Source organism: Lissotriton vulgaris, chromosome 12 (genome assembly GCF_964263255.1).
Source record: "Lissotriton vulgaris chromosome 12, aLisVul1.2, whole genome shotgun sequence".
NCBI classification, from domain to species: domain Eukaryota; kingdom Metazoa; phylum Chordata; class Amphibia; order Caudata; family Salamandridae; genus Lissotriton; species Lissotriton vulgaris.
The window spans coordinates 737,960,344-738,032,432 of NC_141700.1; the positions used below are offsets into that span (position 1 = coordinate 737,960,344).

At 42.6% G+C, this 72,089-nt stretch overlaps 1 protein-coding gene across 1 annotated transcript; it reads left to right on the forward strand.

The window, feature by feature from the left end:
• The first annotated feature begins 293 nt into the window (after positions 1 to 293).
• LOC147678461 (extracellular calcium-sensing receptor-like) lies at positions 294 to 47,561 on the forward strand. Its single transcript, XM_086945644.1, has 6 exons — positions 294 to 504; positions 16,816 to 17,075; positions 24,190 to 25,032; positions 30,981 to 31,208; positions 38,440 to 38,563; positions 46,633 to 47,561. Exons 1-6 carry the CDS (start codon positions 294 to 296, stop codon positions 47,559 to 47,561), a joined length of 2,595 nt encoding a protein of 864 aa, XP_086801770.1.
• The last annotated feature ends 24,528 nt before the right edge of the window (positions 47,562 to 72,089 follow it).

A 72,089-nucleotide genomic window follows, 5' to 3' on the forward strand; every position in this document is an offset into this window, starting at 1 on the left:
GGTCTAAACACCCTTGCATTAGACGAGACAGGTATGTCATGAAACAAGACCGATAGTAGCGAAAGACAATACATCAGCTGGTACATAGTGAAGTAGTTGATATTGTGGTTGTGGACTTTGATATTGCTACACCCAATGCCACTGATAACATTATGTTTGATGGTGCATAGGTTGACTTCCATGCTAAAATGGGGTATTTATAGATCAGTATCAAAAATAATCGCACAAGTCCAATTGATGTAGTTGGTTAGTCTGTGAAGATTTGTGATGATACTTGTGTCAAGCATATGCGGATGACTCGTGATCCATTTTACTTCTTTGTCACAACATCAAAACTGGCAAGCGGAGGAAGCAGTGCCATGGAACAAGGGAGAGCAGCTCACCCGGCTGGTTCCAGTGCTGAGTTCAAGCAAGAAGGAACCAGTGTCACGGAGGATGAGGGGATCCTCACTGAGGGCATGTTGGACAAAACATCTGTTGGCTCCATGACAAGCTCAAGCTCTGGTGAGGACTCCCATGTGGTGGTGGATGGCCCAGGGACTGAATCCTCTACATTAGAGTTCACCACCACCCCTGCCTTCCCCACCCTCCCAGCTGCTACCCAGCCCATTTTCAGCGGCTGCTCCCCTCTGCGCCAGGCACCTCACCCCCTGCCTCAGTCTCCCCTGCTGCCCTGAGTGTGGAGGCCATTGAAATCCCAAGGCAGATCTCTGTGGGGCAGACAGCAGAGCTAAATGTCCACCAGGTGCATGCAAATCATTTCACACAAATGGTATAATTTCTGGAGGGTATTCACTCAGACATGTCTGCCCTACAGAGATCCAGTCAGGCTCTGGCCTTAACACTGATGGCGGCATTATCCCAGATCCAGGTGTCCCACCCCCCTGCTTCCGCTTTTCCATCCACAGTCCCAACTACCCTCCCTGACCCAAGCACACACAAAAATACATATGCATCCTTCTTAACAGTCACATGTAGCACACAAACACACAGATACAAGGACAAACACACATGCACGCACACTCACAAGACAGACGGCATGCTCACCACCGCAGACATACCACCAGACGTTAGCGTCCACAGACAGGCTGCAGATCACACAACCCTCTGCCTCCACAACCCCTACCTTGCCTCTCCTTGTACGCACTCTGCCCAGAAAGTCCACCTCTTTGCCCTTGACCTCTTCTCTACCCAAACCAACCAACCCCTTCCCAAGAAGAAGAAATCCACTGTCAGACCCTGCCATTTCCATCAGACCCCCACCTCACCCACTGAAAATAAGTAGCCCCAAATCACCTACCAAATGAAAATCCCACCAGTCTCTGAAGTCCCAACCCCCTCCAGAAACTCATACTTCCATATCCCAACCCAGTACCTCCACACCCAAAAAATACCACCCCAAGAAGTCACCTGCCCTCCCTATTCCCTTTCATACCCTTACCCCTTACAAGATCCCAAAACTCATAAAGCTCAGACTATCCCACCCTTCATTTATCCCTCACACTGCTTTTGTCCCACGCCCCCTCTGACATTCCCACTTCAGTCGACCCATCCTCCCTCCATATGGCACTCCCACTGCAGTTGACCCACCCCCTCCATCTGACCCTAATACTGCAGTTGCCCACCCCCTCCTGATTCCATCTCTCTCAAAACCCAATCCAGTCTACTCCAGTCTTGTCCCTTTGGTGCCTGCCTGACCCTTAGATGCCTCTCCCAGGGGAGGTGTCCCTTTGCAGAAGATGTGCAGGCAAGAGTATATGGGCAGGACTCTTCAGGCCAACATGTCAGAGATCTTTGGACTGGCCATTGACCTTTTGTTATTTATAAAGAAGGTTCAAACTTTAGTTTACAGATTTCTGCATCCCCAAAATTGGTTTTTAGTTAACTGTAAATCATGTATAATTAGTAGTGTACCTATACAATTATGTTAGTACAGCATGGATTGCATGTGGTCCTTGGAGTATGAGCACTTGGTGAGTATGTAGTCAAGATTATGGTGCACACATTGGCTGGGTGTCAATGTCAACATTAGTTTTGGCCATGAGTGTGACATGAAGTCACAAACCTTTTGTTTTAAAATCTCAATTCCACATAGCTCATGCTTTCAGATGTCAACATAGTCGCAACATTCAACAGTTTAGGAGAAGCATGCTGGATATGATTGTAATGTGCAGGAAGACACATGTCTTATCAACATACCTGGGTACATATGGACTTGGACTTCATGGTAGTGAGTTAGGAAACACCAATGTATACAAAGTAATGGTACACTTGTTGTATGTGACTTGATTGTGGTGGACCCATGTCTGTGCCTTTTATGGATCTGGTAGACTAGTAGCAATGACAACCTTGCCACATTTGGTATGCCACTGTAGGCCAATACTCTTCCAGGCTGTGGACCCCTATGATACATTTCATGTGCCCATGGTGAGTTAAAGGTGGGCATTATTCTGATAGTATCCCTAGCCTGTTGCCTCTCCGGATACCATTTTTGGCAGATAATAATAATTATTTATTTTTGATTGCTCAAAATCTTACATTGCGACTTCATACATATAATATATAATAGAATATAAAACATCTAAAACAAGATAAAAGAATGAAGCATCAAATTTGTTTTAAGCCAGTTGCAATAGGTAAAATCAATTTCATGGTATATAAATATATTTATATATATATATATATATATATATGCACAACATTTTGCTGAGGTGTACACTGCGTTGGCGCCCTACACAGAGGAGGTCTCCTCTGAAATGCTGGGAGATATAGCGCTTCCCACCCTCTCCTTAGTAGATCAGCAATTCCTAGACAGTGTCTTAACAGTGGATGAAATAGCGCAGGCAATCCGGTTGCTGAACTCAAGGAAAGCCCTAGGCCCTAACGGTATTCTGATTGGACTCTATAAACTCAAACCGGACAAATTTGCCACCTATTTGAGAGCCATGTTTGAGGAAAGCATAGAGCGGGGGATAATTCCAGTCAACCAACGGGTGGCTACCATCGTAACCATTCATAAGGAAGGTAAATGTAAAATGGCCTGCTCCAATTATAGACCGATTTCACTCCTTAACGCTGAACCCAAGATTCTTGCTAAAGTTTTGGCCAATAGGCTAGTTAATAGACTGGTTAAAATCATATCCAGCCTTGTGCACCCAGATCAATCCGGCTTTATATCTCACCTTAACACAGCATTAAACCTACGTAGAGTCCATGGAGTGTTAAGTAGAGCGTCAGCGATACTGGATCCAGCTGTACTGGTGTCCCTGGATGCTACCATGGCGTTCGATACTACTGAGTGCCAATATCTGATGGCTGTGCTCCAGAAAAGGGGGTTTGGTCCAAATTTCATTCAATGGGTGCACCTCCTGTATACGAGGCCTTTGGCTCAGGTGGTGGTTAATAATAAAAAAACTGACACCTTTGACCTTAGTCGTGGAACCGGTCAAGGATGCCCTCTTTCCCCTCTCCTTTTTGACCTTGCACTAGAACCGCTTGCGGCATGGATTCGGAGGGACCCGGTTACACGGGGTCTGCGTTGGGCCCTAGACTGGGAGGACCGCATATCGCTCTATGCTGACGACATTTTACTTTACCTAGCCTCCCCTAGAAAATCCCTAATCGCAGTACTAGACATCCTAGCTATATTCGGCAGATACTCTGGATTCACTATAAATTGGTCAAAGTCTCATCTATATGTTCTCTAGGGAGAGACACCGACTCTACCTCGAAATTGTCAGATTCAAATCGGTACTACGGGATTCAAATACTTGGTATATTTCTCTCTCTAGATCCAATGCTTCGATACAACAACCTGCTTCCCCCGCTGTTGGGACTCAAACAAGATGTAGCCATCTGGAAAACACTTCCCCTCTCTCTCCTGGGTAAAGTGGCCCTTTTTAAAATCATGTTCCTTCCCCATTTCCTCTATGTTTTGCAAAACACCCTTGATCTAGTCCCATCGAAGTACTCTGCAATGGTGGTTGGCAGGGGTATAGAGATGGACGATGACGAGTGGCAAGAAGCAGTGTCTTCCCCCAAGGCTGTAGCAATCCTGGCGTGGCTCAGACTCGTGCAACTCAAAATCCTGCACAGGACATATATTACAGGCCCCCGCTTAGTACAAATGAGTAAAATAAGTGGGGGGATTGCCGGAGGGGGTGTGGACTCCCGGGTACCTACATGCACATTATATGGGACGGCAAGCACATTCAGACATATTGGAGGGATATACACAGGGTTATTGGCAAAGGTCATCGAGAAAATCGTCAACATGCAATTGGCCCGCCACCTGGAAGACAACAACATCTTGGACCCATCCCAGTCCGGATTAAGAAGATACCACAGCACCAAGACAGCCCTCATCACCGCCACAGATGACATCATTATCCACAAGGAGACAAGGAGACTCTATTTGATTGTAGCATGTGCTCATGGCATCATTTATATAAATCTTTAGATCTAAAAAAGGAAAGGCAAAATGAGTAATTTACAGTTGTAACAGCACTGTATTTACATAAATAAAAGCAATCCGTAACAACCCAAATTGCATGTGGTGCTCGTGGTTTGTGAGTGAAAGAACCGAAGTAGCAACTCAGGTGACAATGTGAACAGTGTGGGCGGCGCAAAGAAATTAGTGGAACAATATATACAGTGAATAATTGGTACAGTATGGTTCTGGATGACTTCAGGAGTTTAGCTTCTAATTGAATGCAATTTTTTCTGTTCATGAACCATTCTGTATGAAGCGCCTATGGCTGCGCTGGTGTGTTGACGACTGTGGGAGCGCGGGTTTGATAAACAGGCGTGGAGGCTGCAATAAAAGTTTAGAAGTGGATTTATTGATAGTAGAGGGAAGTGAAAAGGGTTGGGTGGTTTGAATTTCTTCTTCCTCTGACAATTCCCGTGATGAGCTGGATGAACTGGAGGCGTGCAAAGTTGCTTTCTTGCCCTCTGGTTCTTCTGGACCGGGTTGGTTTTTCCGGAGGCTCATAGAAGGATAGAAACAAACAATATAGGGGTACCGTCAGAATGGAGCTCTTGTATACATGTGGGGTTTCTTATCCCTTCACCAGACCGTTGTGACTTTGTAGAGATTAACACAGTGACAGGATGGTACTGAGTTTTCCTTATCACGATACGGGAAAGTGGGGACGGTAATTTTTAAGTGCCTAGGGTAAAGGGACTCTGGTAGCGTGAACTGGGAATGGTGAGTTTAAGTGTCAAGGAGAGAACCCTGAGTATTTGGCTGTATATTCTAGTTTGAACACATTACACACAAGGTACATGTGATACTCCGTTGTGCTCTACCCTCCCGTTAACTCCTTCCGCCCCCTCCCTCTGTGACCCCGAGCCGGTTACACTCACCGACCCCGCCGTAACTCTCCTCCAAGTTACGGCCGCCTTCCAGCCTCCTCCGGACACCACCAGTCCTCCAACCAGCTTTCCTCTCCGTCGTCCTGGTTTTCGGTATCCTCCAAATTGGGTCCCGCGTCTTCACCACCGGGTCCCGCGCCTTCTCTCTTGGGTTCCGCGTCTTCTCTCTCGGGTCCCGCGTCTTCTCTCTCGGGTCCCGCGTCTTATCTATTCTGCTCCGTCTTGCGACCTTGTACTCCTTCCGCGTCCTCTCTCCCGCCAGTGTTCTGACCCAGCGTGCTTTTCACTGGTTCTCCCTTCACTCTTCCGGGGTATGGGGGTTGAACTTCCGGGTCAACCCGATGACCGGTATCTGCATGTGGAAACACGGGAGACGAACATGGGCGTTGTAGTCCCCACGGACGCATCTGCATTAAGGGTGGGCGTAAAATCCGTTTTGCAGGCGAATTTGCAGATTTTCCGCGATTTCGCGATCCGCGAATCTCGCGAAATCGCAGTAAAATCCGCGAAGCAGCGGGGACGAATTTTAAGGCAACCAAGGGTTACAGCAGCAGGTGCAAAAGTTGAACCTAATTTCTTTGTAACCTTTTACAAAAGGGTTACAAACAAATTAACTTCAACTTGGACACCTGCTGCTAATTGCTTCCTGGCGCCTCGTTGCCTACTTGCAACTATTCTCTGACCCTGCTCTGACCCTTGAAGCAGGGTCAGAGAATAGTTACAAGTAGGCAACGAGGCACCTGTCCAAGGAATTAAACCTCATCAGGAAGCACTTACAGATATAAAAAACAGGAGGAAGGGAGAGGATGGCAAATACACCCATTTTGAGTTGTCAGGAGGGGTTAAACTAAAAGAGACCTTTACAGCACAATTTTCATATGCATTTTGCTAAAAATAAAAAGCTGTATGTTCTGTAGGGGCAACTCAGGAATCTGGCCCTTCAGAGATCCGGCCTCTCCTTCTTTCTCTCGTTCTATCTCTCCCTCTCTCTTTCCCTCTCTTTCTCTCTCTTTCTATCTATCTATCTATCTATCTATCTATCTATCTATCTATCTATCTATCTATCTATCTATCTATCTATCTATCTATCTCTCCCTCTCCCATAAACGACTGCATGGGTAACTTCGCTAGGCAAGCGGCTCGCAAAGACGCAAAAAGCCCCGCGAACACGCAAAAAACCCCGCAAACACGCAAAAAAACAAAAATCCGCAAATTTGCGAATTTTGCGGATTGCGAATTCGCAAATCCGCAAATTTGCGGATCGCAAATTCGCAAAATTCGCCCATGCTTAATCTGCATATTCCGGGTAAGTGCGGACTTTTCCTCACAATGACGTTTCGATCCACATGAATCGAGATCATCATCAGGACTGGGTTGGGTTTGAAGGCAGTGCTGTACATGGGGGCAAAGGAAGGGCGTTAGGGAAATGCGCAGGCACGATTTACTGTGGACCGACTATTGGAGTGGCATTCTGTGGATGGTAGGCTGGGGAGGGGGGGTTTGTGTGGGTTGGGGGTATTAAGGCAAGTGGCATTACCTGGAGCCAAGACCGTGGTGCATGAATCGCTCCCTCCTATCCCTCCTTCATCTAGCTTCATCCGCCACCCAACCGGCCACTAACCACAGCGATTCATGCACCGCGGCCTTGGCTCCAGATATTCTTCCTACCTCACATCTGCGACATGCTCCTTCTGTCCGAGATTCAAAACACCCCCCACGTCCTTCCTCTCCGGCAGAACCCAGAGCGTCCGCCTCCCACCCTTCCGATCCGAAGCCACCAACATCATCTGCGGTGTCCCCCAGGGCTCCTCTCTCAGCCCGACGCGGTTCAACATCTACATGGCCCCCCTCACACAAGTGGCCCGCCATCACAACCTCAACATCATCTCCTACGCTGACGACACCCAGCTCATCCTCTCTCTCACCAACGACCCACACACTGCCAAAACCAACCTCGCCGACTGGATGAGGAACAGCCGTCTGAAGCTGAACTCGGACAAGTCAGAGGTCCTCATCCTCGGACCCACCCCCTCAGCCTGGGATGACTCCTGGTGGCCGACCACACTGGGAACAGCACCAAGACCCACTGACCATGCACGCAACCTAGGTTTCATCCTTGACTCCTCCCTCTCCATGTCTAAGCTGGTCATCGCCGTTTCCTCCTCCTGCTACAACACCCTCCGCAAGCTCCGCAGGATCTACAAGTGGATCCCGACCAAAACAAGAAGAACAGTGACACAGGCCCTCGTCAGCACAAGACTGGACTTCGGCAACGCACTCTACGCAGGAATCCCAGCCAAACACCTATGACGACTACATGCATCCAAAACGCCTCCGCCCGACTGATCGTCAACGTCCCCCGCTGCAGCCAAATCAGCCCCCACCTGAGAGACCTACACTTGCTTCCTGTCGACAAGAGGATCACCTTCAAGCTCCTCACCCACGCACACAAAGCACTCCACGATGGACCAACCTACCTGAACTGCAGACTCAGCTTCTACACCCCCACCCGCCATCTCCGCTCCACCAGCCTCGCCCTTGCCACTGTCCCCCGCATCCAACGAACGACCGCCGGCGACAGATCCTTCTCCTACCTCGCCGCCAAGACCTGGAACACCCTCCCTACCCACATACGGCAGACCCAAGACCTACTCACCTTCAGAAGACTCCTCAAGACCTGGCTCCTTGAGCAGCAGCAGCACCCCCGCCCCCTATAGCGTCTTGAGACCCTCACGGGTAAGTAGCACGCTTTACAAGTACTCTGATTGATTGATTGATTGTACTTGAAATGGTTATCCTCCAGGAAGCACACAGATGTCTCCTGAACATTTGGGAACCTACTGATTTAAATGCACATCTAAAAAACAATCGGTTACTTAAGGGTTTTTGATAGCAAAAAGAGATATTGCGCAGGTCTGGGGAGCAGCAACACCACCCACATTGAGAACTTGGGAAACAAACGTGGACTGGTGTATGTTCCGAGAAAAGACGGTCTATGTGGCTCGCGGCTGCCCTAAAAAATACTTTCTTTTGTGATCCAGAGTTGTGTTGTAGTGTTTTGTTTGTCTTTTGTTTTTGTGTTGACTTGTGGCTCTTTTCTGTGCAGTTGTTATTGTGTGCTATTGTGTTATTATGGTTTATTGTGTTGGCATAGTGGTTGTGCGCAGCTTTCAGTTGTACTAATATTTTGTTATTAATTTGCAAGTTTTCATTGTGTTGTTTTTGTGCTTCATGTGGCTGTGTTGTTGTGGTAGTGTTTTGTGTTTTGTAATATTGTTGCATTCTATGGTTGTGATGTTTTGGGTTATTTTCTTCTGTGTTGCTTGTGTTTGTGTGTTGCATTATTGCTTCGAGTTGTCTTATATGGTAGTAGTTGTGTTACATTATGTCTTAATTATTGTGTTGCGATATGATGTTACGTAACTTTGTGTTATCTTATTGGCATGAGTCATTCTCTTTAGCTTCTTTAGGGATTGCAAGAACAGCACATACCAAAAGAGTTCCAATGACAAGGAAACATTTTTAACACAATTTCAGGTAGTATGAGACCAGTGATCCAACTCCACAACTATGTAAGACACTAGTAACCCAAAATCTGCAACCAGGGTCTGTATCACTTGCTGTGAGCACTGCAATTGATAATGTAATACATTACTTTATCACCTTATTGGGTACCTGGTGTCCTAAGAAGAGCTGAAAAAGTGCTATTTTACCACATTAGATAGAATTAATGGTTGAAGTCACTAGAACTTTAAAACAATGTGCTGCTTTTGCTCGAAATGTAGTAGCATGTGTTGAAATATGTGAAGTAATCAACAGACTACAACACAATAACAGGAATAAAGCAACATTTCAGAATTAAAAATAGCACGGCACAACAAAAAAGAAATCAGCACAACAACCACAGTGCAACCCAAAAATATCATATTGCAATACTGCAGAACAAAAACACAGCTGCAGAAACAACATAACACATCACCACCACAACAGAAAGTCACACAGCAAATATACACATTATTAGCAAACATTGCCAAGGAAAGATTTCTGCTTTTATAATATGGTGATAAAAGTTGTTTGCACCGAGCATTGCCTTAACTTGTCATCAAGGACGTGAAACCACGCCAGTCAAAAATGTTTTGCAATCAGAACTAAGCCATACATCACCACTCAACCAGCTCAGTTTGTGTCATCCTTCCCTGAATTTCAAAGCAATCACTTATATTTTGCATCTAGTCCCTGGATTGTTATATTAACATTGTGTAATTTACAATGACAGGTATCTTCAATGTTACTTTACAAGAGCTTGCTCTGTTAACCAATTATAATGTAACAAAATATAGCTAAATCTCTGCAAATATGTCCTGGTTTACAGAATCAAGAGTTTCTATCTTCAGGAAATCTCTCTGTAACTATCACTTGCTCATTATAGCTTTCTACATAAAAGGGAGCATTTGTTATGCATTTTTAAAGTGGGACCCAAGGGGGTCTGTGTGTGCTCCTTTGTGTGAGTGTCTAATTATGTATGCTGTGCTGCAAATGATCCAATACTGAAGACAGGGTATAAATAAGTTCCTTATTGAATGACTTCTAATGCAACCCTGAGACAGTTTCTGCAGTTTATGACTGTCAGAGCAGAGAGCCACAGCGGCAGGCACTCCCTGCAGATGTCTGTACATCAACATTTAAGGTAAGACAGTGATGTGTGCACAAGAGGACCCCTCTTTGACTGCTGACTGTTTTAAAGGCATGTTACTGTAGCTATTCACTGTACTGATCTCACAGGAGAGAGTTGCTACAATATTACATTTATACCTGTGCATTCGCCTCTTACAATAAGGAATTAATGTTCAGACTCACTGCACTTTTCCTGCCTCACTGACAGTATTTTCTGACTCATTATGGATTAGCCACACTTGTTACATAATTTACCATCTGTTGCACATATTTGTTTAGTTTATTGGTGAGTTTTGTACAGCACTGCATATCACTGCACAGTTGCAGCATGGAGCTTTATAGTTCTGCTGCCTTTTGGCTAGCTTTGCGATTACCAAATACTACACATATACATACATACAGTTCAAAATGCAAGTCCGGAATTGTGGTGTAGCATGGTACACAGTTGGCCAAATGGGAACAATTGAGGAACCACTGATTTCTCTCTTTCCCAGGTAAGGAACATGGGCTTTGGGAACAGAAAAAGAGGGAGCAGATGGCCCTAAAGAAATTAAGGGAGTTACTGCTGTCTTCGCTTTTTCCGAGGAAGATGATTTCACAAATATATATATATGTATGTATACATATATATATATACATATATATAAATATATATATATATATATGTGTGTGTGTGTGTGTGTGTGTGTGTGTATGTGTGTATATATATATATATATATATATATATATATATATATATATATATATATATATATATATATATATATATATATATACATGTGTGTATATATAGATATGTACATATAAACATCTATATAGATGTACATATAAACATCTATATAGATAGATAGATATATTAGACGAGGCTGAGTTTACAAGAGAAAGATTCAAGTAAATAATTTTTACTGAAATCTCTAAGACTTTAATCAATTAATTCCCATCTGATTTCGACCCTGGAAATAATATTGTCCTGTGAGTTTTGGGACAATTATGTTATTTTGTTGATGTACAGCTCATTCCACCTTGGAATTTGGTCTTGTTCATTACTCCACATATGTCCAAGGCCAAGTCTTCTGCTATGCCGATGGTCCTGCGGCCATGGTGGTATGAACAGAAAAATAGCAAGCTAAAGGTAAAGCTGAACGACAATGTTGGAACCAAGACTGGTTGCTCATACATTTAGTTGATGTTCTCTTTTAGCATTAATGCCAATGCCAATGATTGTAACTTAGTGGATGGGGAACTCACTATGGTTTTGAGCATTAAAAACGTATTTTGAGTGCTCACCTATGGCAACTAAAATCTTCCATTCAAAACCCAGTGAATGTTCATTCCCTTAGAGAGGTATCACCAGTATATTAGGCCATCAATGTGATTTCTAGAAATGATTGTTAGAAATCATATCAGTAAGCTAATTTATTGTTAAGGAGTGGTCATCAAGGTAAGTCTCTATTTTACAGATATTTTCTAAACTCGAAGTTATAGAACTGTAAATATCAAGACCACATCAGGCCAATGTATAGTCAATTTGTGTTTGTTATATTAAAAGTCGATGGTTAGTGGTGCATTTATATTATAAAACTAGGTAAGCATATACCTTAAGTATATACAGCTCGGCGGCCTTACACAGCATAGGTAGGACTTCCATTGCCCAGTGCCCCCATGTCTTTTCACCCACAGAGCTACCTGCCCGATGTTCAGGGTGCAAACACTCCTTTCGCAAATCTCCGTCGGCCGCGACAAAAACGTACCGTATGTACGCGCTAAACTGCCGTTCCTTACCTAAACGCAGCACACAGATTGCCATGCTGCTCGAGGAGCAAAAACCAGACGCGCTATTCCTGACAGAAACGTGGCTCACTGCTCACTCTGAGTCAGACGTGGTAAAAGCCCTACCCGTAGGCTACTATATCCTTAGAGTGGATAGACCGGTAGGGAGAGGCGGAGGTCTGGCGATTATTCTGAAGGACCAGTACCGATGCCGCACTACAGCAGAAACCATCCCTGACTGCGAGAGTGTAGCATTCTGCATTGAGTTCAACGCAAATAGCACTTTCTCCGGCACCCTGATCTACCGACCCCCTGAGCCTGTAAAAGAGTTCCACAGGTCTCTTCCAGAAATTATAGCACAAAGAATTCTTTCCTTCGCCAACCACACAATCCTAGGGGACCTCAATCTCCACTTCAATTCCCCCTCAGACCACATTGCTCAGGAACTACGAGATGATCTGGAAGCTCTCCAACTGTTCCAACTGGTTGCAGCCCCGACCCATGAAAAAGGCAATTTACTCGACCCTATATTTAGTAACTGCCTGAATCTAACTGTGGATCAACCCACCCCCCTTCCATGGTCGGACCATTTTCTGGTCCCGTTTACTTGGGTCAAACACAAGACCCCCCAGCTACCTCCCCAAGTCACCACTAGGAGGAACTGGTCAAAACTCCCACTGGAGCTCTGGCTGCACAACCTGGACTCCACTCGCCCGTCACCCTGCCCAGACCCCAATGTGGCAAATGTCCAATATGAGAGTTGGATCACCCACTCGCTAGACGCGATCCTCCCGCTTCATAGATCCTCCTCGAAGAGACTACAGAAATCTGCCCCCTGGTTCTCCGACTCTCTAAGACAGCTAAAACGCCTTTGCAGGCAACGAGAGAGAGCCTGGCGTTTAGACTTCCTCCCAGACAAAAAGGCTGCTTACAAGGAGGCGATCAGAGCCTACAAAGAAGGGATCAGATCAGCCCAGGCAACCCACTACTCTGAGAAAATACTAGAAGCGAAATCTAAGCCCAAAGAAATTTTCCAAATTATAAAGCAATGTTCTAACATCAACATGGCCCCCCCTCCTAATAAAACCCAGGACCAATGCAACGAGCTCGGGGACTTTTTTCACAACAAAGTCCAAAAAATCTACTCCACCTTCCCAACTGCAGCCACATCCCCCGATTTGATCAATCCACTCCCCCCTAGACCACCCCTCCACCCAGATCAGCCTTCCCTCGAGCACTTCCATCCTCTGGACCTCGACACGTTAAGCAAGGTGGCACGACAAGTCAAGTCGGGCTCCCCTTGTGATCCCGCTCCTCCAGAAGTCCTGATGCAGGCAAGCAAAGCCACCCTGCCCATAATCCTGGATCTCCTAAACACGTCCATAGCCGCTTGCTCAGGTACGGGCATTGTTGAAGAAGCCCAGCCTAGACCCAGACGACCACTCCAGCTACCGCCCCATCTCACTTCTCCCTTGGGCTAGCAAGGTGTTAGAGAAGCATATAAACGCGCAGCTGGCCCAGTTCCTGGAAGACCACTCTCTATTACACACATCCCAGACAGGCTTCAGACCGAAGCATGGCACAGAAACCGCCTTGTTAGCAGTCACCAAAGTAACTAGAAGGATACTGGACCAGGGAGGGTCAGTGGCAGTGATCCTCCTTGATCTAAGTGCCGCCTTCGATACGGTCAGCTATACCACCTTGCTGGACCGTCTCTATAACATCGGAGTTTCAGGTGACGCTTTAAGGTGGTTTGACTCCTTCCTGTCTGGGAGGTTGTTTCAGATCTTTGACGGAAAGACAGTGTCCTCCAGAAAACCCCTGAGCTGCGGAGTGCCACAGGGCTCCTCTTTGAGCCCTGTATTGTTCAACGTGTACATGAGGCCGCTGGCGGGTGTTGTCGAACCGTATGGCATTAAAATCGTGTCATACGCCGACGACACCCAGCTTGTGGTCTCGCTGGCCACGGAGAACAACAAGCACTCCCCATCAGACCTGCTAAAATGCCTAGAGGACGTTAAGGGATGGATGACCAACTCCTCCCTAAAATTAAACGGAGAAAAGACGGAGCTTATGCTCCTAGGCCCTACCTCCCCTGTGCCTTTCACTTCCTTGTGGCCCAGTGCACTAGGCCTTCCCCCCACTCCCAAGGAAAGTGTTAAAAGCCTGGGAGTGTGGCTAGACAACAAACTTTCCTTCTCCACCCAGGCCACAAAACTGTCCGCCACTTGTTTTGGCCTACTTAGAATCCTGAGGAAAGTTCTCCCGCTACTGCCCCTAGAGGCCAAAAAGGTGGCGGTACAAGGTCTCATTCAATCCCGCCTGGACTCAAACAACGCCCTATACATGGGGGCTCCGGAGATGACCCTCAGGAAACTGCAAGTTGTTCAAAACTGTGCAGCACGCACCCTGCTGAAAACTCCGCGCACCCAGTCGGCCAGACCTGCCCTGAAAAGTCTCCACTGGTTGCCAGTGAAGCAGAGAGTGGCCTTTAAGGCGCTGTGCCTGGCGCACCGCGCCTTCTGGAAAACAGGCCCTGCCATTAACACCGACCTTGTCACCCCCTACCACCCTAAGAGGAACCTTCGGTCGACGGAGGCATTCCTCGCCGTTGTTCCCAGAGTAAAGCGAGCCAGGTCTGGAGGTAGGCTGTTCTCTCTGAACACCGCCAGACTCTGGAATGCTCTCCCAATCTCACTCCGGTCCAACCCAGACCTCCTCGCATTCCGGAAAATCCTAAAGACACTGCTGTTTGCTCAATCCTATGTACCCTAGCTCCTCTTCCCACCATTTCCCTCAACCCAGCGCTTGGACGCCTGCGGGCAGCAACCGCGCTTAATAAATATTCTTACAATTACAATTACAATGTTTTCAACAACCAATATCTAAATATGGTGTGCTTTAAAATCTCACGAAGGCAGGTGACTGCCTTAAAACAAAAGTTTTCCTGAGAATAGATGTATTGTTGGCTTCACTGTTTGAAAACAATGCAATTCCCTAACCTTTAATGATTAAGGGAATATGAGCAGTGGAAGGATAGCGCAACTTCCAAATGACTGAATGTATTTCTTGCTTTTCTGCATTACAGCTTTAGAAACTGTTTTAAATGTTATGATTTCTCTTTCAGAGACAGAGTCATGCACACCCTTCACCAGCAACAAGCTGCCCGGATGAATATTATGCTGATTTCCCTCCTGAATTCTCTTCCCTGCCTAGCCGATCCTGGTAGTTTTTCACTCCTAAGCCAGGAAGAGGCGGGCTTTCGACAGGAAGGGGATCTCATGATTGGAGCTGTGTTGCCTGTGAATACTCTCTGGTCAGAATTCCAGAGTGATTTCAATGAGCTCAGCTTGTCTGCCCCCTGCAAAAAGTGAGTGACACTTTCTCTTGCCCCTCAAGTCTTTGGTGCTGTGTGGAAGGACTACAGCCCTGGCAATACTGAAAGGAAGCTCTCCATATGGTATTTTAATGCCTCAGGCCACATGACCCTTGCCTTTTCCATTCTGGAGGAGCGTCTACTGTAGATGAGGCACAGTGAGCACAGTATACAACTGCTCCTGGTTTTGTGAGTCATCACTTGTCTAGCAGGTGGAACACTTGGATGATGTTGCAGAACAAATATCCCTTTAATTACTGCTCCTATACTACTATACCTGTTTCCAAGAGTTATAATAGACTCAACAGCATTTGACTCAACTTGTTCTCTAAATACAAAAATAAAAATAAAGCAAATAAATGATTGCATAATGTTCAGTCATGTTATAGCTCTCGTTTATGGATAGATCTATATAGTGCCTGAAGCTTGAGATTCCAAAGCGAACTCTACAACTGTATATGTCCTAAATCCAAAAACATTTGAGGCACATCCTCCATAGAGGATGCAGCTCAGAACAAAATTTGCGTAGGGAGATAATGATGCATGTACAATAGTGTCCTTATCTATATTCTGGAGCTTAAGTTTAAAAAAACATAATTTAAGTATAAGTTTTGATTTGCTATTGTATTCTTTACCAATTCTCTGACCCAAAAAATGAAGAGGACATTTCTTTTGGGCTGTAGTTTTTAGGGTTCATGGGTAGGTTTGGGTTTTGGGATACAGGGGTATTTTAAGGGTTCAGGGCTAGGTTTGGGTTTTGGGGTACAGAGGTATTTTAGGGTTTAGGGCTTGGTTTGGGTTTTGGGGTACAGGGGTATTTTTAGGGTTTAGGGATAGGTTTGGGTTTTGGGGTACAGGGTATATTTATAGGGTTAAGATGGGTTAGTGTTTAAGGGTGTTGGGGTATTTTAAGGAGTAAGGGTGGGTTATGATTATGGGGTGCATGGGTACTTAAAGGGAGCAGGGTGGACACCTGGAGCTGGAATGTACAGAACCTGGGAAGAAAAAAAACAATGAAATATTGGGCACAATGCTTGCTATTTTTCCGTAATGCCGCGCCCCACACACGCCCACACCCCCAGCACACGCCCACAGCACACAATATGAGACATGGCATGAAGGGCAGAACGTACCACCCGCCCCCAGCGTTTGTCACGCCTCCCAGCACACACCCACAGCACAACGCAGACACTCCCACAAGGGACTACTTTGCTGGCACGGTTCTTTTACCTTTTAAATGTATATGGTGGGCGTCTGCATAGCCTATGTCCTTCTGCTGCAACTGCCCTTTCCAAAGCTGTATTGGTTGTTGTGATTGGTGCTGTGGTTCCTGAGATTACCCGCCTCAAAGGTTTGGGCTCTCTCTTTATTATATTAATACAGATTTTCTTCATATGAACATACATACCTAATTTGTACTGTAAAATGCACACCTACCTTAGGTTACGATTTTGATGATCTGACTTCATGTGCACCAAAAGGGAACTGCTGAGCCTTGTGATTATATAATCTGTTTGAGAAAGTATTTTGTTCTCCTGATAAAGCAAAAGGAAATCAACACACAAACAACAGCTCTCTTCTCTTCAGTTTCAGCGTCACAACCTATGGTTGTGTTCTAGCTATGGTGTTTGCCATTGATCAAATTAATGGGGATCAAACCATCCTTCCAAACTTTACACTGGGCACCCTGATATACAACACATGTTCTTCAGCCAAGAAGGCCATCAAGAGCAGCATGCAGATGTTGACAGGACAAGAAAAACCCATCCCAAACTACAAGTGCAAAGGTTCATCACTTCTCACAGCCGTCATTGGAGAGTCCAGTTCCACCATTTCAGTGTCCATTGCCAGACTCTTAGGACTTTACAGATTGCCTCAGGTAATACTTGCTAATTAAAAGCTGGGAGAATTGTGGTCACTGATGTGCTTCTGAAATACACTGATTAGGCCCATTTGCTACAGAGGTCTCTATAGGTAAACTGTCTAATGAGCCAACACCAGATTTTAAGTTTTTTGTCCGTCAACTCATTTTAACTTGTCCGGTCTACTTCGATATGGGGTCAACTAAGAATATTAAGAAAGGTCATTGGCTGATAAGTGATTCTGCAGCTGTAAATTAGGGACACAGCCTGTGTTCTGTGCTCCTATTCAGGTATATCATACCATTGTAGCCATCTTCTAGGAGGTTTTAGCGGCCCTCTTCCAAGTTATATACCGGAACCATTCCAGCCCAGGCAAAGGGATTTAAAGCTTTTAGCATATTCCATCCACAATGTTACAATGTTTTAGGTAATCAGGGAAAAACAGCAAGAGAAACATTGTAAGAGCTGAATATCTATACAAACCATTATTGACCATGTACCAATTAATTGCACTCAATATTCTAATATTCTAATTGATCATATTATGAGGGCAGTTTAGAATTGTAGGACTTATTTGAAGAAGATACAAGTTTCTGGAAGCATAGAACAGGTTTTAGGGCACCAAAGATTGTTGCAACCAATGTAAACATACAGTGATTAAATGATTTTCTAAGATACATAATGATTTCAGGTTAACTGACAATGATTTATAGTATTGCACAGGAAATACACATACAAAGATCACTTGAAAAGGACATCTGATTAATGGCAAAGTCAAAGATTTGGGAGCCCATTAATGGCTGATGAAGTTCCATGCCAGTCATAGATTTTCGTAAATCATTTAATAATAGACGTTATCCATGGATTCATTCCCAGTCTTGTGGATGTACATATTGCTTCCTTTTTTGTCTATTTAAAGTTTGGTGGGCATAAATGAGAAGGACAAATGTAAAATAATAATTAAAGTGCCATATGAAAGAAAAACAATGGAGTGCCTTTCTCTTTTTTTAAAAGAACTACAAAAACAGGACATTTTAAAAAGTGAATGCATAATAGTTATCATTATATCATCACTTACCTATTTCTGCATATGCTATATTTGTTATGCAACCTTTCTTTCTTATTCTGAAAATGTGTTGATATGAAAATGAAAGATTTCTTCATTAAAAAAAATATATGTTTTCTAACCTATTGTGTTGTGTTTTGTTAGGGTATTTCTATATGGTGTCACTGCTACTGGTGTTGCTAACTTGTCATGTTTAGCAGTCAATGATCTTTTTGATAGGGGCATGCAAGTGTCACAGTAAAGTTTATAAGATAGCTGCACTTTACACAGATTTCACGCATACCTTGGTTTATGTCTCCAAGGTCAAGCTTCAGAGTGAATACATTCTCTGTATGATGACTTCAGTGTTGAGTGAAGATGTAAGAAAACAGGTTTCAAGCATAGTAGGAATGCAGAAGTAACTCTATAGCTCTCATTCACACAGGAGTAAATAATTCCACTTTGCAGATTTGACCAGCATGAAGGTATCTTCCATATGAGGCTTATTGTGTCAACAAATACCTTCCAACAAGATTTCCGAGTGGACATGCTTTCAGTTATCGCTGCTTGGCTCACTTAATAATCTGACAAACATCTGCATATGTACCACTTCCTCAGGCCCCCAAAAGAAGGACTAAGAAGCAATAGCTTCAGACACTTCTACAGCATGGTATGACTGTGCAGAAGGCCTGAAAAGGCAGAGACTTGCTCTTTGGCATAAGATGCATGGACCTGCAGATAAGATTCAACATGGACCCGTGGGAATAAGGACACACAGACCTGTGAGCCAAGAGTGCCCCATGGTTTCCAGAGAGAGGTAAATCCTGAGGTTTAGCTTTGGATGATCCCTGCTCCCCAACAGGGACACACTCTTTCTCCTGTCAGGCAGCATCAGAGGAGGGCTATAATTAGTTTGAAAGGAGTGGCATGCTGCCTGGAAGAGAGGCCCTTGCAGGGAGCTTCTAGATTGCGTAGAGGACAGGGGCAAGGCACCCCATCTCAGTGGCGGTGAGTAATATAGGGGTTCTCTACGGCCCCATTTATCTGCAGACCCATCCCCTTCATATGGCAGAAGATGGCCTGTGGGCTCTCAATATTGGCCTGCTTGTGACTGGTGGAAGAGCAACAAATCCTGGATTCTCGTGCGATCCCCCTGGACCTGGGGATTGCAGGCTGGTACAACAGCAGAGACCGCTTACTAGAGATGTAACCGATCAATCCTCCCTATATCACCTCCTGGGGAGGGGGAATGGGTCTCCCATTTGGGTGAAACTCATCTTAGGATATTTCCATGGAGGGGTAAAACAAGGCAAATAACTCACCATGCTTGGCACAAACACCACAGCAGTCTGGAATGTACCTCCATCCCCCGGCCCCTGGCCCTAGGACTACCATACATACTGTCCTCCATTCGCAGTGCTGTACACGTAGAACCTATCCATACACCACCAAGGTAAGTTGTTCAAGCAAGGGAAGATGGACACATTTACAGATTCCATCTCCCGCCCCATATGACACCAGGGAGGGATTTGGATTGTGCAACCACAATGGGTGGGGAAATGCCCCCACAGGCTTCTGACAGAATCGTTCAGGCTATGCAGGCATCATGGGAATAAAAAATAGCTGAGGTGGGCTCTGGTGTGACTTTGTTGCAATGTGATTTTAGATAGTGATACGCAGAGTTAGGAGGTGGAGGCAGGAGTTTCATTCAAAGAGGACACTGTTAACGACCTTAAAACCATGATGGGATACTTGATCACACACACAAGGAGCTTGTTGGATGAATGGACGATGCTGAGGGCATTCAAGTTTAAATATCCTCTGCTTCGTTGGATTGCCAGAGGGGGCAGAGGGCAATGACACTGTCAGCTTGCTCACTAATGGGCTTTTGCGAATCATAGACATGAGGAGATTTTCCCCCTGTTTTGTTATTGAGAGGGCGCATAAGGCATTAACCAGGAACGCCCAACTGGGAGGCCCTTGGGCTCTGGCCCAAATTCTTAAATGTATGGATGGAGAGGGAGACCTCATTCTCAGAGAGACTCAGTAGAAGGGTGAGACTCTGTATGAATCCAGGAAAATCATTGTGTTCCCAGATGATAATATTGTAGTACAAAAGCAATGAAAAACATATGATATAGTAAAAGAATAGGTCAGGGCCATGAGCCTGACATATGTATTGCTATATCCCACCAAGTTGAGAGTTATTTTTCAGAGTAAATTCTTCATTTTGAAACTCATGAGGAGGCTTGGACATGACTTGAGTAAAGGCCACACCATCGCTGTGAATGTGACTTGAGAGGTTCCAGAGACACTGGTCCACACTCCCCAGTGGGATCAGGGAGACAGAGGCTGCCCCATCGGTCTCCAGCCAAAGACACGCAACATCATGATTGTCTCCTACGATCCCTTTCATAGTATATAATGCTCTTTGGAGGGAAAATCGAGATTACATAGGGAGAAGTGAACATTTGATTTGTCAGATCCTGCACAGCTTAAATATTGGAGGTCTCACACACCAGACTTGATGACTGACTGATACTTGCTAAGGAGGATCCGAGTCTATCAGGACATATTATACTTTAGCAGGTGGAAAAGGGCCTCACAGGTTATAATGGTGCTGACAATCTGTAAAATAATAAAGAGTCAACACTACGCTGGTGCTGCTGACCGTTTCGGCTATTGGACCTGACCCTGTCTTCAGGATCACACCCAAATGTTTTGCCTTTTACCCTCCAATTTTTCTTGAATTCATTTTTGTTAGCTTTAGGACTCTGTGCATTCCGTCCACAACTAGCTAGTATTAAAGTGCCTGTGTTCACTCCAATACAAAATGGTTAAATATGCTTACACCTGATTGGCATATTTCATTTACTTATACATTTCTTGCAGAGTGGTGTACCATATCCCCAGGGCCTGTACATTAAATGCTACTAGTGGGCCTGCAGCACTAATTGTGCCAGCCACCTAACTAGCCCTTAAAACATGCCTGAGGCCTGCCATTGCAGTCTGATTAAAGTTTTAAACTGTGAATTTGACTTGGACATATAACCCCCTTGCCAAGCCTTACACCCCCCTTTTATTTCATATAAGTCACCCTAAAGCAGGCCTTCGGTAGCCCATAGGGCAGGGTGAACTGTAATTAAATGGTTGGACATAAACGTTTGGGTTTTACATTCATTTTTTAGTATTGTGAGCCCTAGCTGTCCCAGAGGATAACATTAGATTTTCTTATTACATTTAATAAGTGCTAACTTTTGAATGGTGACAGGTAGGCATTTCATGTTTGATATCTATGTAATTTTAATACAAAATCCTCCTTAATGGTAACGTCAGATTTTAAATTACAATTGTTTAGAAAGTTGGCATTTTCCACCCCTTCGCCGTTTGGTGCCTGCAGCCTCCTATGTGTCACATGACTCAGTGTAACTGGCAGTTATACTTTGTGATATGTGTGCCTGAATGAGCTATCTGCTGGTGGGAAGGGGGTGGAACTGGGCACAGCCCCACTTGCCACTGAATAGGCTATGTACTGCCATCACACAAAGGGTTTGTCACCTCCAAATGGTTTCTGAAGCCAGCTTGGAGCCAGGGCAGGGGTTCTCGAAAGTCCAAACTCTTCAAAGAGAAACCTTTAGAATCTAGTGCCCTCATACCCACTTGTTTCTGGAGCTGTGGAAGGACAGCCTGCTGCTGTGGCCTGGTATGTACTCCGCAAGACTGTCTTGCTGCACCTGGAAGGACTATGATGGCGAGGCATCGTCATCAAGGCCTGCAGTCCATCAGCATCGAGCTGCGCCATCCGTCGAGGCGATGTCATCGGGCAGCCACGTTTTGGTGTTGAAGGAAAATGGTTGGTTCCAATTTGCTCAAGGTCGTCAATGCATAGGTTCTGGTGGATCAGCACAGAAACAAGCATTTCCAAGGGTCCAGGACTGTAATGGTACCACTTTGCAAGGCAGGTCTCATAGATGGCACAGAGTCCATGTCCTCTTGCAGTGTTGTGGTAAGACTTTTCTGGCTCTGATACTTCTGAGCAGGGGGCAAGCCAGCAAGCCCTTGGAGTCATTCTGGGTTCAAATGAGTTGGTTCAGGTCCTCTTCCATAGCAGAGGGCAGCAAGCACCTGGAAACAGGAAGGGCATCAGAGCAGAAAATCAGTTATTCCATAGCAACATCCCCACAGAGTGGCAGTCCTTGTAGCAACACATCAGTCCTTCTTCCTGACAGCGTTCTTCACAGGTCCAGTAGTGCACAGCTCTGGTAGGGTCAGAGACCCAGTACTTAACTATTTTTGCCTATGAAGTGAGAGGGGGGCTTCAAAGAACGGTCTTGAAAGTGCACACATTCCAATTGTCCTCGCTCCAGACTATCAGAAGTGGATAATCAGCCCTTTGGGTGGGAAACAGGACACTGCTTATTCAGGTGTAAGTGTTAGCTAACCCTCTCGTCCGGCCCAGAAAGAGCGATTAGAATGCAGGTGAGTAATCTGTCATAACTACCCTTGTACGTAAATTTGGTGTTACTCAAAATACAGAAACATTTATACATTTAAATGTGTTTGCTTTGTGTATGATGCTATAATTTGAAAATAATATAAGCACAGTCTTCCTTACGATTAGAAAGAGTACCTACCAACTTCCTTGAATTATATAGGTTGGGGCTATTGAGAAATAGTGAGGATAGGTTTATTCATTAAAACCTTATCCACATAGTGGATCTTTCAAATTGAACCACTAGCACTTTCTAAAGGTGGCAATTCTAAAATAGTAACGTAAAATCCAAATTCAACAGTAAACTGGTTTTATCATTGCCAATCCAAAGATATAAAACATGATGCAGCTACTACTTTTTAATCAGAAATTAAAACTTAAACGTGTTTTAAGGAATTCCCAATGCTAACCTGTGAGTAGGCCTCATAGCAGTAAAAAAATATTGTTGGTTTTTGTCACTACCAGGACATGCAACTCATAAGATTACAGTTCCTACCTTTTACTTACACAGCACCCGGCCCTATGGGCTACTTAGGCCCTACCTTAGGGGTGACTTATGTGTAATAAAAGGGGAGTTTAAGGCTTGACAAATAGTTTTAAATGCCAAGTTGAAGTGCCAGTAAACTGCACACATGGTTTGAAAGGCTACTTGTGTGGGTGGCACAATCAGTGCTGCAGACCTACTATTAGCATTTAGGTTACAGGCAGTAAACATATGGTATACGACTGTACATAGGACTTACAAGTAAACTAAATATGCGAATTGCATATACACCAATTATCTCATATTTAAGAGAGAGGTACGAGCACTTTTAGCACTGGTTAGCAGTGGCAAAGTGCTCAGAGTCCTACAGTCAACACAAAGATACACCAAAAAGCGGAGAAAGCTGGCAAAAGGTTTGGGGAAGACCACCCTAAGAATGACAGGTCTAACACGTTGTCTTCCCAGATGCAAGGTAAATCCATAAGTAGGTACTGTTGTGTAGGTACCAGGCAGACAATTTATTTTTCTAATATAAGTCTGCATGGCACGTAAATGAAGCAAGTGCTATCACAGGAAAAATTGTTTCATGTAGGTACATTTTAAATTCATTAAACAATGCCCATCAGGAACAATCACTTCCAATAGTTCCCTATTTAGTGAATTTATTTATTGTGTCTTACCAGCCACATGTCATTGTCTCCTTCATACTGGTTTCAATTTCACTTTCAGAGTATTGTCTTAAAAAAATGTTTTCTTTTTGCTCCTCCTTACATTCCCCCCCTTTTTCCTTTATCAATCCCCCTATTATATTATTCCAAATTCTCACATTCTCCTACTTATACAGTGACAAGGTGCAGATTCTTTTCACTACTTATGCCTACAACATGGAATACTCTGGCTGCTCAGTCACACAGTAACCCTGCTGACTTTCAAACTACCTAGGAATTCATGTAACGCTACTTGAAAGGAATACAACTTGTGTGCTGCATTTATCTTATCTCATTTTATTTCATTTAACCACGTGTTTGTAATTTTAATCAGTGCTGTACATAAATGAAATTCATGAACTACATACAGTTAAATAATAAAGGTTTATTTTTCTCATTTAAGGTTAGCTATTTCTCAACCAGTCCTTTGCTCAACAACAAAGATGAGTTCCCTTCCTTCTTCCGGACAATCCCAAGTGATGACAGCCAGGCCCAGGGATTGGCACAGCTGGTGGTGCACTTTGGTTGGACTTGGGTGGGCATAGTTTCAAATGAAGATGACTATGGAAGATTAGGGTCTCAGGCCCTCAAAGAGCAGCTACTGAAATATGGAGTTTGCTTCGCATTTCATGAATCAATACCCATTGAACCTTCAAGCATTAAAACCAATCTCATTGTGGAGACAATTGCAAACTCTTCAGCCAATGTTATTATTGCATTTTGTTCCAGTCGCTTTTTGCTTCCAATAATGAGAGCACTGTCTCAGCAAAATATTACAGGCAAAGTATGGGTTGCTAGTGAAGGCTGGTCAACTTCCTCCAGTTTTCTAAGTAGTGTATTTGGCAACATTATGAGTGAAACAATTGGTTTGACTGTCCACGCGGATGCAATCCCAGGGTTCCAACATTTCCTTCTAAAAGTACATCCTTCTAGCAACCCAAAGGACACATTTGTGAAAACATTCTGGGAACAGGCAATGGGATGTCACTGGCCCAGCTCTGGGTCCAATGTGACCCTGAAAAGTACACAATATATCAGTGACACCGTCATTTGCACAGGTCAAGAGAAACTTGAAAAATTCAAAGCAAAATATGAAAACGAGCCTGATGCAAGAGTTTTCTCTATCATTTACAACGCCGTTTATGCCTTGGCATATGCTCTAAACAGCATGCTCTCTTGTGTGCCAGGCCATGGGCCATTTGACCTTAAAGCATGTGGAGAGGTTTTTGATTTTAAGCCATGGCAGGTATGGTAGTGTGCGCGCTTTTACAATGAACTGGCATAGCTAAATCTGAAAAACAATACCTGCCCCTAGCATAGGAGGAGACAAATTCTGTGCCTGAGGTTTATTCACAAATTATGTTATGGGAGCACCAAAATGGTGTGGTATTAGAATATCGTCTGAGACAAACATTATGTTCTAAATATTGTTTACAAATGAGTTAATTTTAGATTGCACCGTTTGAGTTAATAATTGAAAGCCTACACCCAATAGGAAATATTTCCATAAAGAATATTTAGGGGACATATTTAATGTTAGATGACATTTCTTTGTATGTTATTCTGACAAACAAGCCAGCAGAGTAACAGTTTGGAAGCAAACCCTGTTCAGTTGAAAGTCCTAGAATGAGAGAAAAAGATTATGGATGCATTAAGGAGAGACTGTCAGCAGCAATGCAGGTCATATATGCTCTATGTTTGAGATATAAGAGTCACTGTTTAGGGAAAAGCTACATAGAGGCATGTGAAACCCAGAAAAGTGTCCATACTGGTTCCAGTTGCATTTTATACAAATTGGTGCTAATTCTTCTAGAACAAAGAAATACTGCATATTGTCCAATTAGGTTGTTCGACAAAGCCACAATTAGGCTGTATTAACCCAGACAGGGTCATCTGGATATATATTAAGTTAAATTGAAGGTTGGTGCTGCCTGTCTCGAATCAAAGGACCCCATGCTCTCTGGCCAAGCTATAAGAGCAACTTGGATCCAAAAGAGATAGCTGTATGCACATTTCTCCCAAAGATCTTGAATTTTGGCCATTAATGTACATGATGTTCTCTAATGTTGAGGAATGACAGATTAGACACCGAGTGTAACATATAAGTCAGTCTCTATGACAAGTCCACACAGAACATAAATAATGATTGAGTAAACTGCTGGAGAGGCACACCAACAATATCTTAACAGACTATCTGGAGTCCAACTGTCTGTTGCGTGCCTCCCAGACAGGTTTTCGCCCTCAACATGGCACAGAAACTGCCATGTTGGCGGTCACAGAGGAAGCAAGAACGATTTTGGACCGGGGAGGAAAGGTGGCCATTATCCTGTTAGACCTTAGTGCCGCGTTCGACATGGTGAACCATGCCACGCTAGTATACCGACTGGCGGGCATGGGCGTGTCGGGCGCAGCTCTGGACTGGCTCACCTCCTTTTTGAGTGAGCGCTTTTTCCGGGTCTTTGAGGGTGAGACAGTCTCTCCTAAACATCCTCTCAGGTGTGGGGTCCCTCAGGGCTCCTCCCTGAGCCCGACCCTCTTTAACGCCTACATGGAACCTCTGGACAGGATAGTCCATCCCTTTGGTGTGCGTATAGTCACCTACGCGGATGATACGCAGCTGGTGGTCTCGTTAGACCACGCAGATGGATCATCCAACACCTTAGGCCCCTGTCTAGAGGCTGTTGCCAGTTGGATGCAAGCTTCCTGTCTCAAGCTTAACGGGGAGAAGACAGACATCATTCTCCTTGGAAATCCCTCCCCGTCTGCTCTTGCACCCGTCTGGCCACCATGTCTTGGCGCTCCTCCTGCGCCCAAGTCCCAGATAAAGAGCCTCGGGATCTGGCTTGACACTGCCCTTGATTTCTCTGTCCAGGCTACTAAGACTGCTGCCACTTGCTTCGGACTAATGAGGATGCTCCGGCGGGTGCTCCCTTTGCTCCCTTTCCAGGCGAGGAGGATCATGGTCCAGGCCCTCATTCTCTCTCGCCTGGATTACGGGAACGCTCTTTACCTGGGAGCACCGGCTTCGGTCCTTCAGAGGCTCCAGGTCACACAAAACAGTGCGGCCTGCCTATTGTTCAATCTGTCCCGTCGGCAGTCGGCGAGGAAGGCTCTGAAGGACCTTCATTGGCTCCCAATGGCTGCCAGAGTGCAGTTCAAAGCTCTGTGCATCATGCACAAATCCTTCCACCGTGTAGGCCCAGCGATTCTGCACCCTCTGGTTACGCCTTATGTTCCAACACGCCCCCTTCGGTCTGGTACACTGCAGCTGGCCACCTCCTCTAAAATTAACAAAGCCCGTTGGGGTGGCCGCTCTTTTTCCCATTCGGCGACCAGACTCTGGAATGCCCTCCCCTTTGCTATCCGGGGTAACAGCAACCTCCTCTCGTTCAGAAAGGCCCTAAAAACGCATTTGTTTGCTAAATCTCTCTGATCTGCCCCGAGCCTGCGCTAAAACCATTTTATCTTCAAGCGCTGCGAGGCCCCAGGGCGGTTATGCGCTATACAAATGCTATTTTTCATTTCATTTCATTTCATATACATCCTTATTGTGAGCATTTATGCTATTTAAGGGTGTTTGCTAAAGTATAATGTAATCTGAGATAAAATGCAACCTGGTGATTTAAATGTATTCATGAAACTATTTGTGCATCATAAATGTGCATTTAAAGAGAAATCATAATTAGCTAATCCTTCTTTCCGCTTTAAACTTTCAAAGTAAGATTGGAAAACTCAAACTATATGTAGCGGTAATTAACCAATCAATGCAGTCAAAGAACCAACTTCCCAATGATGCTAAAAGAAGGCTATTACTGGTTGGATCCAATACATGAGCCATGGAAAAGCAGCAGTGTGATTTACTGTGACCTCACATGTAATGTGCTGATCATTACAGCAAGGCTTTAAATTCAGGCTGCTCACATTGCCCTTGTGTAAGCCTTAATCCTGAGATCATTATTATGAGTTGATCTAGCCAAAATCTTTTCACATTAATTCAAAGAATCCGAAAATTTAAAAAAGGCTGCTTTATAATAAGGCCCCAATGTGTTATAAAATGAGAGCAAAGCAGACTACCCAAACACTCTTAGAATAAAATGAATCTCCAAAAAGCTGCTGAGATAACTTTGAAAAAATTCAGTAAATTGTAGCTAGGATGTGATTCTACAAAACCGACTCATGAAACTATTTTATTTAAAGTGCTGTAACAGCAGAAGTCACTTTCAACTTATAGAACAGTAGGAGGCCACATTTTAGCAACTCTAGCATATCAACTAGGTGATAGGGATTAGCCAGGGGCAGCAGCTGCTACAACTGGCTTTCCTTTTGGTTCCACTAATAATATCCTTGCAACCGGTTATCTCGGGGGTTATAAAAGCAGCAAGAGTAAAAGAAAAGCAAACCCATTAGAGGTGGCCACAAAAAAATCACAGGCTACCCAGCTTTTCAAATTACTGAACTAGAGGTACCAGTGATTCAAAGGAAAGGAGAAATAACAAGGATTACATGCTTTTAGGGAATAATATAAAGGAATTAAACGTGTAATCAATTTTTCCCCATATAAAGTAGCCCAGCAACTTCACTGCTTTCCGCATGTTAAAACTCCAGAAGTGGCAGTATATCCACTGTACTCAATTTTCCAGTGGGACTACTGACACCCTTTATTTGTCCCATCAGAAATTGGTGTTATACCTGTCAGCCAAAGTTAGGTTTTGCCTCAAATTTTACCTTTCTATTTTTATTGATCGTGTTTTTTGCTGGCCTTGTGACTCTGTGCACTTTCCCACTGCTATCCAGTGCCAAAGTGCATGTTCTCACTCCTTAGATATGGTAACATTGGCTTATCTCCAATTGGCATAGTTAATTTACTTATGAGTCCATAGTCAAGTGGCACTATGTGTGCTCAGGGTCTGTAAATGAATTGGTACTAGTGGGCTTGCAGCACTGATTTATAGAATCTTTGAAACATCTATCAGACCTGCCATTGCATCCTATGTGCGTATTGTTAAACTGCTATTTCAAGCTGGCAAACGACCTTTGTGCCAGGCCCAAACCTTCATTTCTAATACATATAAGTCAGCCCTGGAGAAGGCCCTTGCCAGTCTAGAGGGTAGGGTACTGTGTATTTTAAACTTAGGGCATACTTTTAAGTTTGACGTGTCCTAATAGTGACACACTCCTAAATGTGTTTTTTATGACTGCAAGGCCTGCCCCTCCCATAGGATACCACTGGAGTTAAATTATTAGATTTAATAAGTGATAACTTCCAAATTGGAAAATTTAACCAATTCATGTTTGGTGACTTTAGAATTGTGAGAAAAAATCCTCTCTTATGGTGAAGTCGTAGAACAAGCTTGATGCATGTGTCCCTTAGTGCCTTCTGCCTGCCAATGGGTCACATGACAAGGTGTAGCTGACAGTTGGACTTTGTGCATTCCTCCTAGACACAGCCACACACAATAGAGAGCTGAGGTGTGCCTGGATGAGCGATCAATGGAAGGATGGGGGAGCAGAGCTGGGCATACTATTACTTACACATAAATAGGCTGTGGGGCCTTCCTACACCAACACGGCTGCATACCCCTGTAGTTGGTCTGGAACCAGGCTAGGGGAAGGAGGATACCGGAGCACTTCTCTAGAAATGTCTCCCACTTCAAAGGAGGCACCAGGTATAAATGTTGGACCTCAGACACCAACTCTTCAGTACACTCCTGGAGCTGTGGGTACTACAGAAGAAGGACTGCTGTGCTGCTTTGCTGCCTGAAGGTTTGCCACTCTTATGCTCTGCTACTCCACAGCTCTGCTGCCTGTTCCATGCTTGTTGAGAACGAAGATTAGACCTGTACCCTTCATCCCAGGCTGAAGTGACTCTAAGGGTAAACCAACTGTTTTGAAGTACAGGGACTTAATATGCTGTAGAGGCTCCCTGCAACTGCACTGCTGACCTGCAGCCTGGACCTGAAGCTGGACATGCCGAGTCCTGATGGCCTCTGCTGGAGTGAGTTCCTGACTCTCAAGTGGTGCCCTTCAGGCTCAGATGAACTCCTCTTAAGTTTTTAGTCTCTTTGTGAATGGGAACGGACCCATTTGCACAAAGACCTTGCTGGCCATGCCAGCCTCCAATGCGGTACAACATCGTCCACTGCAGAAACTGTCAACACACACAGCACAAGCCCTAAAAATCTAGGATGCTGATACGATCTTCATGATACAGCAACAACATTCTGTAACTCCAGACTGGCAGTTTGCACTGCTTCAAGGAACATCCACAATGATCTACCTGCGCCCCATGGCCCCTTTCACCCTAAACAGAACTTTTCACACTGGACTGAGAAGGTAACTTTGTCAGCAGGATTTACCTGCTCCCTCTATCCAACTGGTGCTCCATCACAGTCGGCATGAGCTTCCCCCAGGGCTTGCTCGACTAGATAGCCGTGAGTGGCACTTTGGACTTTTTGGGGCTATTTTCACTTAAATCTTTAAAAATTCATAACTTCAGTTCTACTCATTGCATTTTTGTGTCAAATTATTTGTTAGGTTTAGCACTATTTGGATTGGTCTTGTGTTGTGTTTTCACCTTATTACTGTTTCAAGTGGTGCATAAATGCTTTACACATTGCCTATAAGTTAAGCCTGACCGGATTGTGGAAGCTCCCAGAGGATTTTTTACAGGTTAACTTGGAATTTGCTTGTGACTTCACCCTGGCAAGAATTGTGGTTGCTGCTTGAAAAGGGGTTGACACTCAGGGTAAAAAGTCTGTATGCCTGATATTAATTTTGCTACAACAAGGTTTTGTTCAAATAGCATCCATGAATATCAGTTTCAGACCACCAATCCACTCAGACTAATACTCCATGATAGCCCTGTCATTTTGAATGAATTTGTGGGAGATGTGATAATTATTGCACTTGTTAAAATCAGATAACCATCACCAATTCAAGGAATGAGCCCTTACTGTGTGATACCAGGTATTTAGGTGGAGAAACCAATATGTGTTTAGCATCCCAAAACTGAAGAAATTGCCTGAACACACAAACTTACTCCCTAGAAGTCTTCTTGTGATTAAATGTGTATCATGAAACATTGCATTGGTCATCTAGAAGTCTCTTGCTAAGGATAATCAAGTTTTTCACATGAGGTTTTGCTGTTTTGTACCATGCACATTAACGAGTTCTGTGTTTTAATGTTTTTGCCAGCTCCTTCATTACATGAAGGGTATACGCTTTAAAAATAGGATGGGGGAAGAGATATTCTTTGACAAATATGGCAGCCCTCCTGCAGCTTATGACATCATCAACTGGCAGCATAAGCCTGATGGTACAATCCTCTATGTGAAGGTGGGATCATTCGACAAGAGGGAGCCCAGAGGGCAGGAACTCAATGTCAACAAAAATGCCTTATGGTGGACAAAGCAAGGCAAAGAGGTACAATAACCTTGCAGTAGATTTGATCATTTGATGACTTAAATTAAAGATGGATCTACTTTTAGACATGTTTTGCAGTCATGCATTTTCCGATGTAATTTTATTCCACAACTTTGCATTGATTGATTAGCATTTTCCTTATTTTTGCATTCAATTTATCTTGCCTTTCTGTTGCTTTACTGTCAATGGCAGTCTCATAAATAAATAAATAAAAAAAATAATACATATATATATATATATATATATATATATATATATATATATATATATATATATATATATATATATATGCAAAGTGCAAAGTTTTAACTACACTATGACTAGAGTTGATTTATTCTTTTTCATTAGGAAGTTAAAACTGAAAAAACATTTTGCACTGAAATCTAGCAAAGACCTGGTGAATGATATGGGCGATGACGCTACTACTGACAACCTTAATATGTTATGTGCCTCTGATGTACACACTTTTCTTGACGCCAATGACTTGAATACCTCTACATACGATACTGAGGCGGATTTAGATGCTCCTACTCAGGCAAGACTAAGTAAAATATCGGTCTTGCAAAAAGGAGCGGGGCTAAGTCCGTTCAAGAGCAAATCCAAGTTTGTGCCTGTGACACCCAAAGACGCCATTGACGTCTTCCATGACTGCGTGATTAATGATATTAAACAATTGTACAAACATACCAACTCCAAAAGACGGAAGAAAACTACATTCATGAGGAGAGAATATGGCAAAATTATAAAGAAACTTGGGGAGAATCATGAGATTGTAATAAAAAAATCAGATAAGGGAGGCAATCTTGTGATTTGGCCCAAACAAGCTTACATCCAAGAGGCCAAGCGACAACTCTCTGATCCCTTATGTTATAAGTTGTCCAATCAGAAAGAATACCTCCATGCCAAGGGAGAATTACAACAACTGCTTTCACAATGGAAGAGAGAAGGACTTATTTCCGGCGAGGAATACAAATACATGAATATTAATTTCCCAAGAATGCCATCTCTGTATTTGATTCCAAAAGTACACAAAGATATAACACCGGTGCCTGGGAGGCCAATAGTTTCTGCCATTGGCAGTATGAGCGAAAACGTTGGCCAATATATAGACTTCTTTCTCCAGGATACAGTGAATAACCTTGCCAGCTACGTGCGTGACACCAGTGACTTTTTGGACAAAATTGCCTGCATAAATTGGGAAGAAGATATGTGGTTAATATCATTAGACGTGGAATCATTATACACGAGTATTGACCACAAACAAGGTTTGCATGCAACTAAACATTTTTTGGACAAACGACCCATGGCTTTTTATGAGCATAACAAAGTGATTCTTGGGTTAATCAATTGGTGCCTGCACAACAACTTTTTCACCTTTGGTAAGGATGTCTACCGACAAATGAGAGGTGTAGCGATGGGGGCCTGTTTCTCTCCCAGCTACGCGTGTTTACACGTGGGCTGGTGGGAGGAGCAGGTCCTCACCGCGACGCACCGCACCACCATGGAAGATCACGTTGTCTGTTACCTACGGTATATAGACGATATATTCATGGTGTGGAAAGGGCCTAAGGAGGGAGCTATCTCTTTCATTGATGATATGAATAACAATGCCATGAATCTTAAATTTTCCATCAATATCAGCCAATGTAGAATGCAATTTCTAGATGTAGAGATTTATGTTTCTGAGAATAAGCTTATGACCACACTCCATAGGAAGGCGACGGCAGGTAATATGACCTTACATGCCGCCAGTATGCACCCGAAACACACCATCGTGGGGATTCCCTATGGAGAAATTCTTAGATTAAAAAGAATTTGTAGTCTGCCCTCTGACTTTGAAAAATGTTTAGAGGAATTGTTGGGGCGATTGAAAGCTAGGGGCTACTCTGAGAAAATCCTGAAGGAAGCGGTCGAAAAATCCAAATTGAGACCCAGAGAGAGTTTGTTCCCTTCCCGACAACCCGAGCCAGAGACTAGTATTGCACTTGATACTCTACATGATGTTCCTAGAATGATAACAGCCTTCAGCAGTGAGGACAGGAAATTGAATGCAATCTTTAAAAAGAATTGGCCTATAGTGCTGAGTGACCACATATTAAACACTAGGTTACCAGCCAATCCCACTATTACCTTTAGACGGGCTAAAAGTATGGGATCTGTGTTGGACAAGCCGGCTCCTGAATTAAAAGCAAAAACCCCCTGGTTAAAACCTTCGAGGGGTTTTTTCAAATGTTCTAGCTGTCGCGCATGTAGATTTGGAGTAAATACATCCCAATATTTGACTCCATTTTCTACTGAACCCAGAAAGATCTTGGGCAACTTCAACTGTAAAACAGATTTCGCTGTGTATGTCCTGACATGTACCTGCGGCTTACAATACGTGGGTAGTACCAAGCTGCAGGTGCATGTCAGGATTTTGCAGCATTTGCGCGCTATTTTACACAGTGACCCTGCCTACCCGGTGGCACGCCACTTCAAAAGAGTGCACAACAAAGATCTCTCGTGCTTGAAGTATTTTGTAATAGGGTCCGTGCCACCTATGACCAGAGGAGGGGATAGGGAGTCACGATTAAGACAGCTAGAAACTAAGATGATATTGGAGCTCGATACACGCTGGCCTAATGGTTTGAATAATATAGATGAGTTACATCACTTCTTATAACCATATCAAATTCCTGTCGCTGTACACTTCCTGTTGATAAACACAGACCCATCCCCACTATCTTTCTCCCTCTTAGTTAGGTTCCCTATTTTGAGGTTGAGTTTGGGTCTGCTCATTTTTGTCACCTAGATTGTATATATGGCTGTATATACTTTTTCTACTGATCTGTAAATTTGGAATGATTGGAATCCGTAATGAATTATTTGAAATTTTGATATATATGTATTTATGTGTATATATTGATCTATGTTGTATACATTTATACATATGTATTTATATGAGGAGTTTTGCACTTTTGTACTTTTGTAATTTTCTACTTTTCCACCTTTTTACAGATGTTGATACGATTTTGATACTGTTTTGCTACTGTTTTTCTATTTTTCTATTTTCCTATTTTTCTACTCTTGTACATATATGATTAATCAATAGGACAATGGAGGTGAACTTTGTAAATAAGCATATGTAAATTAATGTGGGTTGTAAATATGAGATGTAGAATTATGTATAGGTAGACCTATGAAATTGAAAGGTCATTATATATCGACATATGATTATCTTAAACCCAGATTTTGTATATGGTTCTAGGTTCCTTCCATTTTAACTATTTATACTATTTATTATTATTAAAGTACGTGACATATACACATGAAATGATAGGGTAATCAATAACCCACTATTTATACATCTGTCAATACAGATTTGCTTATCGTACTTGATATAATGACTGGTATTGCACTTTAGCTGGTTCAGCTTTTCTTTCTCATGCACTTTTTACAAATGTTGCACTTTACTCACTTAGCACTTTTCCATACGACTGCTAGTATATTGACGGATATACCCATATGCCTAAATTGTAGATATTAGAATTTCCCTGTTATTGTTTATTACTAAACAGATGTTTATCTGTTTTTTAAGTAAGGGAATTTTTTCTATTATACATAGGTTCTATGAGATACATGAATGTTATAAGTGGATTTAACCGGTGAGAATTTATGAATCATGTATAGCGATATCTGGATTTAACCAGTGATGTTTTTCTGTCTTTTGGTAAATGTTCCATTGGATACACTGTCACTTTACTGTGGAAGTATGTTGTTTATTTCTATAAAGTCACATGACTCACTATGTCACTGTGAGGGGTTGGTCACTATGTGTAATTAGCATATAAAAAAGCATTGAGTTCGATGTACTAGTTGCAGCGTGAACAAGGGCACAACTTGCCAGAAATGCGTAGCTGCTTTCTGTTGTTCAATAAAACAACTCTGCTGATGTGCTGTTGTCCGTCTCCTTCCTGTTTGCTGGTGTGCTGCGTGGTTGCTGAAACACCGAGAGATCAGAGGAGTCACGTGTTGGATATATATATATATTTTTTTTCCAGCAAAACTGTCTCAATAAAGAAACACGCCGCACACTGCTCCGTTTATCAAGTTTTTTGGTTTATTTTCTGTGGGTTTCCCACCACCATATATATATATATACCAAAGAGAAGCGACCCGTCTCCTGAAGTCCGCGGCCCGTTGACAGATGGCGAGCAAACACCGAGCGGATCACTCGGTAATTAATTCCACACAACAAATCTTCACAGGAAAGCTCGCACTCGGGATACATTTCACCGCAGTTTATTCAAGCAAAGTTTGCTTGAATAAACTGCGGTGAAATTTATCCAGAGTGCGAGCTTTCCTGTGAAGGATTGTTGTGTGGAATATATATATTTATATATATATATATATATATATATATATATATATATATATATATATATATATATATATATATATAATTCTCATGATGTGGTCTTAATCAACACTCTTTAGGGCCCAGTCCATTGTTCTTCTCAAATGTCAATCAAAACATGGTTGCTTTCACCACAAAACACAAATCAGGGAGCAGGGTTAACCCACTTCAGCCATTGACACCTACAATTTGATTGACTGTATTTTGCTTGTGCATATTTACACCTCTATCTAAAAAATAGTCCCCTAATGTTAAACATATGAAGGCACTTGTATTTACCAGTGACTGCTAGTATATTTTTACATTAGAGATTCATAACATACTTCGCAATTGATGAACATCTGAATCTTTACGGAAGTGGTTAAGGAGTGATTTGGTTTTTGTAGTGTGAGCAGACTCCAAACCACTTACTGCCCACTTAGTTTGGAGGAGCGCCGAGGTGATTCCAGCACACAAGAAACAACAAACGTTTGCAATGCAATCAGTATGGCATTTGTGAAAGTTTTGGCACTGTAGTTTTTTCTTTTTTTATGTTTACTTTTTTGCAGTTTGTTTCTTGTAAATGATTAGCAGCAGTGGTCCCCACTGATGTGAAAAGAGGGCACCATATTGTTTACATTACAAGAGGGGGCATCAGACAGAACCTCTTTTCTCTAAATGACAGGAAAATGCCACAGGTGCTTGCAAGCCTGACTTCTGCACTGCCCACATTGCCACATGAGCACTAACTCGATTTCCTTGGCCACATTAAACTACGCTGTTGTCGGATGAACCACCATTGCAGGACATGAGAGGTTTGCATATAAGAAAACAATCTTTGAACCTGTAACGAAAGTTGTAATATTTACTGTCAAAGAATAATTTTGTGAAAACAAACCTTTAACTTGGCAACTGCTATTTCATGTCTTTGCTTTTTGTAGTGGTGAGATTTGCCTGTAGAAAAGGGCCTGCATTTTCCCTTTCTTCCACATAATGACATGGCTGGTTATATCGCTGCAGTAGTTTTCTACTGCTATTCAATATCTTTGCATTGTGGAGTGGCTAGATGTGCCTGTAGAAACAGGCCTGATTGTTCCTCCTCTTCTACATAACGTCATGGATGGTCATATCGCCACTGTGCTTTTAGCTAAACATCGAAGTCAACTCCATTATTTTAATGTATTGAATTATAAGGGTAAGTGTCGCATTGGAGTAATTAATGAAATAACTGAATTGTTTTGTCAGCTGCACTCAAATTTCACAGGTGTGCTGTGTTGGTTAAAAATAATAAGTGGGTGCGGCAGAGCATGTCCTTCCTGCAATAGCAGGTAATTACTGAAATAACTGAATTGTTTTGTCAGTTCCGATAAAATGTCCTAGGCTTTCCACAGTGGTTAATTAAAAAAAGCTGTTGCAGTAGAGTGTGTTCTGCCTCCAACAGCAGGCAGGAGAAAGTAATTTAAGAACATAGTGCTCATAGACTGTAATCAAAACATCCAGAGTAACAACACATGTATTAGAGGCAGTTCTAATGAGAAGTTACAACAGGAGAAAAGTAGGTACTAAGGAGGGACTACTAAGCCTATTGATTCACTAAAAGCCACCATTTACAAAGGACAGTACCAGGAGCCAAAATAAAAATATTGATGGAAAAGAAGCTGAGCCTAAAATCTATACCTGAGTACAGCATGACTGGAAGAGACAGTGCAAGCTCTGCTAAGGCAAGACCTAATAATTATATATACATACATTTATATGTATATGTAGAAGATATATATGTGTGTGTGTGTGTATTTCAATTGTGAAAAACAAATGTTGAGGTAACGTTAAGGCGAGGCTCCAGTTACCACTGTCCACAAGGTCTGACAGAATTTTCATGCTACAGTGAGGACCATTCACAACACTAAGCCTGCTCTTCATGCTAATTTGATGGCCATCCACAATGCTCTCCATACTTCTCATGCCCCCTTCCTAAGGAAATCTTCACGCTCTGATGTGAAGGTAACTCTTTCAGCAGGACAACCTGGTCCCTGTATCTGACCCATGCTCCATTACAGTTAGCCTAAGTCTGTAACTTTCACCCAGTCTCGCACAACCAGATAACTGCGGTTGACGCTTTGTGCTTTTTGGTCCAATGTTTTGCTTACACTTAAAAATTCACAACTCCGGCTCTACTGATTGAACTTTTTGCCATTTTGGTGTCAAATGATTTGTCAAAAATTAACTCTATTATTTAAATTGATGTGGGATTTTTCTTATGTTATACTGTCACTTTATTACTATTTGTGTATTGCATTAATACTTTACACATTGCTCTAAGTTAAGCCTGACTGCTTTTTGTTCCAAGCTTCTAAGAGTTAAGCCCAGGCAGATTTTGCTACTTTTTGTGTTTCAGTCTGGCAGAGATTGAGGTGGTTACTTGGCCAGAGCTCACACCCCTTTCAACCAACAACCAAATTTCTCATACCGGGGCCTTCAAATAAAGAAGGGATGCCTGCTTCTTTTTTTTTTAATTACCGGGATAGGAAAATTTTGCGAAGTAAATATTTTACAGAGCATAACACAATCTTCTTTCACTGCCATAAGTCTCTTAAAAGGTTATGTCTGTGTGCTCCAAACTTTCACCACCATACAGATTGATTTAGGATTCCTGTTTCATTCCACACCATGTATCACATTGCGGTAATTAGGTAAGTATTTATTGTCAGATATGTAAGAAGCAAGAGTGGTTTTAATGAACTGCAGGTATGCTACAGTGCACTACATTACATTGATACATTTTAGAAAGACTAAACATGCCTAGTAACATTACAAAGAACCCTTATCAATATTTATCCCTCTTTACTTCCTCCTCAGGCTCCTCATTCTGTGTGTAGTGAGAAGTGCAACACTGGTTACCATAAGGCAGGACGAAAAGGACAACCGGTTTGCTGCTATGACTGTATTCCGTGCTCCGAAGGCCAGATGTCAATAGAGAGGGGTATAAGTGTCTCTTTTTTAGCTCTGTCATGGCCAAAGAAATTATGTTATGTAAATAACAGAAATGGGTTTTACTTTTGAGACATCCCTCTTCAACTATTGATTTCAGACATCTGTGTCAGTACCATTTAGCTATTGCCAGAGTCATTCACATATTGGATCAGGCCAGGGGAGCATTTAATTATCACAGTCAATCTACGAGCTCTTGGATGTATTATTCCACCTTAATATAGTGCTTCGATTATAATGCATGAGGTGCATTATTCTCAGGCGCTGCAGACATGGAGCCAGAGTATGTTTTCTAAATTTAGAAGCCATATTAGACTACTGAAAGAAACATAGTAAGCATGATCACTAGATGTTTACTTAAAGCTGGATACATGCTTAAGTATATAAATATGCAAAAAAAAAAGTATTTGTCATGTGTTCTTAATTCAAGAAAAACATTTGTTTTATTATACAAAACAATGCAACACAGATTATGCAAATCAAATAATGTCTAGGCTTTATAGTCAGTTTACCACTGTTTTGTTACGGTTGTAATTTTACTACTGGTATTTTTACGACTGCAGTCTTCGCACTCAGGGTGGAGAATGAGCTGTCATAAAATTACAAGCAGTGAAATTACACCAAAAGTTTGTGAATTCCAAGACAGTAGTAAACTTACTACAAATTGTACGTTTACCTTTGTGAATCAGGCCCAATGTATGGAAATCATCTTTCAGTGAATATTTGTCCATTCTAAAATGGCTTCATTAGTTTTGATCCTATTAAAATCTTTATTTCTGTCACACAGAATTACAAAAAACAGCTTCATTTTTGCTGAATGTGCACAGTCTATGAACAGGCATTCATATTTTGTTACGTGTGGCAAAATAAATTATTTTCCTTTCAACTCCCTGTACCCCAACAGGATTGCTACATAATTCACTTTAAATTTCTTTGTCATACTGCAAAGTGAGAGGAGTTTGTAAACACTAATCCCCATGTTAAAAACTTGTATTGAAGTCTTTGCTCTTTAGCTAATTAGCACTCCATACTATCAATTCTTACATCATTTGATACCCATAGCCTTAAAACCGGCTCCATACTGCGCACCTATAGAAGATGTTTGCACTCCTCTCCCAATGGGAAGGCCTACAAAGAACTATGAAAAACCAAAGGTCCAGCCTGAACTGCCAAGCCATGCCTTCCCTGGACCAGAAACAAGCTACCGAGGACCGGTTTCTGGCATTTCAGCCGTCTTCAGCCCCGCTTGCTTGAATCCAGTGGCAAAGTGAGCAAGGGACTCACGTCTGAGCATACCCTGCCAACTTATGGCGAACAAAGAAAAACCAAAGGAAATGATGGACGGAGCGTTGACAAAACAAGCACTCACCTCCAGTCAACTGATGTGGGTTTAATCCATCACCATTCTTTAGCCCACTTTGCCACCCCAGTTCAGACATGGCCATATGCAAATCAGTCTGACCCTGTGCCTCATGTGAACAGTCTAGCCCGAACTGCCAAGCCATGCCTTCCCTGGACCGGAAACAAGCTACTGAGGACCGGTTTCTGGCATTCCAGCCGTCTTCAGCCCGCTTGCTTGAATCCAGTGGCAAAGTGAGCAAGGGACTCACGTCTGAGCATACCCTGCCAACTTATGGCGAACAAAGAAAAACCAAAGGAAATGATGGACGGAGCGTTGACAAAACAAGCACTCACCCCCAGTCAACTGATCTGGGTTTAATCCATCACCGTTCTTTAACCCACTTTGCCACCCAAGTTCAGACATGGCCATATGCAAATCAGTCTGACCCTGTGCCTCATGTGAACAGTCTAGCCCGAACTGCCAAGCCATGCCTTCCCTGGACCGGAAACAAGCTATCGAGGACCGGTTTCTGGCATTTCAGCCGTCTTCAGCCCGGCTTGCTTGAATCCAGTGGCAAAGTGAGCAAGGGACTCACATCTGAGAATACCCTGCCAACTTATGGCGAACAAAGAAAAACCAAAGGAAATGATGGACGGGGCATATATTGATAAATATGGAAATATACAGTTTTACGACTCCATTTAATTTAAAAACACAAAATAAATATAGATTAATACCAATGAGATGGCCCAAAAATAAATATAGATATTTATATAAAAAATAAACACCAAAAATCCGGGAGCCCAAATTACAAACAATGTTCCTTTCCCAATTTGTCAATACTGCTTGGACAGCGTTTTGACCCTAAGAATTTAGTAGGTCATCATCAGGACAGAATTAGTTTCGAGGTGAAAGAACAAAAATCAGAATAAAAAACAATAAAGAGAGGCACAGTGCAAAATGAGAAAAAATAAATAATTTATAAAGCTGTACATAGCCATGGCCAAATACTCACGTTATTGACCACTGAAAAAAGACACAACGCCAACAATTTTGTATCTCAAGGGAATCTTCCCTGCAAACCGAGATTGATTTCCAAATTGTTTTACATTTTTATGTGGACACAGTTTTTTTATATTGTAATCTTGTGATACATATTTACGTTATCTGTGGAACCAGTGCAAGTCACAGTTGAAACACTCGCATCAGATGTGCAACATGGGGGCCATTTTAGGAGGTTAGGAAACTTCCTATTGCTCATAATTGGAACTGCAACTTAGTTATTTTTTAGCCTGCATCAGCTGTTGGTGATAGGCATACCTTAGCATATTTACAGTAAATTAATATTGGTCTGCATAAGCTGTATGTGACAGGCACACCTGAACATTCAAGTTTGATTCGGCTGACATATGGGCACGCACATGTTGAAATTTATATTTGATTGTGTTAGCAGTTTTTGCAGATTTTTGGGAGTAAATTGTATTGCATTTGGAGAGTAAGTTCTATAAAGACATTGTATTTTCTGTAAGTGTCTGGGCAGCAAATCAACCAAGTACAGTCCATCACCTTATGGAGAGATAATTGCCACCTCCACCATTTCTTCAAGTGCCTGGTACTCTTCCATTAAATTGGCAACAATGGAAGAAAACTTTTGGAGATTATGTTCAGGCAATTGATTGTGATACGTTTACTTAAAAAAAGAAAAGGCAATATTGATATGTAATTTGGGCTCTGAATGGAGCAGCATTATGAATATTTTGCCCTTTGAGGTTGCCAATGTTATTACAGATGTAGGGGAGGCTAGGGACTCTGGGACCGATTCACAAAGTAAACGTAGAAGTTTTATCTAAACTTAGAACAAACGTCTAAGTTTACACCTTGGGAATGCACAAAGCAAATTTATGAGTACTATCTTTATGGCTGCACTCGGGCCGGATATTCACCCGAGTGTGGACATAACAATAATATTTGTAAATGACCTTTGTGAATTCTAAAGTCATAAACTTAGAAGTTTGATCCCTCCATATATGCAAGGAATAAGTATGTATCCATCATCAAAGCATTGGAAAATATGTTCAATCCTAAAAAAAAAGACATTGTGCCAAAGCAGCAGAAATATTTGCAAAATACTCAGTTCCCAGTAGAATCAATTGATGATTTTTTGCTGCTTTTAGAAAAGCAATAGCAGTGTGTAAAGTTAATTTTGATCAACTCATTGAGAGAACAAATAATAAGAAGATACAAGAAAAACTTTCATCCACTGAGGAGCCAGAGTTAGAAATGGCTTTGGCTTTTGCAAGAAATGTTGAGCATTCACATTTGGTCATGAGAGAGGTGAATGACAGTGCCAGGTCTAGTGGGGTTAAACAAACTTCAAAAGAATATGTCAAGCAACTGACTAGAGTTGTGAATTTTAAAGTTCCACAGAATTCTGAAGTGGTTTCTGCTAAAAGTGGTGAGTCAAAGAATGATGTACTATAATTTGAGTGTGGGAGTAAATAAATGACATCTAGGAAATTCTATATTTTGTAAGGCTGTGATTCAAGTTTGTTTCAAATGTAGCAAAAAAGAGCATTTGCATGAGTGGGTATAGCCATTCTACAACCCACACTTTGCAGGTGGCTAGGTCTAAAGAGGAGGAGATATTTTTAGATGAGGATAACAATAATGTTGTACTGATGTGATCTGCTTCTGAACATTGGTGGGATGGTGCAGTGGAGCGATCTTCCATCGTTGGTTTCTGATAAATTGTCGTTGGTGAAAGTTGTTCCATAGATGTGGGCAAATGATGGCTCCAGAATCTCTTCTCAAAAAGGTTTTGGAATTACTTCATGAGGGCCATATTGGTGTGCGTGCAATGAAGCATAGGGTAAGTGAAGATTGTTGGTGGTTAGGAGTAGATGTAGACATAGAACAATACTTTTGTGGTTGTTGTGCATGTATCCTTAGTGATAGGTCACAAGTGACATGTTCATCTCCAGTCACTCTGGTTGTAATCAATAATTTGCCTTGGCACAAGGTAGCATTTGACATATCAGGACTTCTTTGGGTTTTGGGTGGCACGCCAAAGTTTGCCTTTAATTTAATTCATTATTTTTCCAAGTGCTGTAGGTGAAATTTATGGAGACTATAAATGCCAATGTAATCATACACTTTTTCAAGGAAGCTTTGTAAGAGTAAGGCTTGGTGGAAAAACTGGTGACAGATAATGGCACCCAATTAGTGTCAGAAGAAATGGCAGAATATCTAGAATTTTCCCGCTTAAAGCATGCAAGGACTTCTCTGTACAATCCCTGCAGCAATGGTTTAGTGCAGGGGTCTCCAAACCGGTCCTGGAGGGCCGGACCCATGCCAGATTTTTAAAATGACTACATGTATCTCAATGGGGATATCCAAAAAATCAGGCATGGATCTGGCCCTCCAGGACCGGTTTGGAGACCCCTCGTTTAGTGGAAAGAGTCAATTGTGCCATTAAAAATCAATTGCAATCAGCATTGATCAATAGTCTCAATTGGAGATCAGTAGTCAAAGACATGTTATGGCTATGAGGACAACTCCTCCCATTAGCACGGGGGTGTCTCATTTCACTTTGTTTAGAGGCAGAGTTGCTGAATCTAAATTGAACAAGGTGTGGATGTGAAAGAAGTCTGTTGATACTATGCAATTGGCGAAAGTGACGGATGTAAAGTTTGCCTTCAAAATAAATATAGCACTGTTGGGAGCAGCACAACACTATGATGGTTGAGGTTGGTGATTGGCTACGTATCAAGAAACGAGGTGCCATTCGTAAATGGTGTTTATGCTTTACAGCACCTGCTTGGGTGAAGGAAGTAAAGTATCATGTGGTTGGACTGGAGAATGGGAAGTTGTGAACAAATGCTTGAAATCAATTGTACCTGAATCAAAGTCTGAGTAGGTACGTGTGAAAATGGGTATGTATATACCGAAAATAGGGAGATCACTGACTCATAACAGAAAATGTTCAGAGGAGGTTTTCAGCTAGGGCGATAATAAGCCCTGCTAAGTATAAAGATTATGTCATGTATTAGGAGTGGCATTTTACACCCATGTTCTCCTAAGATTGAACCATATATATTGGTCGTATTTTTGAGAAAGTCAATGCCTTAACTGTGGGTGTTTTTTTTTATTATTATGGACATTGTTAGCTATTACGATTGTTTAGTTATTAGTTTTGAAAGTGTATTGCTTAGCTAGTTGGAATATTCTTTTCATTTTTGTGACGGGAGTGAAGTGTGTGATGGGTACTGGATGGCATGGAATTATAGGGGCTAGGATACGTGATGTTCCCTGTGAGGAACACTGTACACTTTCGGACAGTGTGGCTCCTTTTTAGCATTGTGCCCTCTTTACAGAAGGACATGTGAAACGGGTGTGTGGGACGCTAGTTTTTTACCTTTCTGCAGTCTTTTTCTTTTTTTTTAAAGTTGGCCTCAGAGCCATGCATCTGGCATCTTGATGACAGGGACAGTAAGACGTGAAACTTGTCAATGATGGATGATACGGCAGGATGCTTAACCAAGGAAATCACTATTGCTAAACTCAGGAAGGCAATGCAAGTAACCATAAATCATAAACAACTGTTTAGATCATTGAAATCTAATGCGTCCTTTGATTCTGATGTAATGTATTACACTTCAAATGTAAATTGGAAGTTTTTAGATCAGCTCTTTTCTAACACTGCTGCTAAGTTTAGGAAGGGAATATACCAACCCATAGGCAAAGATTTAGATACTAAACGCTTCCTTTGTGCTATAACTTGTTACACTTAAACTGTAACAGGTATAATTACAAACCCATTTCACCACCGGTGTGCAATATTTTTTAAAGTACTGGCCGCACAGTGCGCCTGCTAATATTTGCCTGGCCACATAAAGTTCCTGCCATGTAAATGGGGCACCCTTTCACACATTATTTTGGGTGAAAGGGGCGTTCCATGGGTGTTGCTGTGAGTGTTCCCATGCAAAATCCGTGGACTTTGACACAACCCAGATTTACAAGTTTTCGTAAACCTGGGAATGTGTCAGATTCCTTTGCCTTCCCAGGGGAGGGGTTATGGAGGTGCAACAAGGAGAACCTTCCTTCTGCAGCAAACACAGAAAGAGTAAAACACCTCTTATGATTGCTTTTGTGCACAACAGTGTACCTTACTACACAAAAACAGTCACCCCTAAAATGCAGACACCCTTGCACCATAGCATAAGGGTGCCTACTTTGGAGCATGGCATCCCGTTGTGCGCCCATGCAGGGGAAAAAGACAGTAATGTACCACTGGATTCAAGCTAGCCTGGCTGATGAGGGGTAATACACCAAAACCAGTCCCAGGAAGCTTGTGTTTTGGTCATGGGTGAACCTAGCTTCACAGTTTGAGCTAGACTGTTCCCATGAGGAAGGGGATCAAGACTGCTTTGTATGTGGCTGGGTCCAAGCTGAGGTGGCGTAGTGAGCAAAAGAACGATGGATTAAACCCAGATCCTTGTGACTGGGGGTTCATGTTTGCATTGTTCAGCATTCCGTCCATCAATTGTTCCTCTTGCTTTTATCTCAGAGATACAGCACATTCCTGCCCCTTTATTTTGGTGCAGTCTTGCGCCACTGCCCTGCGGCTAAACCTGAGGTCCTAAAATGACATCCTAAGTGTGTAACTTGCAGTATTTTTCGTACAGAGGTTAATTTTGTTGTCTATGTCACACTTGTCATCACAGTTCCCTGGAGCTTGGTGTACAAACATCCACCTTTAGACATGCTCGCAACCATAAATATATGTGGGGAAAAAATGATTTCACCCTTGCATGCTATATTTGAAAATTGTGCAGCTGTGTACGATTGAATTTGCCTTACCAAAGTGTAAAACATGGTAATTTTAAAGAAAGCATGTTGCAGGCAAGCACATGGTTCAAATCAACAGGCCCCACCTACAGACATCAAATACCAGTCACACATGGCAAAACAAGTAGGAGAATTCTGCTAAAATATGCTGGGTTTTTTTAACAGATTTTTTAAATTCAATTCGCCACTGGACAAATAAGCATTGAGTTCATACATTAAGTGCTAGTCTTGAATTTCAGGTTTAACTGCTTATTATAGTTGAAACATGAGTCGGTCTTCAAGTGAGAGGGAATAGGAACAGAATAGACATTAGAGGTCAGTTGCATCAAAAAAGTTGAAACTCTGTGAAGGGAAAATTGTCAGACATGAAAAATGTGAATCAGAAAGGCAGCCATATTGCATAGGGAAGTATAAGCTGCTTCTGAAGAAGGGAATGTGAAGGATGATGAACATAAGGATGCCACTGAACATAGTACATGATAGTTTGCCTAGTTTCAAACATCACGGTTATTTAGAGATGACAATACCAAACGTGGCATTAGGCTATATAACATGTGGCCCAGCTTAGATAAGGCAGTGGAATGAACCTTGGGCAGGTCAAGGTCAATTCTTAAAGGTTGGTAACCTGGAGGAAATTGTATTCTAGTTGGATGGAAAGATCAAGTAGAGTGGGTGTGACCTAAAGGCTATTCATATGACCGTTGATGAGCAAACAAGACCTGCTGGAATAGTTCTTCAGCAAGGGTAACTTTTGGCACTCTATCTGTGTATAACACCATCCTTTTAATTAATGTATATTTTAAATTCTGGCCTCCAGAGTCAGTGTTCATACATGCATTATGTCATTCTAAAACAAATGTGTTCCCTTACAGATTCCAGTAAATGTTGGCCATGTCCAAGTGACCAGTGGCCCAATAAGAAACAAAGTGATTGTGAACCAAAGAGATTTGAGGTTCTTTCCTATACTGATCCTGTAGGGGCGATTCTGTGTGCTACTGTCATGCTTTGCTCCTTCATAACAACAACTATCCTATTCGTCTTCATCAAGTTTCAAGAAACTGCAATTGTGAAAGCTAATAACAGGAATCTAACCTACCTGCTCATACTATCCCTTGTGTTGAGCTTTCTGTGCTCTTTACTCTTCTTTGGAGAGCCTCAGCCAATAACCTGCTTACTGCGTCAAACTGCTTTTGGCATCATGTTTGCTCTCTGCATATCTTGTGTTCTGGCCAAAACCATCATGGTGTTTGTTGCCTTTAGAGCCACAAAGCCTGATAGAAACAGGAGGAAATGGCTGGGTCCTCGGATTGTTGTTCTCACTGTCTCAGCTTCTACGCTAATCCAAGTCCTCATCTGTGCCAGCTGGCTTCTATTTTGCCCTCCTTTTCCAGAGAAGAACATGAAAATAAAGATAGGGATCATCATCTACCAGTGCAATGAATGTTCACGGATTGCAATGTGGTGCATGTTGGGATACCTGGGCCTTTTGGCTTGTATTAGCTTCCTGGTGGCCTTCCTGGTACGTAAGTTGCCTGACAGTTTTAATGAGGCCAAGTGGATCACGTTCAGCATGATTGTGTTCCTCAGTGTTTGGTTGTCCTTCATCCCAGGCTACCTGAGCACACAGGGAAAATACATGGTGGCGGTGGAGGTCTTCAGCATTATTTGTTCATGTGCTGGAATACTTGTCTGTATCTTTTTACCCAAGTGTTACATACTATTGCTGCGACCGGATTTGAACACCAGACAACATCTGCTAGGGAAAGAATCTTCACTTGATAGAAAGATAAAATCAATCTAGAAAACTGTGCATATATGTTTTTGTCATTTTACAGTTTTTTATTTGAACTGTAGATGCAATGACCGTGTGGGATAGTTTCTGGAACTTGTCAAGCTCTATGACCTAAGACATAAACCTGCATTTGCAGTGGTGAAATATGCTTTCTCACACTTCTTTCGTAACATTTTTTACAATACCTCAAGCATTAAGAAACACAAATTAAGCTTAAAACCAGTTTACGACCGACAACATTTAACCCGAGATTTATTTTCGGGGTGGGGGGGGGGTGGTGTTGGGTTGGAACACAAATCCAACAGTTAGGCCACACAGCCCTGTGCCTGTCTGTCTATTTGTTAGTGAGCAGTACTGCAGCACAGATCTGACCCAGTTATTCATTTATTTATTTTAAATGTTTTATGAAGTGCAAACATGACCCTACAAAGAATCATAGCACTGTACATGTAAACGAACCATAGAAGAAGTTAAGCAGACATAAGGTGATCATATTAGATATAAAGAATCAAAGCATAGCATGGTTGAACAGTAGATTTGTGCTGTAAAACATGAGATAAAAGTTAGTTTGGTGACTTCAAGTCGATAGTTGCAGGCATGAAGCAATCAATAAACCTTCCTAGGGGTCCCACTGATACTTGGTCCTTTTAGACCAACAAAGAAGAAATTGGCACAGAAGCTGAAATATAAAAGTTACATCTTTATTAACCTCAAATTAGTCAGACTACGTCACACAGAAGCCTTAGCAACTGAATGAGGCAGTCTAAGGAGTACAAAAAACTGGGGCCTTATATATGCTTAGGGTTACATGGTCATCATAAGACCAAGGGGCAGTCCTGGCTCATGTAAGCATGCAAAATGACTAAGATGGGCATACAAGATCTGCTTGCTCAATAAAGTGGGAGGAGAGTTACTTCTCCATACAGCAGCAAAAATAGCCTGACAGTTATACTAGAGAACAGGTGCTTTCTACTAGCTAGGCCCTTCTGGGCATGTGCGAAGGTGGCAGATGCTAAATATAGTTCGTTTCTAGGCAGATTACAAGAGTAGTCAACCAGGGCAGGACTGGGAACAAAAATCGGCCCTGGCAAACTGCTCAGCTGCTCTCCCCCTAAACCACCCCTTCCCCCCGTGAGGAGGAGTGCAGCCGAGCAGTTTGCGAGGGCCGCTTTCGGCCGATTTTGTTACCGGGGGCCGAAATTGCCGACCACCGGTAACAAAACCGGCCCCCACCCTAGCGGCCTACCGGGGCAATAGCGGGCGGCAGGCATTTCCTGCCGCCCGCTATAGCCAGTCCGGCCCTGTAGTCAACAATGAGGGAGGACAGAGCACATGGCGAGCACATGGCTGCACATGGCAAACTAAAATGGCTGCCAGAAATACAAAATGGCTTTCCCAAAACGGATAAGATAACTTCTAAATACAGCTCGGCTTCTGCTAATGCTAACCCATTGCTGTCAATTTACAACAGGCACATTTTCAGGAACAACCCTTTGACTTCTTTATTGAATGAGGCGGCAGAAGGGTTAGCTCTAATTTCGGGCGGAAGGGCCTTCCATATTCTTGGAGCGAGGCCGGAGAAGGCGCGATTTAAGTTTTCTTCTTTTTGAATATTTTTGGATTCAGTAGTAGAGTGTATGAGCTTCTTAGGTTCGGGTTCAACCAGATAGTTTGAGTTTTTTGCCATGTAAATTGGGGTGTAATAATGAAGTGCTATGTGCCTCAGGCAGGCTATCATGAACCTGATCCTTGCTTCGAGAGTAAGCCAAGTGAGTTGAGTTAGATCTGGTGTGATGTGATCTCACTTTCGTGACACTGTTATGAGTCTGGCCACTGAGTTCATCGTAGTTACCCAACGCACATGGGAAGACATCAATATTTGTGGTGCTCGGTTCTGAGAGAACCTTCCAGCCAGTAAAGTCAGGTCTTAATCAGACGGTCGTATGACGGAACAATGAGGGGAAATACATCACATGCATTAACCACGTATTTTTAGCGCACATTTCTTCATAATGCATTGATTTTAAAATGCATGCCATTAGCATGCAGTGTTTATAAAGATAAAAACAATGTATGTGCGAGGGAGACACCCCACACCCTCCCACTTACCTTAAATACGTGATAAAGGCATGCGTTGTAAAAACATACAAGTGGTAAAAACATGCATGCTAAAAAAATGTGTGCTAAAGGCACAACGTGGTAAAAACCTCATTGTAAAGGCTGTTTCCTTAATTAGACCTCAAGTCCCTTCAGAAGCACTTGTTTTCCTGTCCTGTGACTCCTGCGAGTGGAAGTGTCCGATGAATGCCAGGTGTGTAGTGTAGTGATCTTTGTGATGCTCAGCTTCAGACAGATAGAGCCCTCCTTACCATAACCTTGAGGTGTGTGTTACCCATCCATCCTCCATACTGGTTGATTTAGTACCAAGGCAGGGAGGCTGTAATATTCTCAGTGCAGCACTGATCCAAAGACAAGTACATTGATTATCTTATTTATTTATGGTAGTGCATCTTTAGTGCAAGCCAGAAGTGCTGCATTAATGGCCATATTATGCAAGATAACTCTGGTGCTTTCAGTACATGTTGGCTGTGTAATGTCAGGGTAAAAGCAAGTTTTAATAGGTTGGATAGTTAATGTACCAACTCCAAGGTACTGCATGTAATGTTACAGATTTGCAATCTGCACACAAACCGCCTCTGAGACACTAGTGTCAGGGCCCTACTGTAGTTGATAAAGTGTTTGTAAAATGGTCCCGCAGCCTGTGAGGTATCTGGAGTGCCAGTTGCCAGTGCCTGTACTTTCCTGTGTCTTTGTATTCAGTGCTTGCTTTGCATTCTGTATTGAGTTATCTGTACCCTATACGATAGTTGATCATGTCAGAAGCCTTTACATTGTGACTATAGAATGTGGTGCCTGTAATTTGATTGTTCCTGCAGCCTGTGCCATTGTTAAACTGCAGGCCCGTTGCCTGCACCTCACTAACTTGCAATGCATACTATCATTGGGGCATGGCTACCCATCCAGTGATAGTCTCACATTCTCTAGAATCCTTCTCAGGGCCTCTGTGTCATAATATGGGCCACCCACACCCTCACATTGCTGTAGGAGCTGGATTTCTAACCCCCTGGTGCATGTACACAATTTAATGGAAAATACGAATGAGACACCAGCATTCCGTACCTACTGGAGTTGGTGTAGTGTTTGTTAACCAGTCTTGCATCCTGTGGGGTATCTGGGATGCCAGTGGTCAGACCCTTCATTGTCAGATGTCACTATACCCAGTGCTTCCTGTGCAGTCTGTATCACTTTATCCATAGCCTATAAGATGCTTGGACATGTCAGATGCCTTTACATAGCTGAGAATGTGCACATTCTTACTACAGAATGTGGTGCCTTTATAATGTACCTGTAAAGGGATATTTTGGCTGTACATGCAGACTGTGGATTTTTGTGTTTCAGGGCCCCTGTCACATGTACCTCACTCCCTTTGCAATGTATTCTATCATTTGGGCAGGGCTCCCCAACTTGAGCCAGTCTCACATTTTCTAGTATTCCTTCTCAAGAGTCTATTATAATGCTCTTCCCCACCCCATCGAGCTGCAGGGGGTAGATTTCTGACTCCCGGTGCAAGGTCTCAGTTCAATACACCAATACGAATTGGAAAACCAGTTTGAATGCAACCCATTCACAACTGACTGAGCAGAACTCTGTAGGAAGCATTTTATGGTCACTATCATTCTCTCTAGAAGACTTCAGGGACACAGTGGAAAGTCAAACCCTCTTTCGTAAATGAATAAAACACTCAAAAACAGCATCAGGGCCACATGTATGACAACCAGATTTTTTGAGTTTCTAATTGCAAATGTTTGTGACTCGCTATTAGGAAGTTGTAAAACGCGATATACTAATGTGTCTCAGATACATTTAGCGATTCCTAATGGGGTCGCAATTGACCTACCTCATCCATATTGCTGAGGTAGGTCACAAGTTTCGACCCATTGCAAATTGCTAAAAACATACAATTGGTGGCCTGCGGGGGACAGCAGACCACCATGTCTGCTTTTGCTTTTCAAAAAAACAACTTTTATTTAAATGCAGCCCGTTTACCTTAAAGGAAAACGTGATGTGTTTCAAAAAGTAAAATGAAACATTTCAGTGGAACCACTGCCTGCTCTTAAAAAACTTTACTGCGACCATTCTCAAAGGGCAAAGGGTTCCTTGGTGAGTCCTCTCTGTTTCTGACTGGCTCACCACCTACTAGAAGTAGGTGGTAAACTGCAAATGCTTTGTGACCACATTCTGGTCGCAAAACCTTCATACATCTCCCTGCGCTATTATAAAGGGACGTCTTTGACTGCCCTTCCTACTGCCAACTTGCAAACCCTATTTTGCGAGTCAGCAATAGGTTAACGACTCGCAAAATAGGGTTAGTACATCCCAAAAGGCTCTTTAGTTGTCACAAATGATTCTCCATTTGCGAACACTAAAACCTGTTGCACATATAACTTCGCAAAACAAAGGATGAACTTTAAAATGTTTGTTTCTAAAACACAAATCTACTGCATAAATATGAATGATAACCACACACTCTTTGTCATCTGCTTCAGAAATGCAGGAACAATCTTTTTCTTTTCATATTGGAGAAGTGATTTGAACTTGGTTCATATCTTTTCAATCAGTGATGGGATCATGTAGTTTCTATAACATTTAGAATGCTATGCCATAACAAGTGAGGCATTTGAAACAGCATAGAAATGGCCATTAATATAAAATATTGCCTTTGGTTTAGCAACTGCTGGTGAAGGAGAAGGGCATATTGTAATAAATTAGGTTGTGGGTTGTCAGGGTGAACCAATTTTTTTTAAACTAAATTAGCATGAACTTAACCCTCTGGTAGCTTGGCACAAAGGCAGTCAGGCTGAACTTGGAGGCAATGTGTTAAGAATGTATGCAGCATTCAAACAGTAATAAAGTGAAAACACAAAACAAGAAAAATGCACACCAATTTAGAAACATAGAGCAAAATATAGTAAATTATTTGACACCAAAAACATAAAAAAAACAATCAGTAGAACCGGAGATATGCCATTTTAAAGTTTTTTTAAAAAAGTATAGCAACTAAAGCACAAAGCACCACTCGAGGATTTTTGGTGATGTGAGACTGGGTGAAAGTCATAAGTTCATGCCGACCAAGACGGACCAGGTTAGTCATGCTGTAAAGGTACATTCTCAAATTGCGGAATCCAGAGAGTCCAGTTCACAGTGGAGGAGGCCTAAAGGAGCAGGGGGAGTGTCATGAATGGTCGTTGTTGTATCGTGAAGTGTGTCATGGACAGTCATCGCTGTAGTGCGAAGATCGTGTCCAGGATCATGGATGTAGTAAAGGCACAAAGTGGCCAGACATCCCTTCTTGGAAAAAACAAAAAAGCAGTGACCCCAGTGACCCCTAAAATTAATTTGGTCAGTCACTGTAAATTTTACAAACAGTTGTTATACCAGAGAGAATATTCTTCACAACACACCAGAGAGACAGAAAAAACTACAGCATATTTGAGAAACAATCTCATTTATATTTTCTTATTTTATGAAATGACAAAAATAGATAACACATTTAAATGTCAAAGAAATATCAAGAGATAGGGTTCAAAGAAAAATAGCTTATGTGTAAGGTGAGTAGGAAAAAGGAAAAGTTTAGTTTGTTTAATAATGTTACACAGTGGTCACTGGCTGCAGTAATGCTGGGAACTGTAAACCAGTGCGCATGGGCCTGTCTTCAAAACTGTTTGATTTTATTCTTCCACGTCCACTTCTAAAAATGATGTGTGTCCACTCAAAATGCATCATTCAAATTCGGGGAGGAATAATACAACACAATACAGGCCATCGGATTAGAGGTGTCCAGCAGATGGTCATTACTGGAGATTTGCGTTGGCAGTCACCGCAGGCTATCGATGCTATAACGCAAAGTGCAGGGCTCCGATTCCCAGAAGTCGCTGCAGGTCACTGTAGCATTAAAAGTCATGCCCACTGAAGCTTTGCATTGGTGGTCAGCACAGGTGTCAAGATCTTGGAGCGGATGGGCCCAAACACGGTAGCCAAAAGCCCAAACTTCACGAGAAGCTCAACTGATGCCACACCAAGGGTCCAGGACCCTTGGGGCACCTCTTGGGGATCAGGATCTCCAACAAAGGCCAGCAGGGTAAAAATGTCTAATTCATATTCTTTTGTGACTTGTCAGTGAAGAGATGAAAAAACTCCAGTATAATAATAACATAAATAGTGGTGGCTAATATCGAATTATTAGTATTTTGACTGACCTTATCATGTTGCTCCCTGCCTTTTTCTTGTTCTAACATTTATAAAGAATGTTGAATCATGTATTTTGAGAAAGAAAGATTCTTGCGACATATTGAATTGGATAGCTGGAATCTTTGGAATGGAAATGTAATTTGTTCCAAAAACAAGTGTAATATATATCCAGCATGGTCGCTCACAATTAATGAAGAATTTTGGCTTTATTGGATTGACAAACTAGTCTTGAAAAATCACTGTGTTAGGTTTGGTCATACCTTCACCAGGCTTGGTGTGGAAGCTGAGTGAAAATAGCCAAAACAATAGATGCTGTATATTAAAGCTTGTTGTGTGTATGGGATTTTAATAAGTTTATGTGTAATTTCCGTTTTTTAATTGTAGCCCTGAAGGAGTCTTGTGAAAGGAGACGAAACGCAATGGCTACACTGGTGTGAATACTTTTTATAAATCAATAAAGAAAATCTTTACACACACAACATGTTTGAAGTGATCTGAATATACACAAGAAAGTTTGAAGGACAGTCTGCAAAATTGAATGAGATCTAAAATCAATGTTGATCTGAATTGAATATATTCTGAAAAAAAACATATTATGTTGAGAGATATGGATATTTAGTGGGTGCTGATCATTTCTCAGTATTCAAGCAGGCCCAGTTGCAAGTCCAGTGCAGCAGATCAGCTGGGCAGTTGCAGGGATTTCTCTGGACCTTGCTATGTCCATGTAGCTCTAACAGTAAGTCAGTCAGATTACCCTTGGAAGGCACTTCAGCCTGAGATGAAGGGTGCAGCTCCATTCTTCCTTCTCAACAAGGAGGGCAGACCCCAAGCAGCAGGGCAGCAGGGTGTCCTTCATTGTTGTATCTAAAGGTCCAGGAGTGTATTCAAGAGTGGGTCTGAGGGTCCGATTTGCATACCAGGTGCCACCTTTAGTGTGGGAGAAGCTTCTAGAGTTTTCCCCCCTCAGAGGTGTCTGGAATTTTCTTCCTCCCTGTCCTGGCTCCAGAATGTCTGGGGTCAATAGACTACTGTGAAACTTGTTGTGAGTGTCCTGAAGCAGTGACTTTGAAATGTAAGTGGGGCTGTGCTCAGTGCTGTTCCTCCATCCTACCCTCTATTGTGTGTTGTCTTGGAGAAATGCACGACCAACTGCCAACTACACCTATTTATGTGACCCAGGAAACAGGTTGCAGCGACCAATGGTTAGGACAAGAAAATGCAAATTTTCTAAATACAGCATTTTCAGAATTATAACTTAAAATGTAACACTACCATTAAGGAGGATTTGAAAGTACAATTCCTTAGAAACGAAAAATTAATTTCCTACCTGCTCCCTGGCAAAAGTTATTACTTATTGAATGTATAATTGTAACTCAATGTAATACTAAGGGAAAAGTAGGCTTTGCAGTAGTGGAAATGAATTTAGGGCTTTTTCACTACCATGACATGTAAAACCTAAAAGTATATGTCCAAATTTTAAATGCAATGCATCATGCCTTATGGGCTGTTTTGAGATCTACTCTAAGGATGACTTATATGTATTAAATAGAAAGGTACGTTTATTTTGGTGGATCAAAATGTCAGTTTAACCCCTTTGCCACAGGGGTAATTCCCCCACGGCGCAGGAGGAGTGGTGGGTCACGGTGCTCGTGACGATCCCAGCTCATCATGAGGCACAGCAGAGCTGTGCTCATGACCAGCTGGGTTCGTCACAAATCCGCCTACTGATTGATTCGCCCTCACAGGCGGGTAATCAAATGCACGTGGGAGTGCCGCGGCCATGCCACTGTGCCTCATGACGAGCTGAGCTCGTCATAAGCATGGAAAGGATTACAACAGCATACAATGGCAGACCTGATACAGGTTTGAAAAAGTACTTACATGGGTGGCACAATTAGTGATGCAGGTCCACTAGTAGAATATAACTTACAGGCCCTGGGTACATGGAGTTCCACTTTACTAGGGACTTATAAAATAAGCAAAGGGAGCAAATGGTTTTGGGGAATACCACGGTAAGGCATACAAGACTAACACATATGCCCTGAGACAGAGCCTGTATTTCAGTTAATCCCTAGGATGATGACAACTAAGCATGGGCGGATTTCGCGGATCCACGATCTGCGAATTTGCGGATGTGCGTATTCGCGGATCCGCAAAATCCGCAAATTTGCGGATTTGCGGCTTTTTTTAATGGGGGGTCTTCTGTGCGAGTAGTGCCTCTTGTGTGTGTATAAATGGTCAGAGACCGATCAGAGCAGCAGATGAAGAGAAAGAAGCTCCTGGTCACAGGAACAGCACGAGGATTGCGCTCGTGAAAGTCAAGAATACAAAGGCCTCTATCCAGCATCACAACTGATTTTCGACTGTAGATTTAGGAAGAAGGCACACCTGCCCAGCCTCGATGACGCTCACGATTGTTTTTGGGCTGATGAATGAGTCACTGAATTTGGGCTTCAACTAGTTCCAGCGAACATGTGTGTGTTACTATGCAATCGCCCCGAAGGGCGCAGGGGTCCCTTGAGTGAGCTGTCCATCATAGTGAGTAAATGGCAGGAAGACAGTGCACACCGCGAGTGTGTGAGCGGGGCCAAATGGGCGGGGCTTCCATGCGAGTTCACATGCCTCTTGTGTGTATAAAAGGTCAGAGACCGATCAGAGCAGCAGATCAAGAGAAAGAAGCTCCTGGTCACAGGAACAGCACGAGGATTGCACTCGTGAAAGTCAAGGATGCAAAGGCCTCTATCCAGCATCACAGCTGATTTTCGACGGTAGATTTGGGAAGAAGGCACACCTGCCCAGCCTCGACGATGCTCACCATTGTTTTTGGGCTGATGAATGAGTCACTGAATTTGAGCTTCAACTAGTTCCAGCGACCATGTGTGTGTTACTATGCAATCACACCGATGTGCACAGGGGTCCCTTGAGTGAGCTGCAGCTGTCCATCATCCTGTAACTATTTTAGGATGGCGCCGGCAAGCTGCCAGTGCCATCCTGAAATAGTTACTAAATTAGCTTCATCAGGAAGCACTAATAGATAAAGCACCTGCTTTATTTTATGTATTAGTGCTTCCTGTTGAAGCTAACTAAGTAACTATTTTAGGATGGCGCTGGCAGCTTGCCGGAGCCATCCTAAAATAGTTACAACAACTTCAAGCTTGAAGGCTTGAACTTTTGCCCCCCGGATCCGCCGCTCGCGGATTCGTGGATTTTCGGTAAATTCGCGGGAGTTCGCTGATTGCGGATTTACCGAAAATCCGCGAAATCCGCGAGCGGAACGGATTTTGCACTCACACTTAATGACAACTCTTGTGCATTGATTCTTGTTAGTACAAGTCCTTCAAGCATTGATGTTGCTGTTTGCTCGAACACCGGAAGAGCAGCTTGCCCATCATATTGCACATATTTCACAAATGGCAACTGCCGTTGTTGGTAATAGACTTTTGCATCTTTAGTGGTAATAACAGTTTTTTCATGTTGATCAACTCCATTAGTGGCAAATGCACTGGAACTTTCTGAACAGTTTTTTTGCAAACATTTCATGCACCAAAATACTGGTCTCACCTCTGAAACATCCAATTTGTGAAAAGACAGAGTCCAATACTTGCTTAAGACTGTTAGTAGTTCAAAGCCATAAAACACCAGGGTTTCTCAGCACTGATTTTCAGTAGGATATTACCATTAGAAATTCATATTGGAGGATGAACTGATTTAATTTCTTAACCAGAAGGAATATGGGAATGCCGCAACTGGAGAGCAGAAGTATGGTCATAAATCCATCAAACAGACTGAAGAAACCTGAAGGAAAAAATCAGGGGATAAGTTTAGCAGTTCTACAACCAGTCCACAAACCAGACTCAAATGCTTAGAATAAATGCACATTGCTAATTTTGGTTGATGAATTGAACAGGGTGGAACACAATCTACAAGTGAGTAGGATTCTCGTTCTTTAGGTGTTTTCGAATTTCTGATGCAGAACAGGCTGTTTGTAGGTCAAAGGTTTCTGCCGCTGAATTTAAAGGGATCTCTTTCATTAAAATCATAACAAGTGCATGTAACTTATCAAGGCTATAAGAAATCGGGTTACTGGTTGACTGAGGTATGAGCCATGGTCAAGCAGTAATCAAAATCCTTGTCAGGGTAACGCTCAAGCAAACAGCAAATTAACCTGTGCTGAACCTCCTGATAGCGTGTCACGACCAGTCAGGCTTAACTTAGAGCCAATGTGCGAAGTATTTCTGCAGTACTTAAAACAGTACAACCATGAAAACACCACACAAAAGGATGTCACATCAGGTTATAAAAAAAATAGATATGAATTAAAAAAAACAAGACCAAAATGGAAAAAATCCAATCGGTAGAACCACATTTATTAATTTTTAAAGAATGAAGAGTAAAATAGGACTTAAATAGGACTTAAAATCATAAATTGACTACCTCATCGGACGCACTGGACTAGGCAAAGACAAATGTTCAGGCCAACCGCGATGGAGTGTGAGTCACATAGAGTCCCATATTAGTCCTATTGAAGTTTTACTTTCTCAAGTTTTGTGTTAAGAGTCCCATCATGCTGGAGAGGAGCGCAAGGAGTAAGGAGAACGTCACGGGCATCGACCGGAGTGGCGTGAGGAGCAAGCTAGGTGTTGCAGACGGATGAGATAGAGCTTCACTGTGGAAGTCTCATGCAGTGATGCTTGCTGTGCAAAGAGATGAGCTAGTGGCTTCTCAACCTGGATTTTGGTGAAAGGTGGTGCAGTTCTGGTGCTAATAAGGTCTTTCACACCTGCAAATAACCAAAATAAACTTACTTTCAGGAGCCCAAGGACCTCAGAGGCACCTATTGGGGTTCAGAAACCCACTCACTGCAACTGCATCCAATTGCTGTGGGTAAGCCTTTTATACCGCGACGGCTCAGACCAGGAGGCCAGCGAACTAGCCCTTTGAGTCACTAGGGGTTTCCCAGTTCAAGGTGTAGTTGAAGGTTCAGTTCTTCTTCCCCAAGCAGGAGGGCAGTAGGCCTCAGGGCAGCACATCAGGGCAGAAGTTGCTTTACTGCAGCAGTCCAGAAGAGTGACAGTACTTGTAACAGCACAGCAGTCCTTCTTCCTGGCAAAATATTCACATGTCCAGAAGTGTACAGAAGAGTTGGTTTCTGAGATTCAGTATTTATACCCAGTTGTGTCTTTGAAGTGAGGAAGAATCTTCTAGAGGATTCCCTTGCAAGTCCCCAGGACTCCTGCCTCCCTTGCCATGGCACCAGACTAGCTACAGGAGGGTTCATTGACACAACATCGATGTAAAAATTATCGATGTTAAAAATACTGAGTAAGAAATATAAACAAAAATATTGATTCCTATGCTTAAACAGGTCAGTACAGAAATATCATCCAAAAAATATTGATGTAAAAATATAGATGTATAAATATCGACTTTTATATAAGTATATAATATAATAATATATTGTAAATACATTAAATATTAAATATAATTTTATCTAAAGAAATAAATGTAATTTATATTTTAATAACATATAAAAACATATTAAAATAATAAGCACACCAACATAATAATAATAATTTATACATATATTTACTTTAAAACAATTAATATTATTTTTAATTTATGTTAAAAGTTTAAAATAATATAAAAATAAAAATATATAATAAGGATTTAAAACATTAAAAAACCAAAATCTATAACAAATTAAAACATTAAATTATTAAAAAATATCTAAACCTAAATTTTACAATACAATCAGTGAAACAGTAGGGAAAGTGTTGGATAACAAAGGGGTAAACATAACTATCCCACTTCAGTGACAGCAACAAGTGTTGGATAGCGGAGAAATTACATTTACTATTCCAACTCCAGTGAGTGCAACAGTAGAGAAAGTGTTGGATAGCGGAGGGGTAAAAATTAGTATTCCCATTCCAGTGAGAGCAATAGTAGAGAAAGTGTTAGATAGCAGATGGGCAAAAATTACTATTCCCACTCCAAACAGTGTAACTGTAGGGAAAGTGTTGGATAGGGGAGGGTTAAAAATTACGATTGTAACTACAAAAAGCGCAACAGTAGGTAAAGTGTTGGATAGCAGGAGGGTAAAAATTACCGTTCCCACTCCACTGAGTGCAACAGTAGAATAAGTGTTGGATAGCGGAGGGGTAAAATTTACTAATCCCACTCCACTGAGTGCAACAGTAGGGAAAGTGCTGAATAGCGAAGGGGTAACATTTACTATTCCTGCTACAGTGAGAGCAAGAGTAGGGAAAGTGTTGGATAGCAAAGGGGTAAAAATTACTATTCCCACTCCACTGACTGCAACAGTAGGATAGGTGTTGGATAGCAGAGGGGTAAAACATTTTATTTCCACTCTGGTGAGTGCAAGAGTAGGGAATGTGGTTGATAGCAAAGGGGTTAAAATTACTATTCCCACTCAAATGAGTGCAACAGTAGGGAAAGTGATGGATAGTGGGTAGGTAAAAATTACTATTCCAACTCCAGTGAATGCAACTATAGGGAAAGTGTTGGATAGCAGAGGGGTAAAATTAGCTATTCCCGCTCCAGTGAGTGCAACAGTAGGGAAAGTGCTTCATAGTGGAGGGGTAAAAATTACTATTCCCTCTCCAGTGAGTGCAACAGTAGCGAAAGTGTTAGATAAGTGAGGGGTAAGCATTACTATTCCAACTCCAGTGAGTGCAACAGTAGGAAAAGTGTTGGATACTGGATGGGTAAAAAGTACTTTTCCCACTCCAGTGAGTGCAACAGTAGGGAATGTGCTGGAAAGCGGAGAGACAAAATGTACTATTCACACTCAAACAGTTATAAAAAAAATATATCCTTTTTTAAAGTCATCAAAAAAATTAACAATACTTATAAAATGAAAACTGTAATATTTAAATATATAAAAAGAAAACACATTATATTATCAATTACATATAACAAAACCCTACAAATATTATATAAATAAAATAATAAATACATTTACAAAAAATAATGTTTTTAAACTAAAATTGATGAACACAAACATTAATACATACGTCTATTTATTTTATTTCCTACTCTATAACACCACACCAAAAACAAAACACTTCAACATGTTTAATTAAATGTAAGTCTATAATTAAAATAATACATATTCAATTAAAAATATTATTAATAACAAAACTAATGATTATTAATTGACTACACACACTTTAACACTATATTATCCACAACACACACCTAAATTAAACAGTAAAATAATAAAACACAATCAAAATGTATTCTTAAATTTAAAACTATTACTATTACCAACTAATAATAAAGTAATTAACATGTATTTAATACCCACCCTTAAACCCTTTAAAAGTAAAAACACACAAACAATAAACAATTACCATCAATAAATATCAAATAATTAACATTAATTAACAACTATATATTTATTAAGTGAACACAAATGACTTCCCAACCTTTACTCCTACAAACACCACAATACATACCTAAAACTAGTTACACAATTACTATAAAAACATTTAAATTAATTTAATTGATATCAATTAACAAAAATGTTATAATAAAAAATAAATATACTACTTAACACCCTTTACCCCTATAAAGCCCAAAACAAACACCTAAAATTAATTACACAAATAGCATAATTAATGACTAATTATTATTTAAAATTAATTAACACCCACTTATTAATTAATACGTTAAAAAATAAATTACTTCCCACTCTTTACACCTATAAACACCTCAACGCACACCTACAATTGTTTACACAATTACCATAAGTAATTACCAATTAATTAATTACTATTAATTACCAAACAATTATTAATTCATGAATTCAAAATAAATTACTTCCCACCCTTTACACCTATAAACACCACAACACACACACCTAAAATTACACAATTACCATAATTAATTACCAATTAATTAATTAGAATGTAAATTGTATTAACAACCAATTATTAATTAATTGATAATAAATTACTTTACACATTTAAAACTATAAAATCTCACAAATATTAATAAATACATAATAATCAAGACTGAAAGTGGTACAAGAAACACATTCCTCCTAAAAAACAGCTGAGGTACATTACCTAATTGCACTGTAAATGATTGTTAATGATCGTAATATGAATTTGTACATCATTTTTTACTTTGTATATACACTTCTTTTAAATATTTTTTATTGTATTGCATATTTATAGCATACTTTTATGATTTTAATTAATCGAATAAAGTGGTTTTTGACTTGACTTGACTTGACATAATAATCAATTAATTTAATATAATGAAATTGCTTCCCACCCTATTCCCCTATAAACCCACAACCCGCTAAAGAACTAAAAACACAAAACTCAAATTAAAACAAATAGTTATTACTAAAAATGTAACACATATATTAAAAATACAAACATTTCTTCTTCAAAAAAATAAATCACAAACATAAAATATATACTAAAATACATAACATTAATTAAAAAATGATATTTTTAACAACTATATTTTTGCAAACAATATTAAACACTTCGATATTTTTAAAATCGATATCACGTACTTTAAGTCAATATTCTTGACCACGATATTCTTGCTGTCGATATTTCTGAACCACAATATTTATTACTCGATAATAGTGCAACTCAATGTTTTTTACTCAATATTCTGTCTGCACACCCTACAGGAGGTTTACCCTTCCTTTGTGTGGACGGAAGACTAAGGCCCAGATGCATCAAGGTAAAATCCGCTCGCAAAGGGGCGGATTCTCAGAATCTGCCCCTTTGTGACCAGTATTTTTGCATTTGGGATGCATCAAAGATACTTTGGCAACAATATTTTGTTAGGTTGATATTTAAAACTCGAAACTCTGGTGGGAAGCCAGGCCAGGTAAAGTTTGAGGCCTTCTCCCAGTCAAAATAGAGCGTTTGGACTTACAATTACAATTGTCCTCAAGGTTGAAGCCCTTCAGTGGGGCAAGGCAGAAAGCTTTGGGCAAGAAGGACTCCATAAAAATGGATACAAATATTAAGTGGTCCAAACTTGGATTTCACAAAAAAAATGAACTTTATTCAATTTCTGAGAAAATTATGCATATTAATTGGAGAAATAATTGGAAATTTTGCCCACCACTCATACAGCAGCACTTCTACAATGCTGAGAGCCAAATGTGAACCACTGCAAACCTATTTAAGGACTAAGGCTAACATGAAAGAGATAGAAAAGTGTAAACATGCTGTTCCTCGGACTTACAGACCAATATAATGATTGCGACAATTGAGCATAAACATAGGACTGGTACAAAGACTAGAGGTATTGTACATGTACCTTTATTTCACAGATAAGCATGATTTTGTCTTAACCGTGTAAATGTGTTGTTTTTTTAAAGATAATTTGTTATTAGTAATTAAGCATACATATCAGACCAATCAATGGAACAAGCATTACAAAAGCAATATGATGATTGCAGTAAATACAAACTAGACTTGAACTTGTGCCAAATAGTAGTGCTAACCAATATTCCATAATAACAGAATGTCTTTGACCCAATCTCTACCCAACCTATCTTTGAATGATATAATAGTCCTAATGGATGCAATGGACTCTATATCTCTTGATACACGCCCACCATCACTGGTCCATAAACTTGCCCAACAGGGGCTGACAAAATACAACATGGTGAACTAAAGAGCTCCTACACTACTTACGTGGGGGAGGTAGCAGATCTCCCAGGATATATCGCCCATCTGGTTGCAAAGCGGTAATGGTGGAAGGAGTCATGCTAATAATTACACTGGGAAGCAAAATGAGGGGAGTGGCTAGGGCTATGGGAAGGCCATGAAAACAAATCTACAAGAAGCCATGCGGCGCATATCTTCCATATAGCTAACGCCGGAAGGAGGAAGGTGGGACGCATTGTAAGCTCCACTTGCCCAGATCCCAAAAGATTGGGGTGTATAATAGAGTTCATGGGTCTGAAATCCGATTCAGCTTCTATTTTTTCAAAATATTTGTCCCATATGTCTAAAACTGGTGCATCTAACTGGTGTTGAGTGTGCCAGGCCATGACCTCCTCTTTTGCCGATTTGAGAAGGTCTTGCAAACAAAATTTCGGAAGATTTCCAAGCCATAGCAATGTGCCATTTTGCTAGGACATCGGTCAAGTCGATGAACTTATTATCGTACTTTTTTCTGCATGTGAGCGCTGTGATTCTCAGGTCACATGACAGCGGGTCAATTGGCAGCGTCTGTCTGGTGATGTCCATCAGCACTGACGATACCGCCCCCTAGAATTGCCTGATGAAGCAGCAGGAGCATACCATGTGAAGGAATTACGCCTCTAAGTACAGGCGGCAGGGGCATATGGGTGTCGCCGTCGGAAACATCCGATGTATACATTCAGTAGTGAGGTATGTCCAGTACAAGTAGGTAAATTGGGTGTATTTCAGTTGGGGATTCTTGGATACCACAGGCACCTTCCCTAGTGCAGTATCCCACTTCCTTTCTGAAAGGTCCAGACCCAGTGAAACAGCTCAGCTCTCTCAGGGGTGGGAAATGCGTAAGGTGGGCACCCATCAACACTCTGTAGAGTAATGTATTCATACGCCTATCGTGGATGTGGGCGAGAGAAGTATGTAGTGGTGCAAAGGGGCCGCCCTCCGCCTCTCCGGCCCCCACAGCGCACCCAGCATGGTGAACAGTGCATTGTAAGATAGGATCTAGCCGTCCTCTAGGCCATAGTCCTTAATAAGTACCTGAAAGAACAGCAAGGCCTTGTATGTGTGTATAGGTCTCCTAGCATTGTGATCCCGGCCTCTCCCCTCAATCTGCTGTTGTGCTGTTGAGCCACCAGATGTAAAGCCGGCAGTGCCCAAAATAGAAGATTTGGTGAATACGGAGACTGGAAACCTTTGAGTTGAACATAAGTGTGCCAGCAGTGCCTCGCTGTTACACAAGGCGACCAGTCCGATATGTTTTCCGCTGATGGTCTATGAACCAGTCTACTATAGGGTAATCACCCAAGTCCCTCTGTATGAACAACCATCCAGGCTGGGGATGTTCAAGAGCCAGCACATCGGCCATTGCATCTGTGTGACTGCGAACTACAACTCATAGCTTGGAGCCCCTATGTCTCCACACTCCAGAAGGGCATAGAGTTTACCTACTGACACTCTCTTCTGACCCTGTCCCCAGATCAGGTCAGAGAGGACAGATTTCAACAACCTTTGGGACCGTCAAACCAGGAGGACTGAGAAGTGGTACACTAGTCTTGGTAATAACAGCAATTTTGCTCATTGGAGAGAGCACTTGGAGTACTAAAAGTCCATTGAGCCGTGGATGCTGGCCACCACGGACCCGAGATTACCCTCTATGAGAGCATCATAAGTGTGATAAATATTTACTTCCACATACCAAAAGGTGTCCAGAGGGGGCAACGCATCACGTTCTGGCTGCATAAGGCAGGGCATAGGGAATAATCTAGACTCTGTACATCCAGTTAAATTTCAAGCCTGAAGCCTTACCGAAACCCTCTAAAATCCTCATTACCTGATGAGGTCTGTTGCCGCATCCCGGAGGTACACCAATGCGTCATCTGCATGCAGGGTTACAGCTTCCCAACTGTGACCCCTCCGGATACCCCATTGAGGGTCCTGTTAAGACAGTGAATAAGCCGCCAGTAGCTCCAGAGTCAGTGCAAAAATAATGGGTGATATCAGACATCCCTGCCTAGAACCCCTATATATGATAAAAATGGCCAATATCTTACTGCCTGTACAGATCTGTGCTATTGGATCAGTGTAGTTAAAAAATAACAGATTATGGACGGAATGCTGAACCAATCAAACATTCACCCCCAGTAACAGATCTAGGTAAAATCCATTGTTTTTTTGCATGCCCCGTAGGTCCAGTTAGACCAGTGGTGGCTGGTGGGATTTGAAAGTGGTGACGCGTATGCAGAACGTATGCTTAACTGTTCTATCTGTACTGGCTGTCCTGCCGATGTTACGTCTGTCTTGGTTTGTCTTTTTCCATTCCACTCCGTATGCCTGCCTGTATCTTACTGGTTGCTTGTATTTTACTATAAGTGTGTCTGCTTTTCTATCTCTCTGTCTGTGTCTTTCACTGTAAGCCTGTTTATGCCTTCCTTTGTCACTTTCCGTCATTCTGTCGATTTCACTGTCTTTCTGAGTATCTGTCTGGTGCCCCGTCTGTCTCTCTCTCTCTACGTTGGTGATAACTCAGCGGGCCTCAAAACCTCGTTCTTTTATACCCCTAAAGTAGCATATTAATGATACAAGCTGAAGATTATATTTCATATTTTATCAGGCCACTCTGATACACACATAAAAAACAGACAGGCTCTTAAAATGTAAGGTCGCCGGATTTTTGCAGAGCCCCAGTAATAAGTTCATAAATCGTTTTTGCTGTGAAGGTTATCGTAAGTAAACAAAGGGAATGCTTGCCGCTGCACCGTCTTTTGCCATTACAAGAAATATTAACGGTGTTAAATAACCCGGAATCCAATGTGAAACCAATCCTCTGAAACCTCTCTGGTCAGTGGTCATCACCCATAAAACCTCATCACTGTTACAATGAAAATGTAGCGTCTAGGATGCAGCGTTTATTAGTTCACAGCAGTCGGGAAAAGTTGGCAGCACTTACGTTTAATCTTGGAGTATTACTATATGTCGACTCGCCACATATCTTACCTTGTGTACTCCCACACGCGTTTCATACCCTAAGCATATGCAAATGACCCCCTGACCCGTCGCGGCTGGCATGAAGGGGCGAGAGTTAATTTAATGCATAGAACTTACCATGCATCTCCTCCGGTCCCGCAAGCTAACTTCTCCCGGCTCTTTTCTTTTGCTGCTCAACAGGAAACTAACTGCAGTGCCATAGTCAACTCAGGGCGACATAACATTCCCCCGCCCCACATACCCAAACCCGCAAAGGAAACACAGACAATTATAAGTTTGGGTAAAAAATTGCTGCAGGATTTATTTACATACAACATATGTAAAGATGGTGGGTTAGCTTACGGGCGATCCAGGACAGGCCGCATTCTCGCCACCTGTCCGCCTGTTTGAGCCAAACAGCACAGTGGCGAACCACCCAACTGCTGTATAATAGAATTAATTACTGACACACCCATTTGCTGGGCGTGACTAGGCAAACCCCCGGCTGCACAGGCCCACAACCGCCCGAAGGACTACTGGGGCGCCGACACGGATTCCTGCACCTCCCATGAGGTTACAGGTTAGGCTCTGGCACCCCTATGTGCCCGCTGAAGTACATCATTTGCACCTCTCTTCTTCCGGATCGCCCCGTAACTCCGCCTGCAACGAAAAACAAACACATTACAACACCCCCCAACCCCTGCTACTGACACTCTGGGTAAGAGGAAGGGAGGGAAAAGAGTGTCCAGCGAGATCGCGACGGCGTCCGGGCGGCAAAGAGGCTTAGGAGGAGGGCACCGCAGCATAAGTACCCCTGAAGCCCCTCCCCGCCGCCCGGACGAGATTCTCGGCAGGCCGCCTCCTCCAACCGGTGAGGCGGAAGTGCCGGACATACCAGTGGGGGCGGGACCGCCCTCCTTGACTAGGAGCCCGCCCTCTTGATGGCCACTGCGTGGCCTCGGGCAGGCGCATAGTCAACTCAGGGCGACATAACATTCCCCCGCCCCACATACCCAAACCCGCAAAGGAAACACAGACAATTATAAGTTTGGGTAAAAAATTGCTGCAGGATTTATTTACATACAACATATGTAAAGATGGTGGGTTAGCTTATGGGCGATCCAGGACAGGCCGCATTCTCGCCACCTGTCCGCCTGTTTGAGCCAAACAGCACAGTGGCGAACCACCCAACTGCTGTATAATAGAATTAATTACTGACACACCCATTTGCTGGGCGTGACTAGGCAAACCCCCGGCTGCACAGGCCCACAACCGCCCGAAGGACTACTGGGGCGCCGACACGGATTCCTGCACCTCCCATGAGGTTACAGGTTAGGCTCTGGCACCCCTATGTGCCCGCTGAAGTACATCATTTGCACCTCTCTTCTTCCGGATCGCCCCGTAACTCCGCCACAGCCTGTGCGGTGGTCACCGCTGCCGCACAGGCCCCCCACCATTGTTACCTATTCTACCTGCAACCTCTGCTCATGAGTGCTTCTTTCAAGTCCAGCAGAAAGAGGTCTAAGCCAACAGGCGTGAGGAGAACACCATCTTCCTCAAAGTACCCCATGACCTTTTCCTGAATCACGTCATGGTTAATGAAAAACAGCCCACTGTGCTGCGTAAACTTTGTCCTGGCCGCATTTATGCGCCTTCCTGCTCTCTCGATAGCCTCGCTGGACTTAGCGCCCCGCCAGTGTCTTCTAGGCTCTATTTCAGACCACCAGACCTCGCATTCGCGCAACATGCTGCCAATGATACCCAGGTCTGTTTTCAAGCAGCCGGTATCCCCTGCCCCCCTTGGGTTTAGGCTGGAAGCGGCTACCGACAAAGATACCGTTAAGTTAGCTGGACTGGAGGCCAACTACGAACACCTCCCGGGGACCGCAGCGCCTGCAGCAGAGAGCCCCCTAGGCTGACCTGCGCAGGGGCATGCATGGGAAGTACCAGCCACCCCGACACCAATGTGCGTAAGCACCCGGGAACAGTCCCTCTGCCCCATGAGGGAAGACTATCCCAGGCAAGAGACCAGGTGATGGGAAGGGCCCCCCCCTGCAGAGACTCTCTCCCGGAAAACAAGCGCTGTCACAGGAAGTAATCAACTGCAAGATTACGCATGAGCGACTAATCCCCACCAGGATACAGAAGTCTATTGCAGTGCGCAAAAGCATATATTGGAATGACTAGCGAAGTGGTCTTACAAGAGGCAACTGAAAGCCACGGGGACAGCCGAGAACACTTGCCCCCCCCTGGATAATGCATGAATTCCTAAAAGACTTCTCGGGCCCACCCCAAACGATTATTGGCAGTCCGTACTCTGGCTGTGGAAGCCACAGCTGTTCTCTGTCTAACTGAATAGAGTGTTGCACTGAAGGCTGCAGACTGCGGGTGAGCTGCCAGCGGGCCCCCGAGCCTAGGAAAAAGAAGGCAGGAGAGCCAAGAAGGGGGGGGGGAGGGACTAAAACGAATGACCCTCCCAAGCATGGCAGACCAACACATGTGCCGTAATCGAGGGTACCAAGTACTATTTCTCAGTTACAAGTGGTTGCCAATCATGCAGTGCTCCCTATAAACCTGTGATTGGTGCTCATTGTTGCATGCCGGGCCACATCTTTAACACACTTCTTTTGACCCTAGTTAATAATTCAACACTCGGAAAATTCCTTCCGGGTTCAGCTCAGAAGTAGCCTGAGATATCCACGCCACTAAAATCGTCTGGCCTAAAAGAACATGTCTAACAGAGACGCTTAGTTGGAAAGAGGAGTATTTCGAAAGAGGTGCCATGGGGGGAGGAGTCTTAATGTAGATCCATTCAGATTTCACAGGTGTCACTAAATCTTAGCCTGGGCTATCAAACAATTAAACCCCCAGACATTCAAATAATGGCAATCCTCCCGCTCAACTTACTGTAGTAAATACGAGGACCTATACATGGCAGACATCGTCTGCGAATATGAAAGTGGCATAACCAGTCTATATCGTTTGTGACATGACATAAGAATATTAGTGTCCAGCACTACGCCGCATGTTAGCAATGGACTAACAGAGACCGGCCGTTATGCCTACCCATTAGGCTGCAGACCTCTTTGTGGTGAATGGGGTCAAGGTACGTAAGTGCTTTGAAAATCATAATACATAAAAAGGATACTGGATTTTCTTTGAAGAATATCTGTGTGTCAGATACATGTCAAACTATCAAAATAAAGTAGTCGTGCCATGCCCAGACGTCAGGTTACTATGTAACGGGTGCCGTAATGCAGCACTATCAAACGCTGCGTTATGCCTTGGTTACTTTGGGCAGGACTCGCAAGGTTTGGGTGCGGGTTGTCTGTGAATAGGGCAATGGGAGTGTCATAGGCAGCGTTAAGAGGAAGAATATGGGCCCCAGGAAGGAGATAGGATGATAAAATTGCAGCCATGATCACTTCAGCAATGAGGAGGAATCAAGTGTCCTAGGAACCACTGCACCTGCTGCAGCTACGCTCTCGATTATGCCTGTCTCAGGGAGGGAGCGTCTTCGACAAAGAACAGGTGTAGGGTCTTATTCTAAATACCTGTCCAGCATCCTGCTATAATATTCTTGGACCAGTTCTATCACATGCTATGCCGATGACACACTGCCACCCACAACGTTGAGATCACTACCTGCAATGCTGATCTATAGCTTGATAAGGGAGACCATTGCTAAAATAGAGACCAGTGTCAGCACCACTTCCCGAATTTACAAGGGGCAAAAGCAGTCATTGAACCTCTATTGCTGGTACGGATGAGCAGGACAAACTAGGGTCTCATCTGCAACTCATGCTAAAACCCAAACGAGAGATCCAAACAAAGATGGACCGAAATAGAGACCAGTGTCACCACCACTTCCCGAATTTACAAGGGGCAAAAGCAGTCGTTAAACCTCTATTGCTAGTACGGATGAGCAGGACAAACTAGGGTCTCATCTGCAACTCATGCTAAAACCCAAAAGAGAGATCCAAACAAAGATGGACCGAACGTGGGCGGGGGGTCATACCCTTATTGTGCCTGCCTCATGCCTCGCAGAGCCAACGGCAGTGCTGCCTGGAGGGACCGAGGCCAATACCTTGCACGAATAAAGCAAAGTATACCAACTGTTGATCTGCAGAAAACATAACTTCAAATTTGCTAATCACAAGGAAGAAAGGTAAGTAATATGCAAATTAGGGCTATATTGGACAGTGCTACAACACACCGGATAACACATTATGGTAGACACACACCAAATGCAAGCAAACAATATAGCTTTGCGTAGCTCACTGATTGGATTCGAGTGCTGCAAGGGTAGGAGTAACCACAGTAAGAACCTAATGTTGAACAGGCCACCTATCCACCATAGTTTCCTTTCTATGAAAACCATAAGTGTCCGTGGACTTAGTGTCACTTTAAACCAGAATAAAACGCTGTGATAAAAAAGGGGGGGGGGGGGCACTGGAGTATTTCCTTAGCAAGGCACCCTGAGGCTTTATCCACAAAAGCACAGCAGACAAACCTCCCTAACACAAATAGGACCGGCGATAGTCGCAGAAGATTTCGAAATCAGGAGGTTCAATTTATACCAAGGAGGGGGGGGGGGGTAACGTCCTAAGATTATGGGCATAAGGTCTGAATAAGTAACGCTGGGATGATGAGAAAAGTGGTCGGGCAGAGAAAATTATCTTCATGGCCGGTAAATTACGACCCCCCAAGGGAACACTCGTTCAAATAATGTGGTTTACCCGTTTCCGTTAAGGATGGGGTGTTACAATATCCAAGGTACCAGCTAAGACATGGACACAAAGAATAGATTATTAGAAGTAGGAGCAGGGCTACGACGAGTCCGTCTAAAGAAGCACTCGCACCCCCCCCAACGCAGACAGGGAACTTATTCCGCTAAACTCCTGATGAAGCCGACAGAATATCCAAAATAATTATCTTGGATCATATGATCGTGAGCATTTCATTTGTCACCTTACGAGCCTCACATTGCAGAGTAATGATTGGACAACTTATAACACGATACCCTTAGGACAGGATGTTGCACATTCAAAGACGAATTCCCACTGAGCCGTGCTCCCAAACATATGCAAATTGAACGATGCTGGAGACGTTTAAGGCTTGTACCCTCGTACCTGTTCCTGGCGACTTGAAAGCAAGGCACAACCGTTGCGAGGAGAGACTATGCAAGGGTACAGGTCTACCGATTAACACAGTCACTGCAGACCCTCCCGCTACAACCGGTAAAGCTCTGTTATCCCACATGCAAAGTCGTATTGTGCAGTTCTGAATAAATAACTCGTCCTTTACATAACGCAGGTACATCGGACAATAACCGGAAATGACTGCTGCCGCTAAGGGCAAGACCTGATGAATCCCCAGCAAGGGGGTCTAGAAAGGGGGGGGGGCTCGGGGACATTACTGTTATGTAGCCGAGTACCCCGCTAGTGTAACTAGTGTCTCAAAGGCAGATGGCGCGTAAGCAAGATGCGGGACATGGGCTGAAACGCCTACCTCCGGGAGCCCCTGCAAGTGCAATGCGGCCCCCGGAAATAGGTACTAA

Excerpts from the sequence above, each read along its gene's own strand:
- LOC147678461 (XM_086945644.1), top strand. The coding sequence starts at position 294 with ATGACTCGTGATCCATTTTACTTCTTTGTCACAACATCAAAACTGGCA. Across the intron at positions 17,076-24,189 it reads GACTTTACAGATTGCCTCAG|GTTAGCTATTTCTCAACCAG; the intron begins GTAATACTTGCT and ends TTCTCATTTAAG. Across the intron at positions 25,033-30,980 it reads TTGATTTTAAGCCATGGCAG|CTCCTTCATTACATGAAGGG; the intron begins GTATGGTAGTGT and ends TGTTTTTGCCAG.